At 54.4% G+C, this 70,105-nt stretch overlaps 2 protein-coding genes across 5 annotated transcripts in view; both read right to left on the reverse strand.

Annotated features, from left to right (window-relative positions):
* Positions 1 to 5,636: 5,636 nt before the first annotated feature.
* On the reverse strand, positions 5,637 to 18,854 carry CLPTM1L (CLPTM1 like). Of its 3 annotated transcripts, none has more exons than XM_033110943.1 (17): positions 18,599 to 18,854; positions 18,087 to 18,187; positions 17,019 to 17,208; positions 15,617 to 15,762; positions 14,490 to 14,568; positions 12,333 to 12,450; positions 11,945 to 12,039; positions 11,215 to 11,299; positions 10,112 to 10,215; positions 9,223 to 9,288; positions 8,540 to 8,590; positions 7,745 to 7,827; positions 7,064 to 7,098; positions 6,632 to 6,687; positions 6,508 to 6,552; positions 6,119 to 6,234; positions 5,637 to 5,727 (listed from the first exon to the last, which is right to left on the reverse strand). In XM_033110943.1, the coding sequence occupies exons 1-17, from the start codon at positions 18,758 to 18,760 to the stop codon at positions 5,661 to 5,663; spliced, it is 1,599 nt and encodes a 532-aa protein (XP_032966834.1). In that variant the 5' UTR covers positions 18,761 to 18,854; the 3' UTR covers positions 5,637 to 5,660. The 3 variants fall into 3 exon arrangements, with proteins under 3 accessions (XP_032966834.1, XP_032966832.1, XP_032966833.1); XM_033110941.1 differs by having other exon boundaries at positions 5,637 to 5,745; positions 18,599 to 18,852; XM_033110942.1 differs by having other exon boundaries at positions 5,637 to 5,745; positions 15,617 to 15,759; positions 18,599 to 18,800.
* Positions 18,855 to 49,161: 30,307 nt separating this feature from the next.
* SLC6A3 (solute carrier family 6 member 3) overlaps positions 49,162 to 70,105 on the reverse strand; it is a 37,093-nt gene continuing 16,149 nt past the window's right edge. For both annotated transcript variants that reach the window (XM_033110729.1, XM_033110730.1), the window contains exons 5-15: positions 65,475 to 65,613; positions 64,680 to 64,814; positions 62,699 to 62,802; positions 61,803 to 61,927; positions 59,555 to 59,667; positions 58,014 to 58,142; positions 57,244 to 57,343; positions 55,555 to 55,655; positions 54,241 to 54,408; positions 53,584 to 53,655; positions 49,162 to 50,349 (exon numbers count right to left, since the gene is read on the reverse strand). In XM_033110729.1, coding sequence (XP_032966620.1) covers positions 50,326 to 50,349; positions 53,584 to 53,655; positions 54,241 to 54,408; positions 55,555 to 55,655; positions 57,244 to 57,343; positions 58,014 to 58,142; positions 59,555 to 59,667; positions 61,803 to 61,927; positions 62,699 to 62,802; positions 64,680 to 64,814; positions 65,475 to 65,613 — 1,210 coding nt within the window. In that variant the 3' untranslated portion in view covers positions 49,162 to 50,325. The remainder of the gene's footprint in view (positions 50,350 to 53,583; positions 53,656 to 54,240; positions 54,409 to 55,554; positions 55,656 to 57,243; positions 57,344 to 58,013; positions 58,143 to 59,554; positions 59,668 to 61,802; positions 61,928 to 62,698; positions 62,803 to 64,679; positions 64,815 to 65,474; positions 65,614 to 70,105) is intronic.

Below are 70,105 nucleotides of genomic sequence, written 5' to 3' on the forward strand. Positions count from 1 at the left end.
TTTTCACATTTTTCTGCCTTCTTTTGCACTGAGTATTGTACATAATTCGATTTCATCTCTTAGTGGCTTACTAGCTGTAACTTTTCTTTCAGTGATTGCTATCGGGTTTACAGCATGCGTTGTTAACTGATCTCAGTCTGTCTTTGGGGTACATCGCATCTTCACGTTTATTAGTACGGGGACCTTCCAGCAAGTACTGCCATGGCACCTGCCTGCATCAGTGCTATTGTCACAGCGCATTTCAGTTCTGCGCATGTCATGCACCCCAAGAAACACTGTTGCTATTTTAACTTTAAGGGGCCCATTATCTCTTAAAGTAATAAGACAATCTCTGCACTTAACCACCTATGTTCCCTATTCCGGAGGGCCTCGTCCCCCACGTGGTCCGTCATGGCTGCTAGAAGGACTCAGCTCCTATCAGGCAGATCTGCTGTGGTCAATTCTTCCAGTTTTTACATGTCTGTGAAAGTCCTGAATTTTGAAATATATTTTGAGATATATTTCACTGGATAAAGAATTCTAAGTCAGCAGATTTTTTTCTCTGAGTGTTTGAGAGCTGTCTTCTAGCTTGCATTGCTTCCCCCGCAAAATCTCCTGCGTCATTTCCTTTGTTCTTTGCATGTCATGCATGCTTTGTCTTGGGCTGCTTTAAGGAGTTTCTCTGTTACTGGTTTTCAGCCATTTGTTTATGATGTACCTTTTTTTCCTTACTGTTTCCTGTAGTTGATTTTGGGTAAACTTCTTGACTCTGTTGTTTTGTGGGTTTTTTTTTTTTCTTTTTTAATGAAATTTGACACGTTTTCAGACATTATGTCTCCCCTCCCTGTCTGTTCTCTCCCTCGGGTGTTCCATTCACACGTCAGCCACAGCCACCGGAAGTTCTCCCTCAGCTCACTGATGCTCTGTTCTCTTTTTATGTTTCTCAGTAGTTTTTGTTTCTTTTCACATAGTAGGTATTGCTATGTCTTAAAATTCATTCATCTTTTCTTCTGTAATGTCTCATCTTTCATTGATCACACCTGATGTATTTTTCATCTCAGACATTATAATTTCTATCTGCAAAAGTCTGAGATGGATCTTTTTATGTCTTCCATGTTTTCTATTTAACACCTTTAACCTTTCCTCTAGCTTCTTGAACATGGAGAATGAGTTTAATAACGGTTTTCATACCCTCGTCTACTAGTTCCACCACATTTGTCATTTCTGGTTCAGTCAGTTCTGGTGGCTGACTTTTCTCCTCATCACGGGCTGTATCTTCTTGCTTCTTTGCATATCGGCTCACTTGGACGCCGGGTTGTGAACGTCACCTTGTTGGGTGCAGGACATTTTTGTTTTCCTATAAATACTTTTTAGCTTTTTCCCGGGAAATTCTTAACGTCCTCGGCAACAGCTTGATCCTTCTGGACCTTGCATTTAAGCTTTGCTGGTTAGTCTGTTAAGGTTTCTTCCCCCCCAACTACTGAGGCCAAGTTCCCATGATTCCTGTAATTGGTGCTTCCTGAGTTAGGAGGTTTCCACTCTGGCTGCTCGGCTGTGAGTCCCACAGACCATTCCTTCCAATCCTTCCGGTGCTTCCTCCTTGGACCTGTAGCTTCCTGACACACATCGCCATCAGTAACCAGCTGGACACCAGGGGACCCTTGCTGGTCTCCAAACTTCTCCGTGTGCAGCTCCCTCCTGCCAGCACCACCTCCTCACCTCAGGGAGACCACCACGTTCAAAAAAGAAAGGCAGAAACTAACGAGCCCATGAAACCATCTCCAAAAGTAGGATAGAGAGGCCCAATACATGTAAAAAGAAAAAAATTCAATTTCTCAGAAGTTGATGAGAGAAAACAAAATATAAAGAATCAACAAACCTAACCCTTTACTCTTTGAAGAGACCAATGCTAGTAGAATTGACAACATCAGATTGGTCAGGAAAAAAGAAGACACAAATCGCTATGTGGAATTGTTGTGGTTGAATGGCATCTCCCAAGTCATATGCTGAAGCCGTGACCTCTAGAAGCCGTGAAGGTGACCTGATTTGGAACTGGGATCTTTGCATGTGCTCCCATAAAGGTAGGGACACTAGGATGGGCCCTAATCCAGTACGACTGTGTCCCTACAAGAATGGGAAATTGGAGACAGACCCATAGACAGGGAGAGCGCCGGTGAAGATGAAGACAGCCATCCACAAGCCAAGGAGGGGACACAGGACAGGCACTCCCTCGGGCCTGCCGGAGGGACCACCCTGCCCACACCTTGACTTTTGACCTCCTGCCTCCAGGACTGGGGGACAATAACGGTCTGTTGTTTGAGCCAGGTTTTCTAGAAGGATCCTGACCAGGTCACAGGTCCACCCACCAGTGCCACGCTCTCACCCACACTTGGTACTGCCACCTTTTTTATTAACTTCGTGTTACCTGGTCTGTGGTCTCTTGTTGTATGGCACAGGAAACTGCAGGAGTAAGAGCAGACACAGCTACAGACATAAGGAACAAGAAGACAGTATGAACAAGTTCATGCCAGTAAATGTGAAAATTCAGACCAAATGGACAAATTCTGCTTGAGCAAAGGCATGACACTGGACGAGGAAACACCACCGGAGGAGCACGGTCACCACCATTCCAAAGCTTGGTCGGGAGTCAAGACCCCGCAAAGGAGCCTGAGGTCTGGAGGGTCCCACCCGCTTCCTCACAGCCTTGCCGGGAGCGACCTCCAAGGACAGAAGAGGAGGTGCTCCCCGCCTCACACCACGTGGCTAAGGCAGCCGTGGTGACAAAGCCAAGAACGGCGTTAGAGACGATGGTTATGGGGAAATAGGAAAAAGTAGGCACTTCACTGTAAGAGGGGTGCCGAGTGCTGAGGACACGAAAGGTGTTTGGCACGTTCGTCAGCGGGAACACAAGCCAGGACCTGCAGCAGATGCCAGCACGCCACGCGCACACGCAGGGAGGTGCCAGACGGTAGTGCCCAGGCTGGTGAGGGCATGACGCAGCTGGGACTCAGGCTGCACTGGCAGGCATGAGCTCTGCTAAACCTGTCACCCTGTGTGTCCCCAAAAGAAATGACTGTGGTGTCCTCCACAAGACACCCACACAGACGTTCAGTGACTCCTCCAAAAAGCCACAGTGGACGAAACCCTGATGGCGTCTGACTGATAAACTGTGGTTCCTTCGTGCAGGGGGCTACTGCACGGGAACTAGGCATCCAGTGCCCGTGTGCCACTGGACGAAGGCCAGGCAAGCATTTGGCCAAGGAAGCTGTCCGCAAGCGTCCAGTGCCTCCAGGGTTCCGTGCGGGAGCAGGTCAGGCTGACCAACGTGTGCAGTCTGGTGACCATCTCCTCTGTGACACAGACATGCGAGCTAGGGCCCAGTTGCCGGGTCAGGAGCTACCATGTGGCTCTGGTCCTGGGCGCTTTCAGGTTTCCCCCTTTACCCAATCATCTCTCATAGTCAGCAACTGAACAGCTTCCAAGGGTTCTGGGACATTTTCCGAATGACACACACCTGGAAGTCCTACCTAATAATTGTGACGTAAGGTATGGCCTGGCTGCTATGAGGACCAAGGAAGCACGAGAGAAAACTGGTCTCCACAGCGCTGCACTCCTCAGAACGACACTTCGAGGTTTCAGAGGGAAACCGAGTCAAGATGCGGACTGTGTCAGGCAGTGCCCGAGGGAGGGCGCTCAAAGAAGTCGATTCCCCCTTAAAACCCTGTCATCCACAGGGACATTAGCCCAAGGGGAAGAGTCGTGTGTGGTCAGTCCTGAAGCTGGAAGGGTCTTGGAGGTCTCCTATTATACTCCTTTTATTTAATCTTCTGTTTATCTTGAAAAAAACGGAGGCAGGCACTCAAGTAACCTTATGTAAATAATTTATTAACACATAAGACTATGGCTTTTTATAAGAAACACCCTGTGACTTACTACTGATTAAACATTCCTTTTAAAAGAACGTGACTTCCACATTCACGAGACAAGACTGGTCCACGTGCAATGGCATTTGCAACCTGAAAAAGAATGTCACTGGAGGGCCACTGGAAGCCAGGCTGGGACTGCAGAAACAGAGAATCCGGCAGACTAGGGTGTTCCACCCCCGGCTGCCCGTCCTTAGGATTTCCAAAGGGCCTTTTGGAAAACCCTGTTCCCACACTGCTGCCCGCTTATCAGGTCCACCTGCATGCAGCCTGTCAGCCACGAGCAGGTGTCACGGAAAAACATGTGTCCTCCTGACATGTTTTATAAGGACAGTGCAAGTGAGAGCAGCAAAGATCTGCAGAGAACTTTCTAAGTCTGCCAAGTCTTAGCCTTCGAATGCAAGGAAGTAAGGTCTGTGTGATGTCAACCCGTGACCCGCCGATGGAACTGGCACCAGGCCACCAGAGCCCCTGGGCCGAGCCAGGTGGTCTGTTCATGAAGCATGTTGTCGGAGCCGTGTCCACATAGCTGACGCGTCCTCATGCAGAAGCCGGTGCCTCCCCAAAAAGCAAAACACGTATGTGAAGCTAGTGGGCACAGAAGGCCAGCCTATGGGGTCGTCCTGAGCGTCATGGTTTCGGGGCAGGTGACAAGCCTCAGAGACTGCCCACAGGGCCCTGGACTCCTCAGCATTCTGATGATAAAGGGTGATTTTGAAACCAGGGTCTTCTTTCAGGTCATCGAGTGAGGCTCACGCACCGTAACTGCAAGTTGCTCCTTCCTGACGGGCTCCTGGACAGCGAGCGTGGATGAGTGGGGGACACGTGCTCCCAAGACGCCAGGTGACGCTGCCCGCGTGGCTGTACTTTCTACCCAGGAGGGGCCCATTCGTGGACTTCTGGGTTGGCCAAAGCACCAAGACGACCCTTGATGGTGAGATGACTGATCTCCAAGCCCACGGCTGTCGGGCCAAGATACTGCTGTCGGTGTCACCAACACAGCCAGCCACCCACTGTGTGCACGCACAAACGTGCTGAGAGCCGGTCCTCGGGAGTGATTTCACCGATACGACTACACCTTGCCCCCAAACCTGGTCTCTCTGCCCACCTGGGCTGCCTGCATTAGCCTACGGTGTTCATCCAATAGCAGCACAGTCAGCCCGGCAGCCACGGCCGCACGATAAGTGCCTCTAACACCAGACACAATGTGCAAGAACGCCCGACTCCAAGGCTGGGAGGGGGCTTCACATCCATCCTTTCTGCAAACACGTGAACGAGCCCACATCAGGTGCTCGTTTCTGGGCAGGGTAAGCAGAAGTATCTGAAACGCTTCCCGTACTGGACCAGGCCAAGAAAACGTTACAGCCAGAGAAATTTATTTTAAAATACAAACGTACATACATTAAGCTTTAAAACAGTCAAGTGTTAAACAAAGAGAAAAGCAATTGATCCCAAAGCCCATAGCACGGATTAGAGGCATTTGATACTTGGAGCCCCTCCCTGCCTCCAAGTCTGCGGGTGACAGTGCAGCCCACCGACCCTGGGCCGTCCTGGGCCGAGTAGGAAGTCTGCACATGGGGGCATCGTGACTGCTGCCAGCTCCTCAAACACCATCAGGGACTCAGGAGACGGAGAAACGCCCAGAGGTTTTGGCAATGCAGAAGTAATGCCCAGGCAAGTCACCGGAAGCGTCCCACACGTGCAGTCAGCTGACCGCCTGAGCTGCGCTGTGTGGCTGGGAGTGGCCCCGGCCAGGGCTCAGTCTGCATGGGGTTTCCGCTGGGGCCGCTCCTCATAGGACTCCCCGAATTCGTTCACTCTGCTCCTGTCCACGGGGTAGAGCCTGTAACAACACGATGCGTGTCCTCCAGGCCCAACAATTAAGAATCGAACCGTCAAGCTTACGGCAGGAGAGTGCTGTGGGGTTTGCCTCCTGTTGGTGGCTCAAGGCCGATCAGAGCAGAGGGGCCACACGCCGCCCCCAGGGAAGGCCTGCCCGGGGCCCTGAGCCCGGCTCCTGGGGGAGCACAGCACAGGCCGGGCTGGGTGACCCCTTTGTGCCTGTGGAGAGAAGGGCTTGCAGAGGCTGGCGCAGCCACTCAGCACTCTCCGAATAACGTCTTCCGTGGCCTCCCACCGGCAACGGGAACACACGAGCGCCAGCGCGAGTCCTGTCCTCCCCCCAAGACAACAGCTGTGGTGTCGGCGGGACTCACCATCGCTGATACAGGTAGACGAGGAACACCACGTCATCCCTGAAGCACGCCAGGCGGTGAGAGGTGGGCATGGTGATGATGAAGGCAAAGACGTCATCGATGAAGGTGTTAAAGGCCTGCGGGCCAGCGAGTATGGTCAGGCAGCGGCCGTCAGGGTCCGGCACAGGCCCAGATGACTGCCCAACCGTGTCCGCTCCAGAGCCCGTCAGCCAATCACTTCACAGCAGACTCGCCGAAGTGCAAGTGACTCTCGGAGCGACAGTAAGAGCGGAAAAGGAGGTGGAGGACTCTGGACTGGCGACATGCCAGGACCCAAGGGACAAGGGGAGACGGGACCCACCCCTACGGCCCTGCACTCCCAGAGCGCCCCCTGCAGGCGAAACACTGACCTTGTAGGTGAAGGCCTTCCAGGGCAGGTGTGCCACTGACTTCATCTGGGAACAAGGATAAATGGTGTGGGTCAGGGGTCAAGCGTCAGGAGCCACCATACAAGCACACAGGGACACCTCTTACCTTGTAGTTGACGAAGAGCTGAGGCAGCATGAAGAGGAAGCCGAAGGCATACACCCCTGGGGAGACAGACACGGCTGTAGAGCACACGTTCCCTCCAACACCCAGGGCCCCAGGGCTGAGCCAGGTTTGGGAACCACCCCGAGCGAGCGAGGCAGTCTGAAAGCCCCTCCCGCCTACCCGCAGACCCCCAGTGCCTGTGAAGGCACGGCCACGCCGAGCCCCGTGCTCTCAGGGGTCAGCTGTGGGGAGGTGCTGGTCACGGCGGGCATTGCACGGGGGCATGGAGGACACTGCTCAGGGCTCACGGCAAACCGGGCAGCCTGGGGCCGAGCCGAGTGTGCAGAGCAGGGCCTGACAAGGTGACCTCACATCACGGGCAGAAAGGGACCTGCCGTAAATGCTGTTACCAGAACAGGAAACCACAGGACTCACCATTGACGAAGCTGTTGATTAACCAAGAATACCAACTGGAAAGAAGAGAGAGCTGTCACTGTGAGAGGCCTGACGTCGCCCACGAGCCACTGTCTGTTACGTGACAACCATGACTCTTTCCCTTGCAAGGTATGGAGTCTGCAAACTGGGGGTCTGCTCTGACAGCCATCCTTCAGAGCTGCCAGTCAGACAACCAAGCCCTGGCTGTAGTCCTGCCCTGCACAGCCCCTGGGGCCGTGCCCCCGCGCTCCCCCAGGCCCCTGCAGCCCCCAGAGCATGCCCCCACGCTCACCCAGGCCCCTGCAGCCCCCAGAGCACGCCCCAGCGCTCCCACAGGCCCCTGCAGCCCCCAGGGCACGTCCCAGCGCACCCCCAGGCCCCTGCAGCCCCCAGGGCACACCCCCACGCTCCCCCAGCCCACACGCAACAGCCACATGTTCCCTGGTCAAACTCATTGGCTGTCACCTGGACGCTGTGCTGTCCCTCCCTACACGGCCACTGCTCAGGACAAAGGGGCGGGGCAGGCCGTGCCCCCCCCCCGCCCCCCGTAGCGGTGCCTCTAATTCCGGGGCTGCTTTTACATTGCTCCCAAACCCACGGGACCAACGACGAAGACCCCAGCTCTCTCTGCCGAGCACATGGTGGCTGAGCGGGCTGTCCGGGTGAGTGCGGCCCCCGTACCTCTTATATTTAACGTTCAGCAGCGAGTAGACGGCGCCCCCAATGCACAGGGGGTACAGTACATACGACAGGTACTTCATGGCCTGCAGACAACAGCATTCCCCATTAGAGTCCCCCCTGAAACCTCGACTCACAGGCAGGGCAAGAGACCCACGCACATAGCAGCTGTGGGACTGGTGGACACTCCAGGCTGCGTCTGTCACACCCACAGTGAGAGCGCACAGCACCCAGGGCGCAGCTGAGGGGACCATGACATCAACAACAGCATACCAATGCCGGCTTACCCCAAACCAACCAGCCTATGACAAACCCATGAAGAAACAGGATGGAAAGAAATCTGGAAAAACTCCTGGGACGCCCAAGTCACTGCAGTCGTACCTGTATTTACTGGGATTTGAACTTCACTGCAACCCCAATAAAAATCAGACTGCAAGTGGGTACCCATTAAGCCAATAAATAAAGCCTCCCCGCCCGGGGAAGACTGCATGATCAAACAAAAGCCGCAGCTCCCATAGTAGCTGGCACACGACAGGGTTGGCCTGCAGGTACCACGAGCCTGAGGACAAGTCCACTTATGAAGATAAACATTCCCCAGCTGTGCGGGGTCACCTGCAGGGACCAGGAAACAGGGAGAAGTCTCGTGCCCCTCCTTTCCCAGTCGGAATCTATTCGGGACTGTGGCCACCCCTTCAGGGAAACAGCTCCTACGGTGAAGGTCCCAGCACGACCATGTCTTCTGGGCACTCAGCTGTCTGTGTGCCAGGCACACACGCTCCGCAGGCCCCTGCTGCTCACCTGAGTGTCGTACTCCTCTGTTCTCCTCTCAGATTCACTGTAGGTGCCAAACTGTTGTAAAACGCAATACAGTCATGTCAAGTGAGTGACGGGAGGCGGGCCAGTGAGCACGAGCCCGCCTCCACCCGCGTGCCCGGGCCGAGTGCGAGGCTGCTCTGCACGGAAACACGCTGCTCTCTGATCGGTGAAGGTGGGTGCCTGGGCGCCTCTAGGGACTACAGGCTGTTTCCCACCTGCCAAGCATCCTGTCCCCGACCTGTCTAGGACCTGCACAACGGGACTTCCCCTCAGCTGAAGTCCCCACAGAGGGCAGAGCGAGCTTCAAGCCCGTAACCCACCAACCCACTGGCTGGCTGGGCAGCCGGCTGGAACCACCTGCGGGAGCCCTCAGACCAGCGTCCTCGGAGCTTACAGGCACTATTCGGTCTGCAATTGGGGGTCCCCATGCAAGCCCAGAATGAGCCGTGATCACAGAACCGACGCTGGGTCCACCGAGGGAACTGTTCCGGCTATCGGATGGCAGCAATGCCACTGGGTGACAGTCACCTGCTCCACCCCTTGTCAGTGCAGCCAGGAAGTGCCCTGGTACACGAGCTGTGGCACGTGCAAGGATGGGAAGCAGATGGTGTCGGACAAGAGGGAACAGGATGACGACGTCCAAAGCACAGAGCAGCCTTGCTCACCTGGAACTCGGGCCTCAGGCCTCTCCACATAACGCTCATCTTCAGAGCCTTTTTCACTTTCCACAGCTGGGAAGAAACGGAAACTGACCCTGAGGATCCCGACAGCTCGAGGCCAGAAGTCAGCACTCAGACCCTTACGTACCGGCCCCAGCTGTCCACGGGTCCCCTGCTGCTCCTCACGGACCCCCGGCCACCCAGCAGGGTCCCCCACATGGCGCCACCCCTCCTCTCAGCGCCAGCCAACCGGCCCTCAGCCTGGCCGTCCTCCTCTGGGCTGAGTCCTCTTCCCAGCTCGTTGCTCGGCTGGCCCACCCAACCCAGCCTGCCTCCAGTCTCTCCAGGGTCTCTCCAGGGCCCAGGCCCAGCTGCTGCCCCACGGAGTAGGCCGGGCACAGCCACCTTTAAAAGTGGTGTCCACACTGTGGTTATGGGACAGTCCCCAGCCACTGCCCTCCTGCATGGGCGTGAAAAGCACAGCCCGACCTGAGAGCCATGCAAGTTGGGTGGCAGAGTGGGGACATGGAGGCCACCGCCTCCCTCCACCTTCCCAACCCCACCTTTGTCGTCGAGGCTCGGCCCAAGCCTGCCTACCCCCCAGGGATCCCCTTCTGAGCCCCACACAGCCAGGGCCATCACAGGGCCACACCGCACACTGGCGAGCTGCTGGGGACTGCAGACAACGTGTCAGAACGCGCCGTGAGGGTGTGATGAGCTGGCATGCTCCAACGGGAACCGCAGGGTCACCTGATGTCACCTTCCAGGCTCCTGCTCTGGCCAAGGAACCACAGCAGCTGCCTGTGTAGGTGGCCGCACATCCTGACACAGTCACATGGGTTCTGACTGCGCTGAGCGCCTGGGCCCAAGGCCGGCCACACGCACCACAGCTCACCTCGATGGCCGCTCCGATGCCCGCGGGGACCAGCACCAGAAGGCTCGTCTGCTCGTCCAGCAGGAACAGGAAGATGACCACCGTGCTGAAGCAGCGCCAGAGCACTGGGGACAGAGGGCGTGCTGAGAGGGTGCCCACCACACGTGCACATGTGCACTCACATGCACTCACATGCACACTCACGCACGCGGACCTGCAGTATTCCTCCCACTTTGTATACTAACTGCACAGTGGGCCACATGCGGCCGGAGAACACAGTTTGAAATGGTTCTGAAAGGCTCCAGAACCAAACACAAAGTAACCCCAGCAATGTGACTGTGTGTAAGTCACCCTTTAACACACACACACACACACACACACACACAGAAATTAAGCTGAGAAAACAGGTTCTTGAGCAGAATTACGACTTGCTTTCCCGTTCTCCTAGGTCACACCCTCCTGCTTTGTACCAGTTCCCTGATAAAAGCATTGAGCTTCCTCTCTTGAAGTCCTACTTATTAAGTGCTGCCGCCCACTGGGAACGTCCTGCCAGAGGAAGTGCGTCTGGGCAGAAGCGGCAGAGCCAGCTCCACGTGGTCACGGGGGCAAAGATGCCCGGCTACCTTCCGTGGGCAGACTCAAGGACCCACAAACCCTGCTCATGGCCGCAGCCATCTATTGCCCCCTCCTTCCCCCTGTGAAAATGCGGGGGGGGGGGCAGGAGGACTCAGCAGGGGATGGAGGTATTCTGAGGAAACCAGACACGGGTGACATGAGGAGAGGGACCCAGGCACCCCAGACCACCCACTTGGGTGTGTCACTGCCATGGGAGGAAAGACCCGCCTCTCGTCTCAGGCGCTCGCCTGGCCGACACACCGGGCGCTGGGGACCGGCCTCCCCGTCCTCACCGACACGGGCCCCAGCTATTGCATCCCGTGGCCTGTCCTCCTCGGTGACAGCTCCCTCCCAGTTATCACCACGCGTGACCTAGAGGCCTGTCCTGAATGGGACCGGGGGAGGGTTTGTCACAGGGTCATAACTTCAGGTCTCAAAGGGGCCTGCAGACCCGTCTCTGTGACGGCAGCACGTGCTCCGGGAAGGGCTCCGACATTGACGGCGCCTACCTGCTTTAGTGGACATTCCAGTCATGCTCTTCCTTTTCTTCCAGAAGCTGATGTCATTTTTAAATGCCAGGAAATCGAAGAGAAGCTGAAAAGAGGAGGGGACGGCAACGCCATCTGTTAACGTGAGCCTGCAGGTGTGCACAGGGCACAGTGAGGTGGCCCCACGTGTCTCACGCACCACGCTGTGGTCACCGTGGGCCAGGCCGATGCCTACAACCAGCCTGCAAGGCGGGCTGCCCGCAGGGGCACCTGACGTTCCCCTCTGGTCACAGCAAGGGCTCATTCTGAGATACGACCTTTTGATAAATGTGCTGTTTCCCAGAGGCTTTGGCAAGTTTTAGCTGAACCGGCGGCTGAGGCCCAGGCACTCAGAGCCCCCCAGCCTATGCCGTCGCACCCTCCCACCCTGACCGAGTCTGGCACGGCCACCCTGTGGTGACAGCGAAATACTCATGTTACTGTCATCCCTTCATCTCGGTGATTTTGGATTTCTTTCCCAAACAGCCAAGTCCCAAGTCTTAAGGTGGCCAGTTCTCGAGGTTCAGACACCCTCTTCTGAGCTGGCAGAAAGGTCCTGGCATGACGGCCTGCGGATCCTCAGGTCTGCTGGCCACCAAGGGGCTGCCGCACAGGACACAGCTACACCACTCCCCCAGCAAAGGACAGCTGGTGCCCTGGGAGCCACCCACGCCTGCCAGTGTCATCACCAAGGACTCAGTGACCCACTCACGTGAAATGCTGCGACAAAGAAGGTCAACGCTAAGAAATATAAGTTGGTGTCAACAAAGATTCCTTTCACTTCATCAGCATCTTTCTCTGAAAACCCTGAAAAGAAATACAACGCAAAATAGACTGTGTCAACCTCACTTCACGTCACAGACACTCCTGAGGGTTGTGTGGGGGGAGAGGTCCCCTGCCCCAAACTGTGGCGTTCTGGACATGATGTCCCGAGAAGAGCAGGCTCTCAGGGAACAGCGAGGGCTCTGCAGAGATGGGGAAACTGGACATTGGATGACCCCTGGGGTTACATGAGGGAACCCCCAGCCCGGGATTACAGTGCCTCCGAGGGCGGGGACGACAAGGACCCAGGCCCAGGATGGCCGGCACGGCGGCCTCACCGAGCTGCTGCAGGGAGAGCACGGCGTCCTGCATGTGGATCCAGAAACGCAGCTTCCCCAGCGAGATGCGGTCGTAGCACACGGTCAGCGGCAGCTCGGTGCTGGAGTGGTTTATGACCTGACGGAAGGGCGCCAGTCAGAGCCTGCCCTGCCGGGAGCACCGCCACCGGCCAGCGTCCTTCCACCTTGGTGGGACCACTGTGCACCTATCCCCAAGCTCCAGACCCGACACTCCTACGTACGTGTTATGGCCACACCCTAGCTAAATGCCCCTCTCCCTCAAGGAACCCTGAGGGTCCGTGGTCCTTCCTGGCTACCCCATGTGCCAGGACTAGCGACGTGCATGACGCTGAGCTAAGCACAGGCCCGGCCGGGAAGGGCAGGAGACGGAGTGGGAGACCCGCGCGGCCACCGGCACCCACGGGCCTAATGCCCCAGACTGCAGGGCAGGGGCAGTCACTCCACCGAGGGCCAGCAGAAAGCTCCAGGAGGCGGCAGCACTCAGGCTGGGCTCATGAGGACGCACAGAATTGGGGTAGAGGCTGCCTCAGCAAGGAAAACGCGGTCGGTCCCGCGGTCTGGCAGCAGACATATCGGCAGGGGCCAGGCCCCAGGAGGGAGGCCTCTGCCAGCACACGGGGCAGTGACACCCGCACCCCGAGGGTCCTGGGCACACCCACAGGGTCATATTCCACATTCGCCACGACCCCTCAGTGAGCACAGCTAGTATCACAGGCCCAGCCACCAGATGTGCCAGGATCAACGGGACACTATGCCCAGGCGTCTGGGCCACCCCACACAGCACAGCGGCCTCAGGACGTGCGGCAACAAGCCAAGCCCGCCCCAGGAGGTGCCACTGCCTCGGCTCTGGGGGTGGGCAGCACCCGTCACCCCAGCGGGCTTGGCTGTTCTCCAAAGATGGCACTCCTGCAAAGCAGCCCCAAGGGAGACACAGTGTTAGTGGCAGGAGGTGAGCTGGGCAAAGCTGGCTGCCCATCATGTGCCCGTTCTGAGACTCTCAGCGCTCTCACGTGTCAGGCCTTTTCCTAAGCCGCGTGGCAACCAGGAGAATGTGGGCACTGCAGATGCTGCCCACAGCCGCCAGCGACCCAGCCAGACTTGTCTCCTCTCCGCTTCCCAAGTCCCTTTCCAGGGGCGACCATGGCAGCTGCCAGGGCCACCCAGCACCGTTGTGTGCAGCTCAGATGAGCCTGGTGTGGCCGAGGGCTGCGCACACAGCACAGCACACTCCAGAAAAGGCTGAGGAGGAACAACTGCCCACCCCAACCTGCAGGCCAGGTGCTGTGGCGCCCAGCAAAGTGCAGGATGCTGCGTGTTAGGGACCCCACGCCCCGGGGAGCAGCAGAGCGGGGACGGTCATTTCTGAGTGCCTCCGCCAGGAGGTGGCGGCAGAACTGGGCAGGGGCCCAAAAGGTCCAGCCCGGTTAGGGGCTGGGTTCCCTGCTGCCACAGCGCACCGAGGGCTCCCTACGCTCTCCTGGCCTCAGCTTCCTCAGCTGAGAGGGAGCGAGTGTCCATTTAGAGCTGCTGGGCGCGTGGCCGGGCTCCTCAGGCAGTCACCAGTGAGCAGTGGCGCTCTGGAACGGTCAGTTATCCGGCTCCACGCAGACGTGACCTCAGCGGGGACAGCTGTGTGACCCGGGGTAGGCCTGGATAAGCATGGAGCACAGGGACATGCCTCCCAACACCTGGGGGGCACTCAGCACGGCGCCTGGCATGCTTAGTTAATCCCAACCACTGTTGTCGTTGTTCCTGACCAAAGGCCGGCCTCGCTTCTTTCCCCTCCTTTCCAGCCTGGGGGAGCAGGCGTGTGGCTGCCCCTCCATAACATGGGCCCGCAGCTGCTGTCCAGCTGTCCACGTGCACACCTGCACCCCGGCCCTCGGGACAGGCGCTAACAGGCAGGGCCAGCTGCTCAGAACACTTCCTGAATTGCCTGCTTGTTCGCAGCAGGAACCTCGTTCACTGACCATTTCAGCTGACAAGCGCCTGCCCAGAAGCCCATGCACCCCTGGTCCGTACACGTACTGAAGCGCCTCGCAAGCCCTCCCCCGGCCTTGCCAGGGGACCCGCGCCACACTGGAGGGAGCACCCCAGGCACAAGCTGTCACCGCAAGACTGAGGGCCAGCACTCACCATGAGGTCCTTCACCCGATTGCTGAGCTGGTCGATGAACAGGATGGGGAGGTAATGCACCGTGCTCCCCAGCTGGACCCTGGGGAGAAGCAGTCCAGTCAGGGCGAGCCCTCTCACCTTGGAACTGACCGCAGCCGCGATGCCACGTGCCCGAGAATCCCAGCCCACACCTCAGCTGCTCCTGGTCACAGCCGTCCCAGCCGCAGTGACAGCACCCAGCGGACACCAGGGGGACGGGGGACATAAACGGTAACCCGGCCGCGCAGCGCATCATCATCGGGGTGTAAAACAAGAGCGAGGGTGGCCCAGCAAGACGGTGACAGCAGAAGTACAAACCCATCTGCTACTCATGCCTGGGGGGTGGGGGGACCAGAGGACAGGAGTGGGGGCCTAGCACCGAATGCCGCTGTCACTGAGCTATGTGAACGTATCATGATGCAAAACCACGACTTAAACTCACAAAAGGAAAGGCCCTCCTAACCCCACCACAGGGGCCACTGACGAGGGAAGAACAAGTGTGGTCGTGGCCACTCCTCGGGGCCCGTGAGGACCTGCTGACAGGTCCTAAGCTCACAGCAGGCTCCCTGAGGCCTGCAGATGTGTGAAGTCTAAGCCGGGCAATCAATGTTAACAGTCATGCTGAACCAGTGACGGCAAGCGGCAGGGACACACGGCGGAAAGGCTAATTCTAAGTCCACACACGAGTCACGATAAGACCGGCCATGGCACCCTAGTGGACGCAGTCAGAATGCAGCCAGGACAAAAGTCGAGTGACACGCTCTCCTCAATGCTCCCGTGTTCTCTCCAAGGGAAGGCTCGGCCCAGGGCAAAGGGCAGGGGGCTCCCTTCCGGTTTCATTCGTGCCACCACTTGGTCAGCAAGAACTCCCAGAGAGCAGGCACAGGCCTGGTGGTGCCCCCGGGCCTCTGATCTCAGGGATGGCTCAGAGAGGCAGGGGTTTGGTGGGTCACGATCCCGGGGGGGGCTTCCTCTACCCCCACACCACTGGGGTCGCCACCTGCTGTCAGCGCAGCAGGCAAAGGCGCCGTGCTCAAAGCAGGCGAGCAGGCGTGCCCTGCTCACTCCCATCCTGCGGTCCTCAGTCACCACCCGCCCAGGACACGCACATCTTCATGTAGCGATGGACGTCGGCGGGCAGGGAGGACCCATCGAAGACGAAGTTGTCCACCATCACGTTCAGTGTCAGTCTTGGTCTCCAGTGAGAGACGGGCTCCTCCAGGGCGCTCGTCGACTTCTCGGCTTCGATCTGCTGCTAAACGGAAGGAATGACCATCAGGAAAAGGGGCCAATGCTGGGTGGGGAACGGCACCGGCATGGACGGTGTGAGGCAGCGGCTTGGGGCCGCCCAACGCTGCCAGTCCCCAACTCCTTCTCTCCCCAGAAGCCACGCTGGTCCTGGTCTCTCACTGGCTGTGGTTTGGGCTGCAGCCTAACTCAGCCGCTTCTCAAGGACCCTGAGGACAGTGGGGGACGCAGGTGGGTAGAAGCTGAGTACCCTGCATGTGCAGTGGGCCTGACAAGGAGATCGCTTCTAAGCTGCGGATGTCAGACAGGCTGGAAGGAGCCGTGCCGATGAGTAGACATCCATCCTCACTAAATTCAGAAAGCAGCTCTTATTGGCGAGAAAACCTTTGTTAGGTCTAACTGGTAAGTTCTAGGAAACACTGTCGTTTCCTTTATCTCCTACCTAAAGACAGTTTGTAACAATTTGTATTAAAAATGGGCTCCAAAATACAAGCAACAGCTAACACCTGGGATTCGTGTGTTCCAAAGACCCTCCACACGCGCACGGCCTCGACTCTCCAGGAAGGCTCTGCGGCAGGGCCGTCCCATCCCCCTGGAGGGAGCTGAGGGCTCCCCACAAGCATACGGCAGGGATGCAAACCGGAGGTTGGAGCAGGCTGGCGGGCTTTCCGGCCCCAAACCACGACGGCCCTGGCCCCGCGCACGCAGAAGCCCCACAGATGCTTCCTGAAAGCGGCCACCCTCCTCGTTCGTGACTGCCTCACATGCAACATGCGTGTGAGCACCAGGACTCCACCTGGGCTTTGTGCACGGTCACTTATGTGATTCCCAGCGTTTCCTGGTACGTAGTTTTCTATGGACGTATGAAATATAACACGTACGTGGCCTCTTAATCACTTTGAATTACATTCTTAGAATAAACATCCAAGAGGTGTCGTCCTGCACGCAGCAGTAAGTCTCTCAACTCTAAGTGATGACTGCAGCGGAGCGCCAAGAAGGGGCGCACTCCCTGCTCCCCACACTCCCAGGGGGCCGAGCGGTCCCACGGCCTGTGAAGGAGCTCGGGTGAAGAACGTCAGTGGATTACTGCAAATGCACGTCACTAATTGGATGTATAGTTTATCCGTAACCCGTGGGAAATGTTTCAGCTGAACAGTGTGCCAGTAACATCACAGTGCCTTACTTTCCCGTCCTGCACACATGTGTGACTTCCAGGGACAGAGTGCCTCTTCGTTTGCCTGGTACCACAATGGAGATGCTCACCTGAGTAGCAGACTCCCCAGTGAGCAGGTTGACCTCTTCTGGTTTGGGGACCATGTAGGTAGTCAGAGGGCTGACCAGGTGCACCTGCTTCCCGTCATGCCACGGCAGGATGCCAGCATGATGGAGAAAGATATAGGCGTACAGTGTCCCGTTGTTTCTTGTTTTCTTTGGTACAGAAACGTTAACTGTTCTAAAACAAGACAAATTACAATTTTAAACACGTACATTTACATTCCACGTACATACACACAGCAGACACCATGCAACTGTCTTTACAAATTACACTCTTTCAAGCCAACTAATTTTAGCTTAGAGTACTAAAAATGAAACCCACTTGACGGTGACTGTCCTGAGAGGTGTAGGGGTAGAGGTTTACAGAATGTGTTCTAGAAGCATGGGTGGCAATGCCTGAAAGCTGAAAAGACTACGTGTTCTGCCTCCATTTCCCAGCACTCAGAAGCCAGCCACTAGTTGAGGTCACAAGCAGACAGTGGCCAAGGCCAAGTGTGTGCATGCCCGCCCACCACACTGCCTCAGCAGCTGTCCCTGGGGCAGGCCAGCCACAGGACGCTCCTGTCACACAGCGTCACATGTCCCATCACTCCATCTGATCCCTCCCAGACGACGTGGAGGGAAAAGGTAGACTCTTACAAGCACGCCAATGTTTAAGTGCGCTTGTTGACACTCGACACTACAGCCACAGTTAAACATGACACTCCTTCCTCTAGGAAGAGAAGAGTCATTTGCTGTCTCTGTTCTCCAGGTCCTCCCCACTGTGACACCGTCTCCTTCGGAAACTCCCCACGGCTGCTGCGACACCACAGCCACTCGATGCTGGTCTCAGCTGCTTCCTAAATGACAGACTCATCTGCTACTTTCAAGTAAAACAAGAGTTTGACTGCTTACATATGACACACAGGTCTCCCATTAAAACGTCCACCATTCACAAGACAGCTGGCACTATAGCTTCTGTGAGGTAACCTTGCTCTGCACAGAATGCCAGCTTTTAAATAAGATGGCATTTGATGACATGAACCGAATCTTTGGTACTTTGTCCCATAACCATACCTTTCAAATTTGGACTCCACGTCAAAGTCTTCCACGTTCAAGACAAGATCCACATTGTTCTCAGCACCGAGGTTGGACCGGGTGGTGGTGTACACACTCAGCTGGGAAGGAAGGCAAGAAGATTAGCTTGGCGAGGCCCCCCAGAAAGCACACACATCCAACAGCTGACCAAGGAGGGCGGTCTGATGCTACAGGGCGGGGAAAGGTTTCCTATTAACTCCCCGCGGGGCTCTGACCTGGGGAAGAACGATCGTTTCTGATGTGACTGCTGCAGAAGTGCAACAGAACAACTTGCTACGGAGCGTGCGGCTGACTGGACCCACGGCGCGAGGGACTCCGACTCGGGCGCCCGGGAAAGCGCCTGGAGCCGCCTGGGGCCACCATGCAGGCAGGGCCCTTGGGGGATGGGATGGGAGGTCAGAGATCCGGCTAGGAGAGCCCCCAGCCCCGGGTTCCCATTCGGAAGACCCTGCCCGGCTCAGGTGAGAAGAGCCCCCACCCCGGGCACTCACCTGCAGCTTGGGCCTCCGCGCCAAGTAGGGCTGGATGCAGTTACCGTCGCCGGTGCACGGGCGAGTGTAGACGATGCCGTACATGACCCAGCAGGTGTGCACCACGTACACCACAAACACGCCCACCACCAGGCTGGTGAAGGAGCTGCGGCCGCTCCACATGGCGCCCGCTCGCCCCGCTTCGCCGCGCGCCGCGGGCCCCGCCGCCCGCTCGGCGCCCTTGCCAGACACACCGGCCGCCGCCGCTCACACGAGAGCGGCCGCACGCCGCCGCCGCCGCCGCCGGGTAACTAACGCGTCGCCCGCCGCCAGCCGCCGGGCGCCCGGCATGCTCTTGCCGTCTACCTGTCGCCGCGGGATTCGCCGGCCCGCCTGCCGCTTCCGGGTCCTCCGCGGCTCGCCGGAAGTGGACCGCCGCGCGGCCACCTGGGAAGCGTAGTCTCGCCGCAGCGCGCGCACGTACGCATGCACGTTTGCGTCAAGGGCGCGGCGGCAGTGACGTCATCGGTCGGCGCCGTCCTCCCGGCGTGCCTCGCGGGTCCCGACGCTCTGGCTTCCTGCGGTCAGGGTAGGGCTGGGACGCTGAGGTGGTCGGGCGCCGCGTTGGAGCGGGCCAGTCCCCCGAGAGGCCCTGCCGGAGAACGCGGGGGACCCCAGTTCTGGCAGAACCCGCCAATGGGGTGAAATGTTAACGTTTGAGGACCCTGGATGGAGGCGATACAGAGAATCTGTATTCTTTTCTGCCCTAAGTCTGGAGTGATGTCAGAATAAAAATTACAGAAACATTCCATAGTCACAAAAATCAAATACCCGATTCGTGTCGGTTTTGTTAGATAGGACCAGGGTCGCAAGGTCTGGGTGGTTTAACGGTCCATGCAAGAAACGTCCGAATTGTAGGGAACCTTCATGATTTTATTGAGACAAACTGACCGCGATTGCGGAGAAGCTGGACGGCAACAGACTGGAGAGGATGGCAGTTTTGCAGCTTTGTTTTATACAATAGAATAAAAGGAGGAGACAGAAGAAGGGGGGTGTTCCATGGATCCCATTGGTAGACGAAGGGGTCTGGAGAAAGCAAGGGGGGGTATCTCTGGGATTGGGTAGAAAGGGAACAGAGACACATACTTTTACATAGGTGGGTGCAGCGCAGTTAATAACGTTTAAGCACATAGAGATGGTCACGGGGGGACAAGGTAACGGAGGGGTTCTGTGCTCTCGTGCTCTGGTGCAGGGGCTTGTGCCCTGAGGGGTCTGGAAAAAGGGACGGCGGACTTTCCAAGGGTATGTTATCTTAGACGCAGAAAGACAACAGGCTCACTTGAGCTGCAGGTCTAGGACGCGTCTGCTCACGGTGCCCGCTCTCAGTGAGGCATTTGTATGTTCAGACCATCCTATGCAGTGACTTTTGGTCTCTTGAGTTGGCATGGCCTGCCACACCCCCTCCCCTCAGCTTACCAGGTTCAGTAGGGACCCACTTGTCCACATGACTAGATGCTATTCTTTGTAAATGCTGAAATGTAGCACAGTATTTTTGCAGATGGAGGAGCTTGACAAGAACCCAATCAGGTAAGTGTAGCCAACTGCAAAGAAGAAATCAACGTGTAATTAAGCAAATGGAGTATACAAGCAATGGCTGTGCCTCCCTGGGGGAAGACAGAGCTTTCCCTGTGAATCCCCATCTCCTTTACTTGCTGAAAGGAAATAAAACTATGTCAAAACAACCACCTCTGGTTCTTCAATAGAGCACCTAAAAGGGGGGAACCCCTTGAGTTGGGTAACAGTTTCTGTTGTTTTTCCAGTATGAACTCCATGGCGGGGGGTGGGGGTGAGGGAAGCACTTTCGAAGAAAATACAAAATCACTGGAATAAAACAACTACGGCCGCTCTCAGCACCTTGAAAGGAGCTGGTGCAGGTGAGGGGCCTCCAAACTTTTGCACCTTCACTGTCTTCCGGTTAAGCCCCTCTCCCCAGCCCACAACAGTGGGAGAGGTTGGCAGGGGCCCAGGAAGGATGGAAATTTGTTCCCATTTTCCAGTGCTTGGTGGTACTAGACAGACGAAAGCCCAGGGACGGGCACGAGCTCTCCTTTTCCATCAAAGAGCCCAAGGGCCACCCTGTGGGACGACATTCTCTTGTCTCTCTGTCTCTGCCTGCCTTGTGCTCTGAACCTGGCTGAGTAGGCGGGACCTCCACGCTGGGCATGACCCTCACCAAAGGGCAACCTGTACTTGGTTTTCAGATTCTCCTACATCTGCTATTTTTTAAAATTAATCAGATAAAAATAATCCTTATGCCAAAGAGACACATTTTCGGGTGGCATATTCTGCTGCCCTTCCCTTGGGGAGCTACACAGAAATCAATGGCATTGGACACTATATATATTTTTTATTTATTAGTCTCGGGTGTACAAAACAATGTAATAGTTAAACATTTATCATTCATATCCCTCACACAGTGATCACCCGCCTCACACCATCTGCCACCCCTCTGACATCACGTGCAGCCGTTACATTGACGCTGGACACCACCTTACACCACCCAGAAACTGAAGCTTCGCTATGCATCCATCTACTGAAGGGCATCCTCGTTTCTTCACCTTTTAGCCATTATGAATACAACTGCTGTGCAATTCGCATGCTTGTTTTTATTGGGATATAGTTTTTCGAAGCAGTTCTGTAAGTGATATGGGAGAACTCCCTCACTACAAAAGTTTTAAGCCTCCCTCACTAAAGAAATTTTGTCTCCTCCCTAGTTTCTTAGCTCCTTAGCCCCTGGCTTTGATTACTCCTCTAATCATTTTCTGAACCCTGGACTACAGATTGCTCCTAGTCTGAATCACAGAATGTCTCTCAGATAAGGACTTAAAAGCCTGTGACTTCCTAACAGCCCCCAAGCCCTTCTAATCCCCCGAGTCAGTGTACTTGTTGATGGTAATCATTGAAGCCTATTGTTCCTTCCAGCCCATTCTGGGCCCAGCTCCTGGACAAATGACTGGTTGAATGGGCACAGATTCTGTAAAGCTAATGGATTTATTAATTAAAATCTATTTTTCCTCATCCAGGGGCCTTGGGGATACAGAGGATACCCCAGCAAGGTTGCCAGTCCAACACGGTCTTCCAGGTGGATCTCAAGACCCCTTCCTCTCATCTGAGATCAGATAGGGTAAGAGTTCCGTGAATCCAATAGGTAGGGACAGCTCTACGCCTCTGCCCAGCCGGAAGCAGATACAGAACAGACCTCCTGTCCCTCAACTTCCCATAGAAATTTTATGGGGATCACGTCTCTCAAGGGAAAAACAATGCTGGCAGTTAGAGATGGGCATCCGGTCTCTGTGTTCCTGCATAACACACAGCATTCAACCGCCCAAAAGACCTCCCCTTGAGACAGGGTAGTTATCATGTCCCTAGGTAGACAGGGAGGTCCCTGGTGGAATAAACAAAGACAGTCATATCCTAAAACTCCAGGTTTTGAAATCACTCCTTTGCTCCAGGACAAAATGTAACAACGCCTTGAGATTAATCATAAAATTCCTTTTGGCCTGACAAATGGAGCAGATCTGACAGATAAGAATGAGTTACTTTGCTAATTGCTTCAGGATGGGCAAGCAGAACAAACCTGGTAGACGAATTTCATTAGAAGGCGCCAGTTCCCTTCAAACAGCTCCCCTTCCCCAAACAGGCAAGGGAAGATACAAAAGTAAGAGCTTTTACTCAGTCACGGGGCACCCCCATTCGGGACCCCCTCCCGCTCCGGAGCTCTGACCCTTTGCTTCCAATAAACTCTCCTCTTTTTAAAACTCTTTGCCTCTCCTGGGTCCGTGTTTCCATTCTTCAGTCTCATGAAACACGATCCCGGCGCTCACTCACTCCAAAGTCCCCTACATCATTTGGGGACTCACAGAGACATAGTCTTCCTTCACCCACTCCACCCAAAACTTCCCCTTTTCATTGTAATTATCTACCCCTATGAGAAACAAATGGGTACAAGATACCCAACTACATCAAACCAGCCACTCACACCTGCATAGTTTAACAAAGATGACGTAGTAGCCTCTTGTCAATCACAGGTGTCAATCAGGTGGTCCCACGCCCAGAAAGGAGCAGCCCATTGTAGAGGAAAAAGGATAAAAACTCCAAGTCCTCACCCGTCAGCCCTTTTTTGAGCCTTGGTCCTAGGCCCTTTTGGCCTTTTTGCCTTTTGAGCTTCTTCCTTGAGCCCCTGGACCTTTTTGCCTTTGAGCTCCTTCTTTTGCTCCTAACAATGCCACTTTGGGCCCTTGAGCCATTCTCTACTGCTTGGGCCCACTTCTATTTCTTTGAAGTGTATCTTTTCTTCTAATAAACTGCTTTGTCACTACTTTACCTCCGGTATCTCGTTCAATTCTTTGCTCGAGATGCCAAGAACCTGGACACCTAGCTGAGCAGGGCCCACTCTCAGGTAACATAAACACTAGAGGTACGGTTGTTGGATCCTAAGGTGGGAGTTGTTTAGCTTTGGGAAAAACTGTCAGGCTGTCTTCCAAAGTGGCTGTATATTCTACCAACAGTGAATGAGAGGTCCTGTAGTTTCTCACCCTCCAGCAATTGGTGGTGTCATTTTTTTGGAGTTTAGCAGTTCTAACAGGTGTTCAGGGCTGTCTCATTGTTTCAGTTTGTAATTCCCTGATGATATATGATGTGGAGCTCATTTCTGTATGCTTATTTACTATCTGTTGTCGACATAAGAAAGTCCAAACCTGTAGAGAATTTTTTATAAAAGTTTATTGGAGCCAAACTGACGACGTGTGCTCTTGAGTGAGATCTCAAATGCTCCAGAGAATATCAGTTTTGCAGTTTCTTTCATGCATTTGAAATTAAGGAGGGAAAGTCAGGAATATGACATGAGAATGAGAGAAAGCCAGGCCAGGATTGGATTACAGGATGGTTATGATTCTGTGCTCACACAATTTAGGAGGAGGGTCGAAAAGGGGGCATTTTAAAGGTGTGGTCTCCTAGATGCACAGAAACATGGGCAGGGCTGCTTACAGCCAAGACAGGCCTTTTATCAAAGTTACAGGCCTGGGTGTGACGGCCCACCCACCTGCCCAGTGAGGGGTTTATGACCTGATCACCAAGTAAGAGGAGAGTCGCAGGGCAGAGTCTGCTGGAAACTACTGCCTGGAGTTTTTCGTCTTAAGTTTTGTTTTCCTGTAGTTGCGGGTGGGGGAAGGTGCGGCAAAGCTGATTATCACAACGTTTGCATCTGTAGTGTATGTAGATTTAAGTTGGAGCCAGGAGAGTGGATCCCATACAGATGTAAAACCTCTCCCAAGTCTTTGGGCTAGTGCTGGGCCCAAGTAAATAGAAACATCGAAACTGCACAGTAAATGCCCAGGAAGCAGAATCGTTAGGAGCTGAAGAAAAGAGCTTCCAAAAAGTCCCAAGCTAAATGACACTTTGAATGATACCAGAGATCCACATCTCAGAAATAGAGGTTTAGTGCCACCATCACAATCCCTCTGTCCCACAACCACGAGGCTACTTTCTATAGAACCCCTTTGTTTTTGTCCACATTGTCCACGGCGATCTTCTTTGGCTAGATGTCTAGTCAGATCTTTATCCATTTTTAGTTCTTTGTTTTAGAGTCTTTGGTATATTTTCAGTAGAAATCCTTTATTAGAAATGCATTTTGCAAATATTTTCTCCCAGTTCGTGGCTTGTTTTTTTGTTCTCTGAACAAGGTCTTTCACAGAGGAGGAGTTTTTCATTTGATAAAGTGCACGTTGTAAATTTTTTCTTCATTAAACTTCATGTCCACAACTGTACCAGGTTAGTGCCTGTTTTCATTTGAAGGGACCAGTAAAACCTAAACTAATGAGTGAGGGGTGGGCTGGGCAGGAGGTGTGGGACAGGGGCACCCCGGAAGGGTGGGGTGGGATGTGAGTGGTTGCGGCCAGGCCGGGCTGGGCAGGTGCTGAGGTGCAGTGTGGGGAGAGTCCCTGATTTTCATGAGCACTTCTGGGTTCAATTTGCAGGGAGTACGTCTTCTAGCCCGGCTCCTGTGAGCGTTCCCCCTGGACCAGGTTCCTGAGACAGACACGACCAGTTGCCCCTTCTGGAAGTGTGCCCATGTCACTTCTGAGAGAACTTGGTCAACCTCAGTATCTGCCCAGGTGCTGTGGCTTTGGGGACAACGTGGGACGGGGTCTGTGCTCAGTTCACCTCAGTACCTGCCCAGGAGGTGCTGCTAAGAGAGGAAAAGGTAGGGAGACGCTTCCTGTGCTGGAACTCTGCTGAGGGGTGGGGAGGGGAGGGGCATTGGCCACTAGAGGACCCAGCAGAGGAAGGACATAGTGGGGAAAATTGTTGGTTGTTCTTTGTGGCGTAAAATAGTGTTCAGTGCTGCTGTTTTTCGTACAGCTGTCCAGTGTTTCCAGTGTCGTTTCTGCTGCTTCGAATTAGGGCTGGATTCTGCTCCACTGATCTGTGTGTTTGGTTTTATGCCAATACCACCTTGTTTTGGTTACTATGGTTTTTTGAGGTTGGGTGATCTGGAAAACTGCAATTGGAAACCTTGCTGTGAGTCCCACATCCCAGGTCGTCCAAGCCACAGTGGCTAACAGTCTCCCCACAGCGCATCCTAATAACATGCAGATGCTCCAATGGCGATTAGCTTCAGCTCTTCAGGAGAATGGGTCTGCGTAGGGCTTGGCCTCTGTGACAAACTTGGGTGTCCTCTACTTTTCAGGTCTGATATTGACATGGTTGTTTCAAATAGTTTACTTGCCAGTAATTTCAAAAGTCCAGAAAACTTTCAATAGCAGTACAGATAGTCTTTCTCTGAACTCCGATTCTGCAGCTGTCACAGCTCTCCCACATTTGCCGTTTCACATGCAGTTCTCCAGTGTGTTTCAGACAATACCAGTGAGCTTTCCCAGGATTCACCACACAGCCCACAAGTGAGGACGTCATTATGGTTTCCACGTTACCGTCCAATCCATGGTCCCACTTCAAATTTTTTTTTTTTTAAGTATTTTTCCCCCCATTCTTCTGCCCCCCGCCGCCACTCCGGTTCAGCTGTTGTTTCTCGGTCTAGTTGTGTAGGACACAGCTCCCTGGCCCAGGCTGGTATTATGAGCCTCGCACAACCCTTGGCTGAGGCAGTCGGTTGGCGGTTGACGGCCACTCCTGGCAGCACACGGTAGCCGGTGGCAGCACTCAGCAGCCCGCGGCAGCTCATGCCAGCCTCTGGCTGCTCATGGCAGCCCAGCTCCAAGGAGAGTTGTTGTTCACAATCTTAGCTGTAGGGGGGGAACTCACTGGCCCATGTGGGAATCGAACGGGCGATCTTGGCATTAGGAGCACGACGCTCCAACCACCTGAGCCACCTGGCCAGTCCCCACTTCAACTTTCACCACTTGTCCCACCTGTGTGAAAATGTCTCCATTCTAACCCAACTTTATTTTTCTGAAACTGTTACTGAGACTTTCCCTCACTTTCACAATTTATTAATAGTATTTAAAGCGCAGAGATGACTCCTATCTTGGATGCCTTTCCTGCCTAGCTTCTTTCACTTAGGATGGTTTCAGTGTTCATCTGAGTTGAGACGTGTATCAGCCCTTCATTTATTTTTTTAGTGTGATTAACTATACGCAGCACAACATTTACCATTTAAACTATTTGAAGTATACAGTTCTATGGCATTAACCGCATTTATGTTGTACAAAAATCATCAACAACATCCATCTTCAGAGTTTTATTTTTTTCAAATGAAACTGTATCCACAAAACACTAACTCTCCATCCTCCTTTACTCCTACCTGCTACCTTCTGTCTCTGAATTGGATGTTTGCAGATACCTCATGCACAGGTCACAGTCCTGTGACTGCCGTATGTCCCTTAGCATAATGACTTCAAGGGTCATCCGTGTGGTGCCTGTGTCAGAATTTCCTTAGTTCTTAAGGCTGAATACTATTCCGCTGTGTATAGACTATGTTTTTTTCCCCCCATTCCTCCATCCATGGACACTTGGGTGGCTTCCAACTTTTGGCTCTTGTGAACCATGCTGCTACGAATACAGACGTACAAATATCTGTTCTAGTCCCTGCTGTCAAATCTTTTGGGAATATAACCTGAAGTGGGATTGCTGGATCGTACATTCATACTATATTTAAGGTTTTGAGGAACCGCCATATCGTTTTCCACGGCCACTGCACTTAGTTTATTCCTTTATACGGCCGAATAATATTGCAGTTTATGGATTGACCACATTTTTTCTCCATTCATTCACTGAGGTGCATTTGAGTTGTTTCTACCTTTTGGCTCTAGTGAAAGTGCTACTATGCATATTGGTGGACGAACTTCTGTCTGAACACCTGTTTTCAGTTCTGTGGGATCTAAATCTAGGAGCAGAGTTATTGGAACATGTGGAAATTGTTTTCTTTCTTCTTGAAGAAATGCCTAACTATTATATAGGTAGGATGCATCATTTTACATTTTCATAAAAATATTTAAGGGTTCTAATTTTTCCACATCATTGCCAACTTTGTTATTTTTAGTTCTCTCAATTACAGCCATTCTAGTATGTGTGAAGGGGTATCCCACGGTGGTTTTAATTTGCATTTCCATCATGACTAAGGATGTTTATCATCTTTTCATGTGCTGTGGACCGTGTGTATGTCTTCTCCAGAGAAGTGTCTCATCAAGTCTTTTATCCCTATTTGAATTGGGCTGCCGCACGGCTGTCGTTTCATGACCTGACTCTGGGTCTTTTCTGAGAAAGCTTGCTTTACAGTAGTGGCAGGAAAGATCATGTGCCTGTCCCCTGGAAATATATAGCCCACGGGGTAATCACGTGGAATTACAACGCAGTCCCGTGGGAATGACATGGGGATCATGAGATGGCCACGGGGGAATCATGCCAGTCACGCGATTATCGCTGGGGATTCACGTGCCAATCAAGGGCACATCTTTCCGCTAATTCACAGGCATACTGAGGGAGCCATCGCTGGTGTGGCAGTGGCTGCAGCCACCCTGCTGCCACATAAGAGGGAGGCTGTGCCTCATCTGAGGGGATTCAGTTTATGGCAGCAGCAGGGAGTGGCACAGTGCTGCTGCCTCTGGCCTAGGCCACGTCCCGTATGAGGGAGCTAGCTTTACAGCAGTGGTCAGGCCGCCACCGTATCGGAGCATAGGGGTAGCAGTCCAAATACGTTCTGGAGGAACTCACGTTACATCGGTGGCCCGGTGGCTGCGATGCTGCTGGCACTTCAGGGTGTAGGCCACTTAGGCATTTATAGAAAGGGTCGATGCTATTAAAGGCTCAGTGAACCGCTGAGGATTTTCAGAGGAGGGCAGTTCCTTCAGGACGGGGGCCCAGGTGAATTCACAGAGCACCGGCGAGTGAATGCGGACAGATGGCAGCCCCCAGGAGCACGGCACCGAGGCCCAGTACAGGGGCTGCTGTGGGCCGCCCAGCCCTGGGGTCTGCACCAGAAATGTTGGGATGTTCCCCTGCCCCTTACCTCCTTATCTACTGAGTTACTCTCCCCTGGAGAGTCTCTCATGGCCCTGTGGGGGTCAGCCATTGGAACGGTGCATAGCGACCCCTGTCTCCACCCTTCCCCCTGCAGTTGGCTCTCACTGCTTAGCAAACCTGTCCTGTCTGAAAACTCTGCTGCCTCCTGTGGCCCTGCATATAAACGCCAACCCCCTTAGCTGACTTCCCAGCCCTTTGCAAGGTGGCCTTGCTAATGCTGCCCCCAGCTGTCATGCCCTGTGCTCCTGCCACACTTGGAGAGCCCCCTCAGAGCCAGGCCGCACCACATCCTGAAGCTTCGCTCCCACTGGTCTAGTTTGTCAGCGGAGGAAGGGGTGCTGCAAGGAACAAAGACCAAATCCCTCTGATTCAGCAGAAGGGGGATTGGCAGGAAACCCAGGGTGGGGGCCTCATGGCATCCAAAGGCCAGGATGCAGCCTCAGGAAGGGGCGGCAAAGCCCCAGGAGCTCAGGGGTGCAGTTTTGTATCCCTCTCCCCCTGTCCCTCAGACTGAATTTGGATCCATGTTGAATTCTGCCCCAGGTACAGATGTTTATAGGTGAGCAGTGACAAGAGCCGTCATGCAAAGCTGGGTGTCCTGTTATTTGTGCCTCTGGAACTATATAGAAAGGCCTTGCATCACTTTCTGGATGGTCAGATACAAATCTCTGTGACATTCAGGGACTTGGGACCAACCCTGCTTCTAGAATCCAGGCTGCTGTGAAGAGTGCGGCCCCTGGCCCTGCCGGTATTTGCACCCCCCACCCCTAACAAGGACATGTCTCCCACAGGGCTTTCTTTGCCTTCCAAGAAAATGATTTCACTGTTGGAAAGTTAGTTATAACAGCTGTCATGTTTATGATCAGCCCTCCTGGTTCTGGTTTGTAAGGTGACATTTGGGGAACTTACTTGTTGAATGTGGACATCTGGTTAGCGTCAGATGCTGGCCATCCTCCAAAGTGAGGCTGTGAGTCAATCTCAGGGCCTCTTGAATGGTAGTCTGTGGGTGCTGGGTGACAGCAGAACTTGTGTGCGCATATCCACTGCACAGACTGTGTCACAGAGCCTGGTCAATACCATTTCCTAATGGGGTGGGCGCACCTGGAGAAAGAGGGGAGACTGCTGCCATCCAGGGCCACAGGGAGCCCTGTGACTCTCCTACCTGCCCGCTCCCCTGGGCCTTTTCCTTACTTCACTAGTAGTAAGCCCCAAGCCGAAGGACACTTGGTATGACCCTGAGTTTTTTACCTTATTTTTGGGCTCCAAGAACTACCCACCCCCATCTCTGAGAATGAATGACTACTGGCTGCTCTGAATGAATGCTGTGGGTCTGGGTCTCCAGGGTTTGAATCGGAGGGGAAGAGTGAGCCTCGGTTCCCCCTGAGCATGAGGCTTGCAAAGGGCCGGGGGACTGACGATTGAGTCTCCCCATTGCTATTTTATACTCATCTCAAAGGATACCCTGCTTGCCAGCCCTCACCTTTCATTCTTTGTAAGTCAAATTTACTGATGTGTAATTTACATTAAAAAACTCATTCTAAGGATGCATTTCTGTAAGTTCTGACAAATGTCTTCACCACGTAACCCCTGTTACAAGACTGAGACCATTTCCATCACTTCAAAACCCCCTTCTTACCCCTGTACATTCAATGCCCATCCCCCAGGCAACATGGTCTGTTTTCTGTCCCTGTGGGTTAGTGGAGTCTGTTCCTACATAACTGGAACCATCCAGTCTTTTACATCTCACTTCTGTTACCTGTACAGTGTTTGTGGAATCCATCACTGATCTTGCATTGCTGAGTAGAATTCCGTGGTGCAGGCACACCTCAGAGATAGTGTGGGTTCCATTCCAGACCACCACAATAAAGCACGGCATAATCTATCTGATGGTGGAAGTCTGGCCTTCAGTTTGTAAAAAAACCGCAAAATCTGTGAAATACAGTAAAGCAAAGTGCCGTGAGACAAGGTGGGACTGCATGGGCGTACCACAGTTTGGTTAACCACCCAACTGCTCATGGACATCAGGGATGTTCCCATTTTTGGTTACTATGAAAAAGTCTGCTGTGAGATTGGACTACAGGTCTTTTGTGGCCATATCTTATTAGTTCTCTTGCTTAAATACTTAGCAAAAGAATTTCTGGGTCCTATGGGCAGTGTGTGTTTAAGATCTTAAGAAGCTACCAAACAAATCTCCAGTGTAGTTGCATCATTTTACTTTGCTGCCCACAGATTTTGAGAGTTTCAGTTGCTTTAAAACCAATTGTAACTCTTCGTAGTTTTCGTTTGTTTCTCTGATTAGGAAAAGTACGTGGCCTTGTGGAGCAGGGCTGTGGTTCTTCTTTGCACCTCCTTGCACTGCACTGAGAAATAACCACCATAGGTTATAACCACCATAGGTGCCTCCGTCCTACGCAAGCTTAGCTGGGTCCGCGCAGCGAAATGAACTCCTGTTAAGTGCTTTCGCAGGTTTGGGAAACTGTGAAAAATGCAGTTCAGACGCCACCTAGTGACAAATATTAGAAAAACAAGAACAGTTTCCAGAGACATCTGGGGTGAGCACCCCACCTGAGCACCTTCTTCTCTGGTCCCAAGTGGGCTTTGTGTTTCTGCATGTTGTCACAGAACAGCAAAGGAGGCCGTGACGGTTGGTCACGGACACCAAAGTCCATTTTCAGATGGATGCGTGACCTCTCCTGGTGTCATCTTCTTCCTGAAATCAGGATAACTCACCTATTCATCGAGTGGTCAGGAAACATAATGAGTAGCGACCACAGAGGAACAGCCACGTCATGTGAGGTGTCACATCACCACCTGTTAGGATGGCGGTGTGTCCGAGGAGGTGTGTGTGTGGGGGGGGCCTCAGGGTGAGCAGTAAGGAAGGGCTGGCACTTGGCACTTGGCACTTGGCCCTGCATCAGTTTCCCTTGGTGGCTGTAAGGCTATCCCACAGACTGGGGGCTGAAACAGCAGTGACATGCTGTCTGTCCCCTGGAGCTGGAGTCCACATCATGGTGTGGGCAGGGCTGGTTCCTCCTGAGGGCCGTCCACTCCCCAGGTCCCCGCGTGGTCATCTTCTGTCCACGTCTGTGTCCTGGTCTTTTCTTAGAAGGACACCAGTCGGATGAGATTAGGGCCCTCCCTGGTGGCCTCATGCCGCTTCATTAGCTCTTCAAGACCGTATGTCTGAGGTCCTGGGGGTGGGACTTCACATACATGTTTGGAGGGACACAGTTATCCCATCACAGCACCTTCATTCCATTGCAAATCCTCCCCAAAGTGACACTGTAATCACTGTTGTTTTGAGGATCAGACGGAGGGGAGCAGGGGTGTGAGCTCGTGGTGAGGGAGGTGAGGACCAGCCCCTTGCTCCTCTGCCTCTCCCACAGCTGGCTCCGGGCTGCGCCCAGGAGGCGTTCCCAGGGCGCGGGGGTCAGCTTGCAACATCCTTGTCTGAACCGGGGGCTGACGTGGGGTGGTGGGCTCTAGGAGAGGCTGTGTCATGAGGAGGCTCAGGAAGTGGGTGCTCAGGGGCCTCACAGAAGTGGCTTCTCCAGGTGCCAGAGCAGCCGAGCTGATGGTCCACCAGGCCCCAGCCTCATGGACCTCTGAGTTCCCGGAGGAGAATCAATGAGAATCCAAGTTCCAGCCTTAGAACACACGCCCTGCTATTACCTTACAAAAAGCCAGCCTGGGAAGATTGGGGTTTGAAGTTTCCTCAGCAAATCTGTTTTTGAACAAATAATAGATTCTATTCTCTAGGACACATGGGGAACCAAACTAGGTTTGAAAGCCAACAAGCTTATGGGAACAGCTCTTTTTGTGGTAGGTAGATGTCACTCCGAGGTGTCTGTGTCTGTGCTGATACTTCCCTCTGAGTTTCAGCTCTGAGCGCTCTAATTGTTGATATAATTATACCCTTGACTGAATGCAATCACGACAGCTCTGGGTCGACCACCTGGAAACCCACGTGCAAGGTCACAGAGCTCCCCCAGGAGTGTGGACACGGCCACTGGGGGACCCATGGGATCCTCAGACGTGCTGAGGTGTGGACAACACCCACCACAGGCGCACACAGGCAGCAGGAGACTGAGTCAGAGATGCTGCCCCAGGTCGAGGTGCAGCCCAGGGCCACCCTGCCAGGTTGTATCAGGTGACTTAAAAGAAGAAACACCTATAATGGCTGTCCTCAGATCTCCCACCCTCTTTTCGTTTCCATCTCAGTGTCACAAGTCAAAGTTGGATCTGCAAGTAGGAATTCTATGGAAAGTGATGACGAACTTTGGCTCAGATAATGGAATGAGGCGTGAAAAGAAGCAGCCTGGGAATTGCACAGAGAGCTCCCTGAGACAGCCAGTTAAATCCACCGTGCCTGTCATTTCTTCCCTCCTGCTGTCACCTACAGCCTAAGGTGGGACCAGGTGGAAGGGCTGCTTTGGACATTGGTGGGCCTTTGACAGGTCATCCTGTTGATGTACAGGGCTGTTGGGGTGTGTGGATGCTGGACACCCTGAAATCAAACAAAGGACTGCCCCTCACCTGAGCACCATGGGGCAGTCCTCTCTCTTTCTCACACACACACACAACACACACACACACACACGGTGAAAACCTTGAGCCTAGACTCCAACTTGTTTGAATGTAAACCCACGTAATTTTTGCATGATTTTAACATACTCTGATTTTTCTAGGCATTTGCAATAAGGTGATTGGGGGTGGGTTGTACTTGCTTTTGCTGAGAACCTCCGGTAGTGGGTCATCGTTCTGGATGGCAGTTATGCACGTGTCACTGTGCTCACCCATGCTGCAGCCTCCCCATTCCATGTCTCCCACAAAGGTGTGCTGTGCATTCAGACACAGGGTCTGAGGTATGTAACAGCACACCTAACACCCATTACTTCTCCTTTTATGACAGGTCATCACATTGACTGTTATGAAATGCTATGTAGACAATACTGTCCCTGCATTTCATTCTAGCAGAGCGAGAGGGCATTCTAAAATGTTTGTCATACAGAGAAAGACAAATACCATAGGATTGCACTTGTATGTGGAATCTAGAAAATCAAAACAAATGAATAAACAAAGGAAAACAGGAGTAGACCCATAGATACAGAGAGCAAGCTGATGGTTGCCAGATGGATAAAAAGAAAAAAAGTTTGTTATAAAAGGTGGGACATTGAGTTTGATGAGGCCGAGAGTCCCTGACACCCAGTAAATAGTCTCTGATGACCAGACCCGCTGGAAGGAAGCGTGGAATTACCCTGCTGGGGACAGGCATGTGCCACCTGAGAAGTGGCGGCAGGCCCGGGTGGCCCCAAAGGCAACTCTGGTTCCTTCTCACCAAATGTTTTAACTCAAGGAAACTGGAAAGAGACGTCTGTCAGAAGCCAGGCAATGAATTGAAAGAAAGGCAATGACATTGAATCCTTGTCTCCTGCATGGAGCAGGTATTGCATCTCCCCTGGAATTGAGGGGTGTGTGTGCTAGTCCTAAGCTTCTGCTAGAGGGCCAGTAAGTCCTGGTAGCATGGGGTTGTCGGTTACATGGACCATCTACTTGGAGAAGATAAGTGTTGGCCCTTGTCACACTTTGCCTACATCACAAATCTGAAATAATGACTTAGAAGAAAGACTGGGTCCTGGTTAACGTCAATTCCTTGTAAAACATGCACCCCTCGATTCATTGATGAGATTTGCAGCGTGGGCTTAGGAAGGACTGGGCTTCCTATTTTCTAAATGGTTGCATGATGAGGGACATATCCATCTCAGTGGGAGGATGCGACTGTGCCTATTTCTGCATTTGTTGTTCCCTGGAGGAAAATGGTGACCTGGTGACCCGGTGACACAGTCGGCATCACAGGGCATTTCACTCCCAACTGAGTGAAATGAGAAGAAGACAGAAAATTTTCTCCATTAGTTCTTTTGAAAGTTCATCTATTGGTCTAAATGTTCAAAATTTCAGTGCTGAAACAGTCAGGCCAATGGACACAGAACAGAAAATCCAGAAATAGAACTGAGTACATGTAGAGATTTAACAAGAGATGGACTTCTGACAATCATATTCTTGGGACAATTGGCTGGCCATCTAGAAAAGGATGAAACTGAATCCTTAGCTCACACTTGATGCCAGAATAACGCCCAAAGTGCAGTCGGTGGTCACGTAGGGAGGTCACATGACCGGAGTCTGCAGCTGGGAAAACAGCCTTGCCCCAGAGCCCCAGCCAACAAGCACCAAGGAGTGGACAGAACCGGAATGGCAGGAGAGACGCGGCTGGGAGAGTCCCTAAAGTCGCGCATTCGCATGAGTTAGAAAAGGGGTCCTCGATACCTTTTCCTCATTGTGATAGTAAAAACATTCCCCGAGGTGGAGAATTAAGGTGCTGATGAGATGTATAGAGCAGCACTGTAGGCACAGGGAGGACCCATCTCCATGTACTTTGGGGGGAGAAGCGAAAGGGGAAAGGGTGCTCCCAACCCCGAGAGCCCAGAAAACTGCAGTGTCTGAAGCCTTGAGGAGCCACATCCATTCTCCACCAGGGTGCGTCCCTTGGTGCATCAAGCTCCTGCTTTAATAAACCTTTCCCTCTGCAAACTGTCTCCCATTCTCTTGATTTCTATCCTGAGAGGGGCAAGGACCCCTGCGCCAGGAACAAAAGGACCCGAGAGCTAAATGTACCAATGAAATGTGAGCTTGCGAGGAGAGCACGGTGAAGGCCTGGGAGGCCCAGGAGAGAAAAAGCCTTTATTTTTTTTCCCCCTTCTTCCGCCTCCCTCCACCCCCCACTCTGGTTCAAGCCGTTGTTTCTCAGTCTAGTTGTGGAGGACACAGCTCCCTGGCCCCTGCTGGTATTAGGAGCCTTGCGCTCCCCCCAGCTGAGGCAGTTGGTCGGCTGCTCACAGCAGCTCTCGCCGGCTGCCAGCCACTCACGCTGGCTGCCGGCCACTCATAGCGCACACAGTAGCCTGTGGCAGCTCTTGCCAACCTCCAGCTGTTCACAGCAGCCCAGCTCCAGGGAGAGCTGTTGTTCACAATCTTAGCTGTAAAGGGCGCGTCTCACTGGCTAATGTGGGAATCGAACCGGCCACCTTGGCATTAGGAGCACAGCGCTCCAACCACCTGAGCCACCAGCCCGGCCCGGAAAAAGCCTTTCTAAATGCAATTTATAATTCAGAACAACAAGTAGAAGATCAATACATTCAACCATTTGAAAACCCCAGTGGGTTATTTTGTGGATACGGACAAACTGATTCTAAGTTCCTGTGGGGAAAGAGACCCCAACAGCCAACACAACACTAAAGGAGAAAAACACAGTTGGAGGCGACACCACCTGACTTCTGACGAGTAAAATGTCACGTCTGGGCTGGCCTGCAGCTGTCTCCCTGATGTGTCTGTACGTGAAACCAGAAAAGTTTATCTAACCATTGATCGGTTCTGGGGCAGCAAAGATGACCCAGGAGGAAGTAGGGTGTTACTACGTCTGCAGGGCGAGGGCAAGGGGGCAGCCCTGCCAGTGAATCCTGCTGTGTCTTCTCACTCTGGTGCAGGATGCTGTGATCTCAGCAGGAAGGAAGAGGCAGGGGCCACTCAGGCAGAGCCTGTTCCCTGGGGCTGCACAGAAAATGCACAAACTGGTTTAAACACAGAAATCAGTTCCCTTTCTGGAGGTAGAGGTCAACGATTTCGATCAATCCACAGAAATCAGTGATTTCAGTTCAGGTGTTGGCAGGGCTGTGCCTTCCAGGCTCAGAGAGAGGATCCCGCCCACGCCTGTGCCGCTCGGTGGTTCTGGTGGTTCTGGAGGTTCCAGTGGTTCTGGTGGTTCTTGGTGGCCCTGGGCTTGTGACCGCATCACTCCACTCTCTGCGTCATCTTCATGTGGCTGCTCCTCTGTGTCCGTGTCTCCTCTTCTTACGAGGATACTAGTCATTCGATTTACCTTCCCCAGTATGTCCTCGTCTTAGCTAATTACATCTACAAAGATTTATTTCCAAGTAAGGCCACATTCTGAGGTTCTAAGTGAATGTGAGTTTGGGGGGAGGCTCTGTTCACCCCAGCACAACTGTCTGTCAAAGTGGCAGTGACACCACACAGACGCAAGAATAACTCCGAATGACTTGAGCACCGCATGCAGGCTGTGTGTCCTTAGTGGGCTATACTCAAAGGACGGAAGAAAACCTTTTCTTTCTAATTTTTGTTGGGGAATATTGGGGAACAGTGTGTTTTTCCAGGACCCATCAGTCGTTGTCATCAATCTAGTTGTGGAGGGCGCAGCTCACTGGTCCATGTGGGAATCAAACCGGCAAATCTGCTGTTCAGAGCTCACGCTCTAACCAACTGAACCATCCAGCCGTCCCCCAAAAGAAAACCTTTTGTGTTCATATTTTTATGTTCTAACTTTTCATTTCGAAATGATTTCAGACTTATAAAAAAGTTACCAAAACCGTACAGAGAATTCCAGCCCGTCCTGCAGCAGCTTTCCCCAAAGTCCTGCTCATGTGACCATGGCATGCTGTGCACACTAGGGACAGACTCCAGCAATATGATGGACCCACTTCTGGGCCAGGGCCCACATTACGTGTGGTTGTCACGTATCCTGCGCCTCCTCCACGGGGAAGCCCCTCAGTCTTGACACATTTGGGGGGAACTGGCCATTGCTAAGTACAGTCTCCCAGAATGGGCTCGTCTGCTGTTTCGTCATGGCCACAATGAGACGTGCCCTTGGGCAGGAGGCCGCAGACGATGCTGGGCTTCTCGGGGTCCCCCCTCGGTGTGTCCACTCTGGCAGTGGCACCCAGGAGTGCTCGGTGACAGGTGTCGGCCAACCTTCTCCACTGCAAAGTCACCACTGTCCCTTTAATTGTCTTGTGGGGGACCAAGTAAACACCCTACTTGTCTTCCTGGTTCTGTCTTCTGATGTTAACAGCCCTTGACGACTCTTGCCGAATTGGCCGTTCTGTCTCTGTTATTCCTTCTGCATTTTTGTGTGTTCCTACCAGCGATATATGAGTTCCAGTTTCCTGCAATATTGTCAGCTCTTTATATTATCAAGGCCTCAAATTTCATTATTTAGTTTAAATTTGAGTGGCTTTATTTTCTTCCTTTCAGTTTTCTCGGCATAACTGACATACAGTTTAAGGGGTGCAGCCTAATGACGTGACTGGCCTCAACTGCGGAATGATGACCACAGCAAGTTTAGTTACGTCCATCACCTCATGCAGACACACGGAATGTGGTTTTCCTTCCGATGAGAGCTCTTAGGACCTACTGTTAGCGACTTTCCTATATGCCCCACAGCAGGGTTCCCTGAGGTCACTTGCCATACGTGACACCCCAGGACTCATCTACCCTGTAACTAGAAATTTGTGCCTTTTGACCTCCTGCCTCCAATTCCCTCTGCTCCACCCCCACCTCTGGTACCCAGCTATCTCTCTTGTTCTGTGAGTGGAGGTTGTTTTAGATTAGGTGGCACGTGCGATCATACAGCATTTGTCTCTGCGTCTGACCAGGAGCCTCCCGGGGACGAGCTTTGCCATCTCCAGCAGTGATGCCCATCACCCACAGGGCCTCAGGCTCAGTGTGGCTGCACACCCTGCCGTCGCCACCCTGAGACACCTAATGAGTTCCTAATGAGGGCCCTGCTTTCTCATTTTGTACAGGGCCCGGAATTATGTAAAATTACGTACCCAGTTCTGATTACCCACGATATGTGTGCTCGCTCGCTTGGTCCTACAAAGCACACAGAGTAATTCCAGGATTGCTAACACACAGCTTTGTGCAAAACAAACTTCCTAACTGGGGCACAGCACCTGCACAGAGTTCTATTTGTCTTACCGCATACGGTCAAAATACTGTTGTCAGGATAATGGGGTGGGTAGATAGATGGAAGCGAACAGCAGGAGGAGAGACCTGGCCCCGGTTAGAAAGCCCCTCGCTGTAGCTCCCACCTGGGTCAAGACCCCTGGCAGCTGCCCAGCAGAATTCCAGGCTCACACATACCTCTGAGTCAAAGACATGCGTTGTGAAGAGCCAGAGAAAGGAGGAAGGCACCCTGCTTGTCAGGACCACCAATACCTTACTGGCCAGGACTCCAGGTTTACACAGGCCCCTAAGAGATGTGTTTACATAGCCCCCGAAATCAGAGAAATGCATTGCTAAATGCCAGAGTGGGGAGGACCAGGCACCTCAGGGGGAGAAAGAGAGATAAGAGAAGGGAGGGGGGAGGCAATTCTACCCATAGAAGTAAAAACCTTCATATAATGTGAGGCGAGGCTGCTTCCCTCCCTTGAGTCAGCCCGTCAAAGTCTCAGAGTGCACTTGCTTTCACTACCAAACTTCTCTGGCTGTCCTATTCTGCACACACTGTCCTTTGACTGAATTCTTTCCTTCAAGAAGACAAAGAGCTGAGGTACAACGTTATTCCCAGGAACACAGAGACCGGGGCCGGACTGGGTTCCGGTGTCCCTCCGTCTCACGCCTGGCCCAGTGGACGCCGCCGGCCAGCCTGGTGGGAAAGGGATGCGGTAGGAATGGAGAATGCAGGGCTGGGGGCTCGGGCAAGGGGTTAGGAGCCCAGGTGCCAAGGAGATGGCAGTGCTGGTCCCTGCGGGTATCCGCCGGGATGGGCGCAGGGGCTCAGCTCTGGGCAGGGGGCTGGGCCTGGCGTGTGCATTGTTCTTCATCAGCACCTGGCCACCCGGGTCATCTGGCCTTAACTCAATAAACCTCACAGAGGTCAGTGGACTGACATCGCTGCCAAGAAGCCAGATGGAAGATGGTGAGAAAGGCATGGGTACAGGCTCCCCAGTACTAGCGACAGAGAGCACGTGCACACTTTACGCACGTGCACACACACACCTACAGCACTCACTTGGCCGTGTGACAGGGTCTCCCCACCACAACACTAGTGACCGCAGTTGATGCTTGTCTTTGTAGTGGACATCCTGTGGGCTCCAGGATGCAAACTCAGGAGGTAGAGGCCAGTCTGAGAGTCCCGTGGGGACGTGGTACGGACGCCAGCAGAGGGCATGCACAGAGTAGGCCTTCCATCCGTGTGAGCGTCTGGAAGCTGGCCCTCCCCGCCCGGGTGGTCACAGGAGGCGACAGCTCAGGGAGCGACTGAGGGCACTGGCTCTGAACCCTGGATGGACACGGCAGCTGGGCAGAAGCCCTGGGGCCGTCGGGGGCACAGGCGTAGCCGTCATCCTAGGAAGGGGGCGTTGGCCATGCAGATCAGTGACCTCCGTCTGGTTCCTGCGGACACCTGCCTCCCTTCCTCTGCCCGGAGCCTCAGACAGGAAGCCCAGTGTACTTCTCAGCCCAGCACACCTTTACCTTGCACGGAATGCGTTAACAGAACTTAAAGGTCTCCTGAAGCATGTCTTACCCTGCTACATGCAACCCACGGTAGTGCTTTCTGATTTATTTAAAGAGTCGGTTGCTGCTCACCATTGATCCCCCTCCTTCTTTTGCCTCCCCCCCACTCCAGTTCAAGCCGTTGTTTTCTCAGTCTAGTTGTGTAGGACACAACTTCCTGACCCATGCTGGTATTAGGAGCATTGTGTTCCCCGCCGGCGGAGGCAGTCGGTTGCCAGTCGTCGGTTGGCCGCTCACAGCAGCTCATGGCAGCTCTTGCCAGCTGCCGGCCACTCACAGCAGCCTACGGCAGCCCACGGCAGCTCATGCCGACCTCCGGCTGCTCACGGCAGCCCAGCTCCAGGGAGAGCAGTTGTTCACAATCTTAGCTGTAGAGGGCGCCGCTCACTGGCCCATGTGGGAATTGAACTGGCAACCTCGGTGTTAGGAGCACGGTGCTCCAACCACCTGAGCCACCAGGCCAACTGATTTTTTTTTCTTTTAATTTTATTGGGGAATATTGGGGAACAGTGTATTTCTCCAGGGCCCATCAGCTCCAAGTCATTGTCCTTCAATCTAGTTGTGCAGGGCACAGCTCAGTTCCAAGTCCAGTCGCCGTTTTCAATCTTACTTGCGGGGGGCACAGCCCACTATCCCATGTGGGAATTGAACCGGCAACCTTGTTGTTGAGAGCTTGAGCTCTAACCAACTGAGCCATTCGGGTGCCCCTCCGGCAGCTCAGCGGCAGCTCGTTGTCTTCAATCTAGTTGTGGAGGGCGCAGCTCACTGGCCCATGTAGGAATCGAACCAGCAACTCTGTTGTTCAGAGTTCGCGCTCTAACCAACTGAGCCATCTGGATACCCCTCACCATTGATTCTTGATGCATGGCTGGCATGGCCTGCCCTTGGGGGAACAGTGCCTTCGCTGCCGCTGGTTGCAGGAAGGCTGTGGTCAGCACATTCAGGCAGGGTCCCTGTGCACACTGCTACTCCTGCACACCGGCCACACTGCCAAGTCCAGTGGTGGGGTGCCGGGCCTTGGCACGTGCTGGCCCTTTCGCCCTTCTTGCCCACGTCTCCCGTGAGCTGCTCACCGTTATAACCTCAGCTGAAGCATCTCTCCTACACCCCACCTGCTGTGCTCAGATGGGGCCCTGGGATCTTCACACAGAGGCACCTGTGTGTTTGCTGGGGCAGTACTCGAGTTGGAGTCTCCTCCAATAAGCTGGAAGCCCCCTAGGGCATGGCCAGGTGTGTCTGGGGCCTGTTGTCTCCACACAGGTGCCTGGAAGCTCGTCGGATGTCGTGTGTGTTCACTGAATGGAAAATGATGGGGAGAGCTGTATGCGTGTCCGGGGGCCTCCGTATCCACAGGCTGGAGCACAAGTCTGAGACCAGGGTGCCTGCCGGGCTCGCTCCTTCTGAGGCCGCGAGGGAATCCCAGCTTCTGGTGTTGCAGCCGTCGGCCGTCAGTGCTGTTCTGTGGCTGATAGCGTCCTTCCCATCTCTGCCGTGGTGTTCACACGGAGTGTCCTTGTGAGTCTCCATCTAAACTTCCCGTTTTCCTGAGGACACCCGTCTTATTGGCCCACGTCCCGGCATGACCTCATGTTCACTAGGTACATTTACGAAGACTCCGTCTCCAAATCAGATCACACTCACAAGCACTGGGGTCAGGACTGCGACATATAAATTTGGGGCAAATGCGTCCCTAACGGGAGTGAAGAAGGGGGTGGGGCATGGAAACCGCGAGGTGCTGCCCAGGGTGCCTGTGCCTCCTCCTGCTCGGGCCTCGTGGCTGAGCTCTGTCTTGCCTCAAGCCCAACCCAACGCGTCCACACTGATACCCGCCGATGAAGGGCTCAGTGCACGTGGGACCAGCCAGCTCCCGAGCCTGGACACAGGAAGGGCAGCATCACCCCAGGGCCCTTTGAACACTCGGACCTCCTGCCAGAGGGCTGCTCCTCTGGGGGACGTGGAACACTCTGGCCTATGGGGCGTATGCGCCACTCCCACCCTCTTGCTCCAGCCTGCTCAGCTGTGGTCCCCCAGTTTGTGCATAACCATTGTGATGGTCACTGGTACCCACAGTGCTGCAACCCGCTAGGAAGTCTGGGGGGACGAGGGAGGGAGAGGCCTGGCCTGGAGTCCGAGGAGTGGCTGGTCAATTGGCCCCCCCAGCTAGGGAGGGCTGGGGAGCATTTTGACTCCAGTCTGAACAGCCAAAAGGAAACCAGTCTGCACTGGGATCAGGCATTGGGTGTGGGGCTCAGGGCAAATCACCTTCTGCTGGGGGTGTCAGCACTAATGTGTGCCCCTGGGCTCAGCCGGTCACCCTGCTGAGATGCCCACAGCTGTGGCAGGTCCAGCTTCCAATCTCCCTTCCCCCCCCTCCCCCACGGGGCAATCCCCTTTAACAGGCGTCTGATGGATGCTGACCGGTGGAAGGTACTCTTGGTTCGCATTGAAGGAGTCCTGGTCACTGCTGTGGACAATTATATGACAGGACAGAACTGTCCCCGGCAAAGCCCCGGCCCAAAGGTCCATTTCTCAGTGGCCACGATGCCTGTGGGGACACGGCACTCGGCCAGGACAGAAGGAAGTGAGTCGGAAGCACTGTCGTCCTGGGACACTGACCACAAAGCAACGACGGTGCTGTGGTCAGAAACACAAACACGGGCCAACTTACCCTTTCAGATAACTCTGCATTTCTAGTTAGAAACCAGAGAGAAGCTGTAAAGAAATGATCAGCTGGGTTAAAAAGGCCCTCCATCCACTAGCAGCTACCAGTAAGCGCGGTGGAGAAAGCAGACCCACGAGTCAACAAACACAGCATCGTGCCAACTGTCCCATAATCCTCGGCACCGGACACACTTGAATTTGTTTCAAAACCTGGAGCTGAGCCCGGTGGGCCCATGTTCACAGACGAGACACAGGCAATCGGGACCCTGGGGTGGGGGTAGAGCCATAGGGCAGCTTCCCCCCACCCCCGGGAGGACAGAGCACAGGGTAGAACGTGGGGTCCCAACCCGCACACTGAGACAAAACCCAGAGGACCGACTGGCACAGGGGCATATTCCCATTGCCAACATTCTGTCTGCCATCGTGGGGCATGGACCTATAGGTGACTTTTCCTCTTTTCCTCCTAAGCTTGGAAAGTGATGATTTTGTGGCAAAGGAGAACATTTTAGAGTTTTAGATTTAGTTTCTCTGTGTGAAAAAGGCTTAAAGGATATTAGAACATTTAATAGCCGATGGGTGGTAATACCATCTTCGAATATGTTTAAGGCAAAGCTACTCAAATATGAACCTTTGATCCAGACGTCCCGTGAGGACCACGGGGCTTGGCCCTGGGACACAGGGCTGCGGCTGGGCGCACCGTTTCAAAGTGGATATGTTTACCATTCAAATTTTAACCCAATAAATATTCCGTCTGACACAACCCTTCATCTACACAACAAATAACTTTAAGGCAAGACAATCTTGGCTCCCGGAATAAGTAAAATTATTTAAATTCTAGATAAATATGATCAGTGCGCTAGCGGCTTGACTTTTAAAGTTCAGTTATATAAACGGAAGCTTTTTACATTCAATTTTGGAGAGCAACTTTTCCAAGCAAATAGGGTCTGCAGTACATTCTCCGTGCCACCTGTTTGCTCCGTATGCTCGAGGACACCCCAGCCCCCCGGCTGCTATCCCCAAAGGGGCAGTCTCCCCAGCGGACGCATGCCACCCCTGCTGAGGGGGGTGTGGGGGGCTGCTGCTTGGGGCAGAATTTCCCAGTGTCTGCACTGCTGCCGGGGACCTGGGACCCTGGCCTCCCTGGAGCCCTGGGTCCCCACCACAGACAGTGGTACAGTTAGCATACTAGGGGTTGTGAGGCGTCCTGCACAGGGAAGTGGGCACCACTCAGCACCCCCCGTTCACTGGACACCATCGCCCAGTGTCACATGTCAGCTGCCACCTTCTGTAGCTGCCCTAGGACACACTGGGACAAGCGAGGTCCGCCTCTGCCACCTTGTCCCTTGGGACACAGTGGCTCCTTTTCAGACTCACCTGTCCTGGGCCTCACTCCTCCCGATCTCAGGGCTCCACCCACAGGCCTGCGCAGAGGGCCGAGTGGGGGCCCGTGGGGCTGTGGGCTGGGGTGACCGCCCATCCCAGGCAGGGCTGGGAAGGATGGTGCGGAGCTCAGCACACCCAGGGCGGGGCGGCCCAGTCTGACCTGGCCTGCAAGGGCCTCTCTCTCTCTCTCTCCCTCTCCCTCCCTCCCTCTCTCTTTCCCTCTCTCTCTCTTTCTCCCCCCTCACACACACAGCTGAAACACGTTTCACAAAGCAGAACTTGCCCTTCTCAGGTGAACTGACTCTGGTATTTTCTATTTTGTAAAATTTTTAAAATTGTCGAGCCAGACTCACTCAATTGAAGTACTCTGACATTTTCCATTCCATGTGCTGACACCAAAAGCTGCGGGCCCTGCTTGGCTCATGGATCACCTGGGGAGCTGTTGCCATTCCCTGAGGGGACGGTGGGTGGGAGGTGCAGGCAGGTGTGGCTGCCTGCTCTTGTTTTGTTCTCCCAGCCCCAGCCCCGCACTGGGTGGGTTTGTGGACCCTGATCTGGGATCTGTGAGGAGGGTGCGATGCCTCAGCCTCCTCCATTGGGAACCTGTGGGTCCTGGCATGGAGGTGGCGTCGGTGATCTCAGGGTTCTTGGGGGGAGGGGAGCAGTGAAACCCTCGCCCCAGATTGGGGTGTGGCATCTTCTTCCATAGACCACGGAGCACAGGACTGGCTAATTGTCTTAAAAAGGTGACCTTTTCTGCGTTGCCAGTAATCAAGATTCAGGTAAAGAAACCATGAACATTGGGCTGGTCAGACGCCTCTACAGAGATTAAAGGAGGATAGTGGAGTAAACAGCAAAAAAGCCAAACACGCAGGAATCTGTTTACCCTTTAAATCACCAATTTCACTGTTGCTGAACCGTTATGAAAATGCTTTTCTCAAAGGAAACACCACATGGCTTTCCTGGGCTTTAACTCGCGGACTTTGTCTAAAGGTCACTCGGTACACAGTGTGAATGTGATGATGAAGCGCAGTAGACCGTGGGCTGAGACCTCCCACTCGACAGACTGGGGCACAGGCGGGCTTGCTCGCCCAGGAGCGTGGTCTCTGCACGGGTTCACCTGAGAAGAAAACACCTGGTCAGGAGTTCTGAGACTGTATTAAAGAGCCTGACCGCTCCTTGGAGAAGAAACAGCAGATACGGCTTTCGTACATCTAGCCCCACCGGGGCTCTGACATTGGACCCAAATGACTGACTTTTAGAGGCAATACAGGACCTTCCACCCATCCACCATCTATGCTTCCATCCATCCGCCTACCTGTGCATCCATCCACCTACCCCTCTATGTACCCATCCACCACCTGTCCCTCCATTATCCATCCATCCATCCAACCCTCCATAATCTAGCCAATAATTACCCACCCACCCACCCGTTCTTTTACTCCTCCTACCCTGCTTCCCTTTTCTCCTTCCTTATATCCACTCACTTGTTCTTTTATCTATCCATCTACCTGCCCACCAGACATCCACCTCTCCATTCACCTACTCTCCTATCTAAAAACCCTCCCATTAACTCATCCACCTGTAAATATATGTGACACTGTCTACCAGGTGCCGGGACTATTATTTAAGTCACTGGCAGAAGTGAACGGGACCAATGCAGGCCCTGCTCCCAGCCAACTATGAAGAGAGACAAGAAGCACCTGCTGGGAGACCTGGGAAGAGGGGTGCTCAAGGATCACTGACCAGGGGCCAGATCCCAAAAGCGGAGGTTGGAGCGGGCTTCCAGAGGTGATGTCCAAGAGAAGGTGAAATGGCGTTAGGAGTCAGTGATTGGAAAGTGGGAGATGAGAGTTGAAAGGAGATTGTTCCAAACGGAACAAGTGGGAGGTACAGGAATTTGGAGACGTGTCCGATACCGCTCTCGTGTACCCTCTCACACTACACCCCAACACTCTCATGTACCCTCTAATACTATACTCCAACACTCTTGTATACCCTCCAATACTACGCTCCAATGCTCTCGTGTATCCTGTAATACTTTGCTAACATAACAGTAACAATGTATTTCCAATGAGGTACTGGGGCTTAGGGTTCACCATCTTTTTCTGGGGAACACAAGCTTTAGTGCCCCTCTGTAAGTCAATGCCGTCTGCTGAAAGGTCCTTCCTTATTGGCTGAGATATACTCACCTGGGTTCACCAGCGATCCTGGTGTTTCCTGTGTTTCATTCATGAACTTGAGTATATGTTGTGACACACACACGTATGTGTTCTGCTGGGCACATAGTTGGAGGTAGAATTGTGTTTGGGGACATACTTCTCCTTAGGCTGGTACTCCTAAGCAGAGTCTGAAACAGGGGTTCCCTTGATTCAGTAGTGGGGGGCTCTCAGGAGAAAATGGGAAGGAGATGGAGTAACGGGGAGGGCTAAGAGCAGGCATGGTTCCAGGTGCAGTGGAACCACCTACCCCCAGGAGCTCTGGAACACAGACCTATGTCAGACCAAGGTGGCCTTTTGCACACTCAGGCAGTGGTGGGCCATCGGTGTCCGAGGGCCTAAGCCCCAGGCATCTGGGGGAGGGGCCCAGTCGCCCAAGGCAGTCCCCAGGCTGCTTCAGGTGTGAGCTGTTTGCACCTATAGCAGGTGGGGAATGGCCACACCTGATGGCAAAAGGAATCCATACGCCGGGCAGGGAGACTGAAGCCTCTTCAACCTCAGCACCTTCTAAACCTGCTCCCCAGAATCCTGGGACATCTTTCCCACTCCAAGGCCTCTCTACGCTGGCACGGGACACCTGGAAGTCTGTGTGGGGGCTGTGGCCACAATTAGGACTTTTCCCAGGGGCCTGCAGGTGCTCATGCTGCACCTAGAAGAGAACAAGCCAGGCTCCTGCCCACGCTGGGGAGGCCACGAACGGTGGACCACGCCTACTCCCGAGGAAGAAGAGGGGATACGAAGGCACTGAGGTCAGCTTGCTTTGTCCCCTTGGAGCAGGTTTTATGTCCAGCCCTGAGTCTGTTGTAACGGCTGACAGAGGTGGAGACACCTGGAGGGGGAGGGAGTAGGCCACAGCCACAGGGCAGCCAGGACCCCAGGGAAGGAGTAGCCAGAAGTGCTGGATGTTTGAGGCGTGGCTTACCGGCATGTTGGAGATGGCAGGAGGACTCTGTGTCCCATGGTCCCTGGGAAAGTGAGACCCAAAGAAGTGAGGGTGTTCTCTGGGGGACCTGGGACAAGAATAATCCCCTGGGGGTGGGGTATGAAGGCCCCAATGTGGGTGTGCTTGTGGGTCCCCTGGCTGAGCAGGGCTGAGGGGTCTGGTGAGAGTGACCAGTGTCCTATCATGTGACCACAGTCTGGTGGGAGTGACTAGTGTCCTATCATGTGGGCCACAGCTGGTGGGAGTGACCAGTGTCCCATCACGTGGTCAGAGACTGGTGGGAGTGACCAGTGTCCTGTCGCGTGGCCAGAGACTGGTGGGAGTGACAAGTGTCCTATCGCGTGGCCAGAGACTGGTGGGAGTGACCAGTGTCTTATCGCGTGGCCAGAGACTGGTGGGAGTGACGAGTGTCCTATCACGTGGCCAGAGATGGGTGGGAGTGACCAGTGTCTTATCGCGTGGCCAGAGACTGGTGGGAGTGACGAGTGTCCTATCACGTGGCCAGAGATGGGTGGGAGTGACCAGTATCCTATCACGTGGCCAGAGACTGGTGGGAGTGACCAGTATCTTATCGCGTGGCCAGAGACTGGTGGGAGTGACGAGTGTCTTATCACGTGGCCAGAGACTGGTGGGAGTGACCAGTGTCCTATCGCGTGGCCAGAGACTGGTGGGAGTGACGAGTGTCCTATCACGTGGCTAGAGACTGGTAGGAGTGACCAGTGTCCTATCACGTGGCCAGAGACTGGTGGAAGTGACCAGTGTCCTGTCGCATGGCCAGAGACTGGTGGGAGTGACCAGTGTCCTATCGCGTGGCCAGAGACTGGTGGGAGTGACCAGTGTCCTGTCGCGTGGCCAGAGACTGGTGGGAGTGACCAGTGTCCTGTCGCGTGGCCAGAGACTGGTGGGAGTGACCAGTGTCCTGTCGCGTGGCCAGAGACTGGTGGGAGTGACCAGTGTCCTGTCGCGTGGCCAGAGACTGGTGGGAGTGACGAGTGTCCTGTCACGTGGCCAGAGACTGGTGGGAGTGACCAGTGTCTTATCGCGTGGCCAGAGACTGGTGGGAGTGACGAGTGTCCTATCACGTGGCCAGAGATGGGTGGGAGTGACCAGTGTCCTATCACGTGGCCAGAGACTGGTGGGAGTGACCAGTGTCCTGTCGCGTGGCCAGAGACTGGTGGGAGTGACCAGTGTCCTATCGTGTGGCCAGAGACTGGTGGGAGTGACCAGTGTCCTGTCGCGTGGCCAGAGACTGGTGGGAGTGACCAGTGTCCTGTTGCGTGGCCAGAGACTGGTGGGAGTGACCAGTGTCTTATTGCGTGGCCAGAGACTGGTGGGAGTGACCAGTGTCCTGTCGCGTGGCCAGAGATTGGTGGAAGTGACCAGTGTCCTGTCGCGTGGCCAGAGATTGGTGGAAGTGACCAGTGTCCTGTCGCATGGCCAGAGACTGGTGGGAGTGACCAGTGTCCTATCGCGTGGCCAGAGATGGGTGGGAGTGACCAGTGTCCTATCACGTGGCCAGAGACTGGTGGGAGTGACCAGTGTCCTGTCGCGTGGTCAGAGACTGGTGGGAGTGACGAGTGTCCTATCACGTGGCCAGAGACTGGTGGGAGTGACCAGTGTCCTATCACGTGGCCAGAGATTGGTGGAAGTGACCAGTGTCCTGTCGCATGGCCAGAGACTGGTGGGAGTGACCAGTGTCCTATCGTGTGGCCAGAGACTGGTGGGAGTGACCAGTGTCCTGTCGCGTGGCCAGAGACTGGTGGGAGTGACCAGTGTCCTGTCGCGTGGCCAGAGACTGGTGGGAGTGACCAGTGTCTTATCGCGTGGCCAGAGATTGGTGGAAGTGACCAGTGTCCTATCACGTGGCCAGACATGGGTGGGAGTGACCAGTGTCCTATCACATGGGTCACAGCTGACAGGAGTGACCAGTGTCCTATCATGTGACCACCGGCTGGTGGGAGTGACCAATGTCCCATCACATGGCAACAGGCTGGTGGGCGTGACCAGCTGCCTGACCACATGGAACACTGCTGTTCACTCCAAGTATTGTGATAAAGCACAGAGGTCTCCTCTGGGCTGTGGCCTGAGCTGACCAGTGTCTAGAAAGACCCCTTTAGCCACAGAGTGGACGAAAGACCCTGGGACCAAGGGCAGGGAGCCACTCAGGACTCTGGTGGCACGTTCCCAGGAGAGGTGCTTGGCCAGGGCAATGGTGGTGGTCAGACTGCAGGGCTGCAGTCTGGCTACACAGGGAGTTCGCAGGGGAGCCCCCAGGGCACATGAGGGCTCGAGAGAGGTAGGCAGGACGGTGCTAGGTTGTCTTGGGCTAGCGGCCACCAAGGGGGCCTGGCTGGGGCCCAGGTTAAGCCCAGCAGGCCTGGGGGCCCCGCGGTGCTCCCTCTAGGCTGGGGAAGGGGTATTCCAGAGGGTGTGGAGCGCGAGTGGAGCCAGTGGCCAGAACAACGACAGGGTCGAGCAAAATGTGGGCGGGTCCTTTCCCACATAGATTTTTATTGGTGATGCTGAGCATGGACAGACAGACACTGAGAACATGTGTTCTATGAGGAGCAGTGACGCTCCTCGGGGCCACACTGCAGACCGCCTCCAGCCTCCCCTGGGGCCACGGTCCACAGCGCGCCGGCCCACAGCCCTGTGCATTCCAGCGGCGACCGAGGCCAGCTGCAGGACGGTCACGCTTTGACTTAGTTTTTCGTAACAGCAATGGGGACAGCAGCAGACATGTTTTCAGAACCAGCCCTACATTCTGACAATTAGTTCTGATTCACAGGTAAATACGGTTTAAAAAAGCCATTCCCTAACATAGAAAGTGTGGTTATGGGTGTGATGTGTGCCTGAGAGAAAGAAAATTCTGGCTGGTCTTGCTCCCAGGGTCACAGCCAGGCTGAGCCTGGAAGGGTCTCCAGGATGCCTGCCTGCCTTGGGGTGCTGCCTGGTCAGGGCCCAGGGTGGGGATGCACTCCTGCTCACCAGAAACACTTTCTCCCATGGCCGTGGGTCCACACCCAGGTGACAACGAGCTGACTGGGACCCACATCGGGCAGGAGTGGTGGCAGTCACACGGGTCCCATGGAGTCTGTTTCTCTCAGCTACAAGGAAATCGACATCACACTCACCAGACCCCCACCCTGGGGGCTCTGAACAGTCTGCTTGGGGGACGTGGCGACACAAGGCCCCCCACTCTTTCGCCTTTTGCACGGTTTCTTCCATTTTGCCTTCTGCACAATTAGGCAAAATGTGACAATAGCTTTTGTAATGAGAGCAAACGACCCAGGAAGTGACTGAGCATGAGGCTCACAGCCACCTACAATCACGGTGCTTCTCTCGGCACACGGAGGGAGCGAGACCCGAGCCCTGGGCGGGGGCTCGGGCTGGGGGCTTTACACAAACAGAACACGACGTTTTCTACTACGTTACACAGGACACAGGACAACGGCAGGTGCTGTCCCCACGGTGCATCACTGGTGTAAACATGGGAAGGCAGAGCTCCCGTGTGTCCAGGCAGTACAGGTACCGGGAGCAGCCTCCTCTCTCAGGCTCAGGGTTTTTCATCGTGGTTGGCGTCTCTCCCTTGGCGAGCACGACGGCCGCCCAGGGCCTTCCTTCTCTGCTCCCCTCTACACCATGAGCCAGTGGCGCAGCTGCAAAAAAAACGGGTTTTCAGTGGTCAGAAGCCACCCCAGCTGGTAGCTGAGAGGGGCCTCAGCTGAGAGGACAGTGAGGTCGTGGCCAGGACGCTTAGGGGGATGGCCAGTGCCACGCCAGGCACCACAGACCTGGTGCCTGTGTAACCTCAGCTAAATGAGTCACCGCTTGACCAAGAGAAGTCAGGGACATGCGTGCCGTGAGGGGCCAGCACACAGACCAGTGGCCTCTGGGCCACGGTGGCATGACATCCGCTGCTGGCCGGACATACCCGGGGCTGGTCTCAGATCGCACTCCTGCCAGCACGCATGTCACCTGAGGCCCCCACCCCAGGCCCCCAAGGCCACTTTCCTGGGGCCTCTGATTCGTCCCAGTCACACACTGTGCCCTATAGTTTCCTCTCGCTTACGAGACCCAGTGTGTGGGGAGCAGCCCTCATTCACCACTCAGGATTAACGAGATCGACAGGACACCATTCAGTCTTTGGCAAATGTCACCACCTGTTATTATGCAGCTGGAAGCTCAGCCTATTTTTTATCACAAACCCTTTGTGACACTGAATGGCAAGAACTGTATTCTTTAAACATTTTCAGAACTAGAGCGGCCGGGCTGCCTTCTGGGCCAGCCACAGTGGGCTGGGGGTGCTCAGTGTACGGCTGCCTGGCAGGGCTCAGACTCCCACCGACTAAAACCGGCTCAGCAGCAAGGAGCCCAGGAACACGGCACAACCTGCCCCAGTGATGCTGCGACCGGCAGGGTATGAGCCGCTACGGCAGAAGTGTTAAAAGTGACAGACACAATGTACAATGATGCACATTTCACAGGAAACAGGCAGAGCAAATGCAACTTCCAGGGACAGAGCAAACGTGTAGCTGTCAGCCGAGTGGGGTGCAGTCAGGGAGCCACGAGATGGAGGTGGATGACGGCCTGTGGCGGGTTTACAGTCAGTGTCCTGCAGCCGTCAGAGCCCATGAGCCTCACAGACTTCTGGTCAAGATGGAGGGATAAGGACCAAATCTGTTGTGCCATCAGAAATAGCCCCAATGAACACACCTACTCGTACATAACAATGGGCTTTAAGACCCAGAACATCGGACGACAAAGGAGAGTGGCCCAGAGAGAGACAGACACAGGAGCCACCGCTGGCGGCCTCCAGGGAATCTCTAGGCTTCAGCGTTGGGGAGGGGAGCCCACTGGGGCCATGAACCCCAGGGCTGAGGGGACAAGTGAGTGCTGGGGAGACCAGGCACTGGAGTTTGCAAAGAGTCTGAGAGGACAGAACTGCATAGGGAGCCCAGGGTCCCCCGAGGTTCAGCTGAGGACCCAGTGTGCACAAGACTACCAGGTGGGAGACAGAACCACCTGACAGGATTGGCGGGGACAGCCCCTGAAACGCACATGGTGGGCACCAAGCCTGCTCCCGAAGGCCCGACTAGACTCCCTGGTTCGTGGGTGCAGGACTCACGAAGGTGTCGCTTCAGTAGCGGGAAACAGTTAGCCCGACACTAAATGCTGCTCTGCTGCAACCTAATGAATCTTAAAAAGCAAGTCCCCCAAAGGTCACACTGTCCCCAAGGAACTTAACAACGTCCCAGAACAGAGCTCTAGAGTATTTTAAGGGGTGCAAAGATACCAGCATCTAACAAGGCAAAACTCAGAATGTGTGGAACCCAGTTAAACATCACCAGACATGCAAAGGAGCAGCAAAGTTCAGCCCTAAAGAGAAGAGTCATCCAACGGAAACTGACCCAGAACTGACAGCAATGAGCCAATAAGGACGTTAAAACCATGATTATAACTGCATGTATACACTCATGAAGTGGAGACAGGACACCTGTAAAAAGACCCAAATTGAACTTCCAGAAATGAAAACTGCAATGTGTGAGACGATCAATATGCTGGATTATCAGAACACACAATGTGGAGGAAAAAAATTAGTGAACTAAAATACAAAGCAACAGAAAGCACACGAAACAGAACAAACACACAGAGGAAAGAATTAAAGTGGCCTAATAATATATGTGTCCTTGGAGGAGGTGGAGCAGAAAAATACTGAAGAAATGATAGCCCAGGGTGGCCGGATGGCTCAGTTGGTTGTAGCACGAGCTCTGAACAACACGGTTGCCAGTTCGATTCCCGCATGGGATGGTGGGCTGCGCCCCCTGGACAATGACTTGGAGCTGATGGGCCCTGGAGAAGCACTGTTCCCTAGTATTCCCCAATTAAGAAAAAAAAAAAAAAAAAAAAATATATATATATATATATATATATATATATATCATTAGATTTGAGGAATGTGAGGAACGGTTGCATGAATTCTTCTGAGGTTACGACTGTAGTTAAAAAAAAAAAGAGAAATGATAGACCAAATTTGCTGAAAACGATAAACTCGGAGTTCCAAGAGGCTTGATGAATGGTGGGTGTGAGAAGCAGGAAGAGGGGGAGACGCACCAATCACACACGTGGAAAAGCACACCCCAAGGATCTAGTAGCCAGTTATTGTGCTGACAGTGCCCTTTACAGAGCTAAACACAACTGAAACCAAATGAGATGCAACAGAAATGACGCTAAACAGGACAGGGACAGCTCCGACTGCTCACGACAGCGCTTACTTCAGGGGGCAGACAGGTGGGTGCATGTGAGTTACTGTCAAGGTATGGTTTTCCCCTGGGAGTTCGCAAGGCTTCATTTTGTTAGGTAGATAAACTACTAAGAAGTCGCTGTACCAAGGATGACGGTGTCGTCGTACAGCCGTGCACCCTTGTCTCCTGTCCTGTCCTTCCCTGACCGGCCTGAACTGCTCCAGGTCCCCCGCCCACACTCATCCTCCAGGGAGGCGGGCTGGTACTTTGCTAATTCTAGAATGTGCCAGCCCACCCATCAGGGCCTTTCCAGGTGCTGTGGCCCCGCCCACAGGTCCCGCCCTCACACGGGGCCCCGCCCACAGGTCCTGTCCTCACACGGGCTGCTCACATGCCCCCCCTCCCCCCCGGAGGGCCCACCCCAGCAGGTCCTGCCCTACCGCCTTGTCCTCTCTGGCTGGCTGCAGTTGACACATGTCTGCTGCCCGCCCTGCTCAGGACAGGGGTTCCCAGAAGGTGGTCCCAGAGAGTGTTTACTGAATGAATAAAGGAGCCCCCCAGCTTTCCAAGGGCTGTGGTGCTCGCTCACTCTTCAGATCCCGCTGCATCCGCGCAGAGGGGGCGGTGGGGACAGTGGCACATACTCACCGTAAACTGGCGCACCTCCCCACTGTCCACCAGCTCGCGCTCCTTCTCGGGTGTGATGGCGTAGGCCACTTTCTAGGAAAGAAGGAGAGTGTGGGCACCAGTGACCAGCTCCAAATCGGCACGTGGTCCGCTGGGGGAGCTAACAGCCGGGTCCTCTGAGACCCTGGAGCAGAGTCCACGCAGGTTGAAAAGGCAGATGCTGGAGGGTCGTCTCCACATCAGCTTGCCGTGGACTCTGAGTGAAGGTGGGCAGCACGCACAACTCCACCAGCCCCAGCCGGGCCCCAGGGCCCCTGGAGCTCACACACCACGTGGGAAAGGAGGCCCTGGCTTTGTCACATTGAGTTTTGCAAGCCAGCCTTCCATCCACCACCTGCCTGAATGGCCCACGCCCGGAGCCTGGACGAAGGGTGGCGCTCCCCTTGCTTGTCCCCCAGGCCCATCTCTCAGCAGCTGTTTCTCTGACTCTGAAGCCAGGTTTCCTTTCCAGTGTCACAGCCGAGGGGACCATCCCACAGCCCCACCTGTCTCAGCTACTGAGAGTTTATGTGGTTTCTGTACAGAATTTGGGTGGCGGAGGTGAAAGGCCACTGGACCTGGCTGGTGGCCTGATGATTGGGCGGTGGGGCAGGCTGAGGGGCCCGTCTACACACGTACCTCCCGCAGGGACCCGGGCAAGCTGCAGAACTTGTAGGCTGCGTAGATGGGCACCATGGACATGGAGGACATGGCGATGGCCCAGCCCAGCGCGTTGGCCCACTCGGGGAAGACGTAGTCTCCGTAGTGCGGGGGCCTGAAGGTCACGATGCTGACCACGACCACAAACTGAAACCGAGGGCACAGGTCAGGCGCGTGTAGAGAGGACGGAGCACACATGTTAGGGCGGAGGGTCTGGCACTACAGCTCCAGGGGCCCGGGGCCCACAAACGAGGGAACCGGGCAGCTGTCAGGGCGGCACTGGACAGGCGCACGTCCTCTCGGTTCTCAGTTAGACTAGTGGGAACTCCCTCAGCTGTCCTCGTCCCCTGGGACACCTCACCTGTCTAGAGGTCACACACCCACAGCCGCAACATCTAGATGTGGTGAGATGGACACGTTGGGGACGGGCCTCAGGCTGCCAGCCGGGGTGACACAAGTAGCCTCTGAGTGTTTGGGGGGCTCTGTGTGAAGCACTGTTTACACAGGTGCCCACTCCTGCCCCTGTCTCACTAGCCACTGGGCTGGCCCAGGGCGTGGTCTGTTTGGCTGCCTGCCTGTCCCAGGCTGGCCCCACATGACCGCTGGGCCGGCTGGGCAGGAAGAGGGCCGGGCATCGGGGGCTGGTCCCTGCACAGCTCATGGACTCTGCTTGGACCTGGACTCAGCCTCGATCAGCCACCTGGGCCACCTGTGCACAGCCAGGGGTGTCGGTTACAGCCACCCAGCCCTCCTGCTGCAGTGTGGGGGTGCAATGCGCAGCCGCAAATAAGCTGTGGGTCTGCGTTCTGACAAAGCTGGAGCTGGGGGCTTGGCCCGGATGGTAAAAGCCAGGCAGCTACTGGACATGCCTGGGGAAGAACCCCAAGGGCAGAGAGGTGACAGAAGCCGTGTCACTCTGCCCTCGAGACTGAGTACTTGTCGTCCCTGAAGGTCCTCACAGCAGAAAGTCCACAATCTCGCTCCCTTGCCTACCCCTCCCCCCAGGATGCACAGGGGCCTCAGGCTGAGGAGGGCACCTAGGATCCCAGGTGAGGTTTCCCAGTGGGGTTGGGGATGTCCCCAGGAGACTAGAGAGGACAGCAGGGGCCAGCTTGCCCTCCCGGAGTCCTGCGGCCTGCCGACTCCACCTTGGAGACCCCGGTGCTGGGCAGCATGGAGCCCCCGCCCCCACCTCAAGCACCTTCACTCGCTCACGTGGAAACCTGGCCACTGCTGGACCAGAGTGGGCGTGAGCGCTGGGGCACAGCAGGGACATGCGGCCAGCAGCCTTACCAGGAGGAAGCAGGGGCTGACAAACTTCCAGCACAGCCGCCAGTAGAGGCTGGGCCGCTGCCCGGTCATCTGCTTGATGTCGTCACTGAACTGCCGCACACCTGGGTGGGGGCAGCCGGGCAGGATGGTCAGGACAGCGCATTCCCGTACCAAGCAGCAGCGAGGTCCTCCTGACCCCCATGCCCACCTAGGGGACCTCACGCTCGGCTGCCTCCTGCAGGGGCCAGCCCCACTCTAGACCACCCAGTGGTCTTATGACCAGGGGGTCCCCACACGTCCCCTGTGGTGACACTGGGTGACGTTTGCTCCTACCCTGTTGATCACTCGGGGAGACGTGTGGGGTCCCAGAGACTCCGCCTGACCGCCCTCCTCCCCGTGTCCCACAGCTGCCCCTGCTTCCCCTCTGCAATCATTTTTTTACCAGTTAAAAAACTGTGATAAAATGTATATAACATAAAATTTACCATCTTAACTATTGCAAGTGTCCAGTTCAGCAGCATTAGGTGCATTCACACTGTTGTACAACCATCACCTCCATCATCTCCAGAACTTTCTCATTTTCCCGCTGTCCCCATTAGACACTAAGTCCCTACTCCGCCCCCAGTCCCTGGCACCCATCCTTCTATTTCCTGTCGTTATGAATTTGACAGCTCTAGGGACCTCACATAAGTGAACTCATACAGGATTTAGCCTTTTGTGACTGGCTTATCTCACTGAGCATATGTACTCAAGGTTCATCCATGTTGTAGAGGTGTCAGAATTTCTTCTTTTAAATACTCCATTATGCATACAATCATGATACTTGAAGGATGTGCAGAGCGACGTCCAGAGCTTCCACGGCCAGCCCTGAAGGACACCTTGCCCAGCGAGCTGAGTCAGCACCGTGACCCATTTCACGGAAGAGAAAACTGAGGAAGCAAGGTGGGTGGCTCACCCTGCCAGCACGTGGGAAGGGATAAGGCTTCCTCCAGCTTTTTCTGTTGCTGACAAACGGCACTCAGTCACTAGCCCAGGATGAGCAGGGGCTGTGGCTGCAGTTCAGTGCCAAGCCCCGTCTGGGGGCTGCCTGCCGACCAGCAGGTCCCCAGCCTCATGGGGATCACAGCACTAACTTATGAACAAGCGGCTGGACGTGGGTGGGTCTGGGGCGGATCAGCAGTGACGTCCTTGAGGGCTCAGTTCTGTACCGTTAGGAGCCCGACACGTGAGCAGGGTCACGTTGAAACATGATGGTTTGAGACAGCATTTGCTGGTCACGCTCCCCAAGGAGGGACAGGTTCAGCTCATTTCTCTGGTGTCTCGGTGCTGGTCACCTGTTAGCTGGACCTCATGTCCACCAGCATTAGTGTCCCCGCATCCCATGAAACCATTCTTTCTCAAGAACCAATTAGGATATCTGCACAGCATAACTGTGGCCACACTGGACGCCTCCAACCACAGTAAGGATTTGGGGTGCCATCCAGGCCAACTGTCTTCATTGGTCCAATGGAGTGATGGTTGCCAACCCCCCGTCCTCTGTGATGCTGTGGTCATCACAATTTAAGCTTCCTGGAGCTCACGTGTCCTTTTTCAAGCCAGTGTTACCCAAATGAAAGCCGCACAGCCATAAAGCGACAGGCTGCCAGCCGCGCCGGTTGCAGCCTCCCGTTTGCCGAAGCACACCAGCCCCCAGGGAGGTTTTGTCCTTACCGTAGAACCAGGCCACCCCAATGGCCTCGATGAGCACTCCAAAGAGGATGGACGTGCCGGCCGCGAAATGGTCCAGCAGTGTGAAGACGTAGATGCCACCCTGGAATAGGAGGGGGCCTGCTGAACTCGGGGTGCCGCAGTGTGGCATGCCTGGCCCACGAAACCTGGCCCATGAAAGTGCTTCTCCCAAAACATAAACCTGGCCTGAGGATTCACTTTACCGACAGATACTGTTTCACTCCCTATAAAGTTCAATTTGAGTCACTAAAATTCAGTCCACACACAGCTTCTAGGGACATGTCTAGTAAATGAAACTGACCTCTCTTCTCCTTTCCCAGGGCTCCTGGTGTTATTAGAAATGAAAGCCACCAAATGCCAAACTTGGCAGAGCCCTGTGGGGAGGTGAGGTGACCCGGGCCCCCTGCACAGACTGGCCTCGCTCCAGCCCCACAAATCCAGCAGGCAGGTGGCTGAGCCCAGGACACGTCCCAGGGAGCTGTCCAGGTGCTGAAGTAACTGGAGGCAAAGTTCCACATGTGCCACAGCCATTACATGTGACCACAGCTTCCCTGAGTGTGACCACGGCTAATCTGTGTGACAGTGGCTACCCCGAGTGTGACTACAGTTTTGCTCGTATGGTCATAAGTCGAGGTTTGTTTGGGGGGCACAGCTCTTAGAAAGGCTGTGGCTGTGCAGCCTGACAGCACCGGCCACGCTGCCCAGCGCCGAGGACTCAGGACAGCCTCTGGCAAAGCTGAGCCTGTACGTACGTTGGTGACGCAGAAGAGGGAGAGAAGGAAGGTGGCCAGGACGATGAAGAGGGTGAAGAGCTCCCGGTGTCTGTGCAGCAGCTGGAACTCGTCGATGAGCCCGGTGATCACAGACTCCATGCCACCCATCTGCAGCCAACACAGAGCAGGGGACACACTGGAGGGAGCTCGGCACACGCCTGACTGCCACCTACACATGAGTCCATGGATGCACACCCGGAAAATGGGTACGGAGTGAGGACCACATGGTGTCGAGGGTGAGAATGACCTAAAGACAGGGCAGCCCTCGTGAGGGCTCCTCTCGTGACATGTCCATTGCTGAGAGACGACTGGGGGTGGACGCTCTGTCCACTGGTGGTGATGTGCTCAGTCACTTTGAAATCTGTGGTGGGCAGAAGTGCTACCTGGCCAACACAATGCTGTGTGCTGCATTGCTACAAGGGGCAGGTCTGCTGGACTTTCCTAAGCAAATGTCTCTCCCACAAGCACAGCTTAAGTCTATTCCAGGGCGGACAGGCCTGGCCACTGGCTATGTCCTCACTGTCGAAGGCTACCTGACTGAGTCTCGTCGTGATGGGGTGTACCCACACAACCCTGATTGCTTGGGGACCCTCTTAGTCCTGCTCTGTTGAGACCATCTCCCCCAGGAAGTGTTGTCATGGCTCCATCTTGCCCAGACTGCCATCCGAGGATGTGACCTGGCTGGTGGGAGATGGAGGTGGACAGTTATGGAGCGTGGCCAGAGTTACGGGGAGGGACTCGTGGTTCTCTGCACTTCCCAGGAAACTCAGGTAAACAAGATGCCCATAGACAGTCATGGAACCCTGAGGTCTCAGCTGATGGTCACCAGCAGGCAAAGGGGAAGGAGGCTGAGGAAGTCCAGCAGGCCCAGGGCCTACCCTCCACCCTCACAGCACAGCACACACGTACACACCCACATATACGCATGCACATACCCAAGCATAAGCTCACCTACCCACCCATGCACACGCATCCATTCACATGCGTGCACACACACACCCACATATACACATGCACACACCCATCCACATGCATGCACGCACATACAGGCACACATGCGTATGCATGTACACACACACACACTCGCGCATGCACACCCATGCACACGTATGCAGGGCTGCACAAGACATTCTGTGGGCGAGGCCCGGGCTGTGCTGGAGCTTTCTGTCACCTCACCCTGCATACGCATCCATTCCTCCCAGGGGCTAAGGGTCAGGGACAGTGACGAGTCATGAAGGGCCTACCTTGATTCTGCGTGGTCATATCACCTGGTTTTCCTGTGCTGCCCTCTTGCTGTGTGTGTGTTTAGGGTCCATGGTGGCTCGGGCAGAGGGTGCAGCTGGTGCCCCCAAGTAAAAGAAGGGGTGAGTTGGTCGAAACACCCCATCCAGGAAGGGTCTCATGTAATCGTGGAACCCCTCCCTGCCACCCACGTGGGGCTCTGTGCGAGTACAGAGACTTTGGGGGATGAACCCGCTGTCCAGCGGGGACCCGGCACATGACGTGCTGTGGTCACTCACGGCGCTGTCGATCCCCAGGGCAAGCAGCATGGTGAAGAAAACCACGGCCCAGACCGAGGACAGTGGGAGTGTGGCGAGCGCCTCGGGGTAGATGATGAAAATCAGCCCGGGCCCTGAAAGCAGACCCCCGGTTGGCACCGAGCAGTTACTTCTTGCTCCCCCACCGCACCCCCCGAGGCCAACTCAGCCCCTCAGTGCCTCCAGACAGCGACAAAGCCTTCCCATGGCCAACTCATCTGTCCCTCTCCTGTGAATTCAAGGGACACCTGGCCCGGGACTCTAGAGAATGGGAACCCAGCATCAATGGGACACTGGTTCGCCCGTACAATCCCCAGTGGTGCCACAGCTGTGCTCTTCCAATCGCTCCTGTCCCTGGCTGTGGGGATGCTGGGATAGGAGTGGGGAGGGGCTCTGGGGTCCTGCCTGGTCCCCCGAACAAGCCTCCGGGTTTGTTCTTCCTGAGCAGGTTGCAGACACGGTTCACGAGCAATACGTTGTAAATGTTTCTCTGCGCTGTGAATTCTTCTAAGTACAACCTTTAAAAGCACATTTGCGAATGTTCTCTGGTGTGCGGCTAGAAAGAGCGTTACCTGCTCACAGGTGAGCACTCTGCTGATCAGCCCCTTGCCACACCCCCAAGATGGGACTGCTGGGTCAGCACAGGCACACGTGGGCATCTGCACCTGCTCCTTATCCCCACCAGGTGGGATCTAGGGGCACGCAAAGGCTGGGGCTGTACCACGGAGTATGGGAGCAGCAGGCCCAACCAAGAGGAGATGCAGTTTGGCCTCGAATAATCCCAAAGTAAAAATATCCCCACAGGAAATTGGGAACTGACCGTTTTCACGGTCAGCTTTAGTAGACAGGCTCATGTCGCTGACTGGAGAGCCTCTGCTTCCGGACAGAGAGGTGACTTACAGCTCTTCTGCTTGTCTGGGTGCCGATGAGAACAGGCACATACAATATTTCTAGAGGATCAAAGGCCAGAGCCTGGCCACCTCCCAGAGGCCACCTTCTGGAGGCTCGCTGCCCTGAGACAGGCTGGGCTCTCTGACTCCTGCCCTAAGGGAAGGGGCGCCATTTCCGGGGTGGGGAGAGGGGCGGATCTTTGAGACACTCTGAAGTCTAAATGCTGTAAGCCAAGCCATTAACCTGGGAAGAGGTTCATCAGATGGATGGACCCTTACCTTCCGTTTCTGTACCTGAGTTAATATCTCACCCTGTTTTCTTGAGAGTTAGAGTCATGAGTGACATTTACTTGGCTTGTCAGGCACATGCACAGCAGACGCAGTGTTACTCTCAGGGGTTAACAACCTACTGGCATTTATCATAAGAAGGACAGAAGGACAGATGCACAAATGCAAGGGGCCAAATCTCACTGCTCTGTGTGCATGTGCCTTGCGCCCCCATGCTTCACCTTCATTAGTTTTTCTCCTGGAGGAAAGCATATGGACTTGGAAACACACGGAGGTTTTGCCCCAGCCCCTGCTGTGTCATTTCAGAGGATCCTTTTGGGCCTGCGGGCCTCTGGTTCCTACTTTCAAAGTGGGGGTCTGATGGGATGATGAGGGCTGCCCCTAGCTGAGAGCTCAGGGCCCAGAAGGGGTTGGTCCTCTGCTCCCTCCTGACCCTCCCTGAATAACCTCTCTGACTCAAGAGTAAAAACACCGAGGAAAACTGGTGAGTAGCCCCACGGGGCTTTCTTGAGTCTCAGTGGCCTCCAGAAAAGCGGGGCACTTTTCTTCTTCTCCAGCCACAGAAGAGGAGGGAGGTCTGTGAACTCCAGACCTCCGGGGGAACCCTCACTGCTCAGGGGAGGGGTGCAGCCATCTTGGGAGACCCTGTAGCCTGGACTGACCCCATTCAGGGTTGCCTGGGCTCCAGTTTCCACCATGAACTAGAACCGAACAGACCCCCAAATGCCCAGGGGCCTCAGCGATCAGAGTCCCCCAAAGCCCCCGCATCTGTGCCCAGCCACTGACTTCCCCTGCCTGGCACACTTCCTGCTGGGGACGAGCCTGCTACTGTCACCTGTGCCTACCCCTCAGCCCGCCAGCTCCCAGTGGGGGCGGTGCTGATGCAGACGTCACCTGGGCTGCAGTGGGCTCCCACGAGGACGCCTGCAGCCACTCAGGCCACCACTCACAGCAGCACAGAGGCCTGCATCCCCCCATTTTACAGGAAACATGTGTTGAGAACTGGCCCAGGGTAGGCAGAGGTGTGGGCCACATGCCCGCTGCAGACTCACCGTCCTTGGCCACGTCCCCGATGGGCACGCTGTGCTTCTGGGCCATGTACCCCAGGAAGGAGAAGACCACGAAGCCGGAGGAGAAGCTCGTCAGGGAGTTGACCGAGGTGGTGATGATGGCGTCTCTGTGACAACGAGACACCCGTCCCCAAGTCATTATCCTCAACTAGTGCATCGGGGGGTGCCTTCCTGAGGATGGGGGTGCCAGCCCCCTCCGCAGCCACAGAGCCTGTCCTCCAGCTGCCCTGCCGGTGGGGATGGGACTTCCACCTGGGACTTCACGGCTGCATGGTCCAGGCTCTGGGCATGTCCCCACAGTGACCAACTGTCCAGCTGTCCAGGACCAAGAGGCTCGAGAGACGCACACTCAGTGCTGAAGGTGAGACAGACCCACTAGCCATGCAGGGGTTCTGGGGGGACAGAACAGATAGCCATGGGGTCCCTACATATGCTGGGGGTGGCTGTCAGGCAGGCGGACCTTGTTCTGACAGGGTGGGTCTAGTGGGCCCCAGACGACACATTTCACAGCTACTCCCAGGGGTCTGGTGCTGCTGGTCTGGAGTGGAGGAGGGGGCAGGGGATGAGGGACGGGGTAGGGGAGGGAGGAGGGTGGTAGGGGTGGAGGAGGGCATGGGCGGGGCCTCAAAGGAGTCTGCTGCCCTGCAATCTAGAAGGCGTCCTTGCAGGGAGGTGATACACATCTTCGTGAGTTTCAATACCTTCCTTAAAGCAACACTCAACATTTGCCTGTAGCTTCCCCATTTTATTTTCCACTTAAAAGGCCATTTGGCTCAGAGGTCTGGCACACACAGCTGATTTCTCCTCCCTTCATCCAGGACACATTATGATGCCCTTGATCCTGCAGACCCTCATCTGGACAGGGGCTCAGGACTTACCTGTAGCAGTTGTTGGTGAATTGATTGTAACTGGAGAAGGCTATCAGCACCCCAAACCCAACGCCCAGGGAGAAGCATATCTGGGTAGCAGCGTCTATCCAAACCTGCAGCCAGAGGGGACAGACAGGGCTGTGAGAGATAACTGCGGGAAGCCACAGCCCAGCTGTCACGAGGCAATTGTGCGAAGACTGTGACCTCAGCTCCCTGTGCTCCCTGATGGTGTCTCCAGCTGAAATGCCACCTGCTCCGTGGAACGGAGTCGAGTCTAAACTCAGCATCATCACCAACGAGCACCTGGCACCCGAACGTGATCAGAGGAAATGCCGTCTGGGTAAAAACCTCCCCATGTCGCTTGCCCGAAGGAGCATGATGAGAAGGGGGCCACATCTTTGCGTGTTCTTCATTCTTCGATTCTCCGTGGACCATCAGTACATTACTCCACACGACCAGAGTTAACTGGTTATTAGTTAAGGCTGGCATCTGCTCTGCTTCCTCTTTGTGCAGCCCGGAGTTGAGGACTGGGACCTCAGCTGCACTTCCTGTCTGTTTACACGTGGCTCCCTCCTTCGTGCTCCTGGAACACATGTCTGCTCTCATGGCCTCACCGCTGGTCTTCCCGCGGGCTCCTAGTCGGTGTCCCACCGACTAGGATTTACTGCTGCCTGGCCTTGTGGGCTTGAAGGTGTCCTGTGGGAGGCACCTTCCTCCCAGGGCTTCCCCCCTCCTGGGGTTTCCTGGGAGCCTGGAGCCATGCCTGCCCTACCTGCTCCCCCATTACTTCCTTTTCTGCCTCAGGGCTGCTCCTTCCCGAGTCTCTAACGAGCCCCTGCTTTTCATTGTGACCTAGCAGCATGGGTGGCCACCTTCTAACAGCCCTCTTACTCCAGCTGGCCCCCCACCCGGGTGAGGCCTGCCCTTCCCCCTCTTGCCATTGGACTCCCCTTGGGTAGCTGTTGAGGCACCACCACCTGCCCCAATCTAGTCCTTCTGAATTTCTAACCATTTCCTTTCAAAAGCTGCTATTCCTTCACCCCCACCCCACCCACAAACCACCCAGAGGCCACTGCATTTCTGGATGGTTTCCCTCAATGCTGCCCGTCTTTAGAGACCCCTCTCCCATGGCCTGGCCATGCCTCCTCTCTCCAGGAGTGGGTGGTGGCCATGTTGGGTTATGGAGTGGACGGGGGCTCCAGTGGGTTGGGGAGAGGACAAGTGACTGTGGTGGGTTGGAGAGCTGATTGGGGACTGCGGTTGGATTTTTAACCCGGAACAATCTCTTCCTTTGCTGAAGAAATCTATAGCTGGCTCTGGACTTCATTTTTGATATGATTTAGATCACTCTCTTATACAGTGGGGCACCAAGAGTGTCCCACCATCGAGGTACAGCTTCCTGAAGAGGGAGTTCTGGTTCCTGCAATGTGGACCTTTCTCAGCCTTGCTGGGCCAATGCACAGGGGGCTGGAGCTCAGGGCCGTGTCCTGGGTGAGACACAAAGCTCTCTGGCACAGACTGGGCAGCCCACAGTGCTCTTCCAGGAAGCCCAGATCGTTCCTCCAGGAAGCGATGGACCAGGGGGAGAGGTGATTCCTCCAGGAAGTGATGGACCAGAAGGAGAGGTCGTTCCTCCAGGAAGTGGATGCAACAGGGAAAGAGGCTGTTCCTCCAGGAAGCAGATGGGCCAGGGGAAGAGGTCGATGGGCAGCAATGGTCCATTCTATTCCTAGAGTCCCAGCAGGTCCCCTAACTCCCTCATTCTGGTCATCAGCTCCCTACTATGCCCACACATCTCTGTCACTTGAACCGTGAGCTGCAGCAGGTGAGGGCGCTGTTTTGCAGAGCCCGGCCTGCAGCAGGATTTACAGGGTGAGTGAGACATTCCAGCCAAACTGCTAAGTTTGGGATCGCCTGCCCCCAACACGGGGCCCTGCACAGCACCGCCCACCCACGTAGGCTGCAGGGCATGAGTGGTGGCCATACTCACGGACGCCTCGCAGAGCCGATGGAAGTCCACACTCAGGTACGCTTTGATGCCATCAAGGGCTCCAGGAAGGGTGATCCCTCGTAGGAGCAGGGCAAAGAGGACCACATAGGGCATGGTGGCTGTGATCCACACGACCTGGGGAGAGGACAGCATCACCAGGCTGCACAGGCCACCCACTGTGGGGAGAGGGCACAGAGAGAGGTGGCCCAACAGCCTCAGCATTCACAGGATGCCAGCTCAGCAGATGCTCACTGCCAATGCCTTCTGTCCTGTGCATCTTTCCCAAGGATTAAAATAGGACAAACAACTTGGCAAGGAAGGGACATTCCTGCTCGTATTTGGTCTATCACAGTAGGAGTGGGCAGGAGTGGCTGAATTTCTGATGAGTGAGATGTGAGCGGATTTCACCTGGCTTACATGTAAAGGATGGATTCTGGGCCGCGGGGGGTGGGGGTGGGAGAAGGCACCATCATTGAAAGGTTCCCATGTGTCAGCATTTCACTACATGTATTATCACAAGCGACAGGCACATTTTGATCAAAATTGCTTTGGGTGTCCGTAATAACCAAAATGTTTTCATCAGCAAAAAACTATTTATGCTGTGCTTGTCTTTATGCTGAAAACACTCTGCTGTGGGTGCTTTCCCCTGGAGGCCACTCCAACCACGGCCATGTGCCAACTTCCCAACCAGGCCTTGGACCCCTGTCCACACCCCAAGCCAACCACAGCCACTTGTCCACTCCCCAACGGAACCCTGGCCATGCGTCCACTCCCATTGGTGGAGCTGTAGCTCACCTTCCCCGAAGTCTTCACTCCCTTCCACAAGCTGAAGTAAAGCAGGACAATGACCAGCAGCAGGCAGGATGTGAGCTGCCACCGGGGAGGGCCCAGGTCGTCGATGCCATGGCTCTCATGGAGGTGCAGCACTCCACGCCTGCACGAGGTGGGGGAGAAGGGGTGCTAGTGGGGTATGCATCCCTCAGGACTGTGACCGCACAGCTGTGGGTGTGGTGGTGCTGGAGGGGCATGTGTCCCCCAGGACTGTAACTGCACAGCCGTGCTCGCCCAGGGACCCGCCTCCCAAGTCAGCCTGGCAGGACCAGAGACCACCGAAGGGCCAGGCCCACCAGCCCCAACCGAGATGCAGGTGTTCCTCGAGTAGGGCGGAGGGGTCAGCTGTGGCAGCTGGGAGCCCGTGGCAGCGGGGAGCCCGTGGCACCTGCGTTTGGAGCTGGGGACAGGAGGGGCGCCTGGGTCTGTGAAGGAAGGGACCACAGAGAGCAGAGGGAAGGCCGGGGCGCTGCAGGGGTCACTGCTGCCCACAGAAGGTCAGGGCCCCTTTGCAGGCGAGGCTGAGAGGACTCAGAACAACATGGTAGGACACACAGGCACCTGCGCTTCGGGTTTCCAGGCAGGAATTCCCGCCCATTCTCAGGAATTTTTTTCACTTTCCCATTCCCGAATCCCGAGATATAAACTGTTTTCTGTTCTCCATGATGAATCGTTTCCACAAAGTGATGGCCAATACTACCAACCACCTGGGTTCAAGGAGCCGAGTTTCACGATTTCTTGATCAACTTTTCTCAGGATTTGGGAATGGGAAAGTGAAAAAATTTCACGAGAATGGGTGGGAATTCCCGCCCGGAAACCCACTTGCGCTGTTCCCTGAGGGTGACCGCTGACCACAGCTGTCCAGCTGCTTCAAGGAGGAGTCTCAGGTTTGTTCAAGAATCCCTCATAAGGGCAGAGCATGAGGCCGTGGGAAGGGGACGGAAGGCATGGCCGGGAGCACTCCTTGTGGGCAGGTGGGGGTCAGGCACTTTCCAGTGTCCTTAGACCCTCGTTGGGACCTGTGGGACATGTGCCCAGTACACCTGCTGCCTCGCTGTCCCAGGTGGAATCTGGCCTGTGGCTGTGTGGCTGCTGGACAGTGGGGAGGCCACACTGTGAAAGGGGACAGTCCTGACCCCCTTGGGAGAATGCCGCATGGCCCAGCTTCCAGAGCTTTCCACCAGCTGCAGGCTCACGGTGCCATTTGGGAGTTCGGGCCTTCCAACTCCAGGATCACAGTCTAATGACAGGACAGGCCCTTAGGGCACGCAGAGCCCAGCGCAGCACTCCTGGCCCACCCAGCACCCAGGCACAGCCAGGTTGGCTTAGGAACAGACACTGCACTGTCCTAACTGTCATCACGATCTTTACGGAGCCCAAACCACACACTGAAGTGAAAGGATCCTCCCATGCTGTCCGCTGAACACACAGTGCAAGGTCTGGGAGACAGTTCCGGTGGGCGGGAGGAGGAGGCCATTGCTGGCGGTGCTCACCTGCTGTGCCCACCTGCCCTCACATAGCCGGCCTTACCTGGGGCAGTAGAGTTCCCAGCGTCTCCCTCTCCTCTTCTCCCCACCTTAGCCCTGGCTTTATGGCTGCTGTTCATGCCCCCAGCTAGGCCTTATCACTAGAGTCTCTTTTCACCAACCAGAGACATCTACTTGGGCCAATACCACTGCGGAGTGGTATTCAAAAGATGATTCGATTCGGTGAGGCCCTGCCCAACTCTCTGTGCAGTGCAGCCACACCTCGGCAGCCTTGCACACACGCACGGGTCATACATCCCAACCTGGTAGCAGGTGGCCGTTTACCCCCACCTGGAAAGGACCACAGTGACCCACAGGAGTCTGCAGCCTCTAGGGCCTCAGAGAAAGCGGCTCTGGAGGAAGCGCGTGACTCTACTCATAAAGCTGTTTCTAGGACACCCCACACTCTGTTTCACCTTAAACATGTCAAGTCACTTGTGGAACAGCACGTCGTCTGTACCAGTCAATTCCTTTCCCAAAGATTAAAATGTCCTCTTGTTTCAAATTCCACAGACAATTCAGAGGGCAGGGCACTGCCAGCTGGGGAGAAGAGACGGCATGCACCAGCGCTGTGTGGGACAGCCACACAGTCACAACAGGACACTGTGGGGCACGGGGAGGGCTGTGTTTCCTGAGAGCAGGCGCAGGCCCATAGAAATAGAAAGAGTATCTGGGGAAGGTGGCTGGAGGCTGAAATGCAGAAATTTCCGGAGCCCTCAGTGGTCTGGAAGACCAAACAGTGATGGCCTGGGATGTCACCAGCCTTGGCAAAGGTAACACTTTCACTTGACCTCTGCAGGTCCCAGAGCTCATGCAGGGCTGATGCCCGCTGAGCTCCTACCAGCAGGGCAGGGGACTTGATCACATGGGGAGTCCAGTGGATCCTGGAAGGGCCACTGCAGTCAGGCAACAAACCATACCTAAAGCAAAAGCTTCTCCAGAAGCATTTTAACAAAAAGCTGCAAAAGGATAGAACTGTACCAAAAGCAAATTAACTTCCTATCAGCGTAAATCCAATACCTGTTAAAGAAGGACCACAAAATCTAAATACCCACACGAATGTAAAACTCACCAAGTTTAGCATGTGAAAAAAATTACCAGACACAACAAGAAGCAAGAAAATGTGCCCTACCACCAGGAGAGAACTCATCAATAGTTCCCTCACACTAAATACAAAAATTCACTCAAATGGGTAAAACACTAAATGTAAGAACTGAAATTATGAAACTCTTGGAAGAAAACAGGAATAAATGTTCAAGATCTTGGGTTTGGCAATGGATTTTTTAATAAAAATATTCAATTTATTTAAACAAACAAAAAACCAGTTCACCCATTTCTCCCAACCCCCACCTCCCGCCTCTGGCAACCACCAGTAAGTTCTTTGTATCTATGAGCTTAGTGTTTTTCTTTCTTTTTCTTTTTGTTTTTTCTTTTTAGCAATGGATTTTTTGATATGACACCAAAAGCAAAAGCAATGAAAGAAAAAATAGATAAACTGACTTAATCAAAATTAAAAACTTTTGAGCATCACAGGACACTATCAACAGAGTAAAAAGGCAACCCACAGAATGGGAGACAATATTTTCAAATCACATATCTGATAAGGAATTAATATCCAGAATATATGAAGAACTCCTAAAAGTCAACAACAAAAAAGCCCCAAACAACTTGATTCAAAAATGGGCAAAGGACTTGAATAAATATTTCTCCAAAGAAAGAATACAGATGACCAATAAACTCATGAACTCATGCTCAACTGATCATTAGAGAAACGCCAATCAAACCACAGCGAGAGTCCACCTCATACCTGTTAGCGTGGCTGCTATAAAAAAACCCAGAAAACAAGTGTTGTCCAAGATATAGGCAAACAGGAAGCCTGTGCACTGCTGATGGGAACTTCAAACAATGCAGACGCTGGAAAACTGTGGCCGGTCCTCAAAAGTTCAACAGAATTCTCACGTGATCCTGCAATTCTGCCTCTGGGTATATAACCAAAATATTGAAAGCAGGGACCCAAACAGATATCTGTACACCACTTTTCACAGCAGCATTATTTCCAGTAGCCAAAAGGTGGAAGCCACCCAGGTGTCCATTGACAAACACAAGGGGTCCATCCGTCCAATGGAATGTGATTCTGACACTCTGACACCGGCCACAGCATGGATGGACCTTGAGGACACCGTTCTGAGAGAGATAAACCAGACACAAAGGACAAATACTGCGTGATTCCTCTTACATGAGTCCCTGGAGCAGTCAGACTCAGAGACAGGAAGTGGACGGTGGTGCTAGGAGCTGGGGGAAGGGATGGGGAATGAGTGTCTAATGGGGACAGAGATTCAGTCTGAGATGATGAGCAAGTTCTGGAGATGGTGGTGGGGGTGGTTACACAGCAGTGTGAATGTACCTAATGCTGTGGAACTAGATGCTTAAGATGGGTAAAGTGGTGTATTTTATGTTATGTATAGTTAGTTTACCACATAGAAAGAAGTCCCCCTCCCCACAAAAAGAAAAACAAAGTCCTCCCACAAGAAGGCAAAATTCTTTTGGGAAAAACTGATGCTGTGGTAACTCAATGCCAGTAGGTCTGCACAATAACAAATGCTCAGTGAAGTTCTTCAGGTGGCAGAAGAGCACCTGAAATGGTGAGTATGCAGGTAAATAGAAAAAGTATTTTCTGTTTTAAGCCTAAACATTTCATAATGAAAAGGGGGTCAATTCAAAGAGTTGATATTCACAAACATACGTGCACTTCATTACAGAGCTTCAAAATACACGCATGAAGCAAAACCTGACAGAACTGTGAAGAGAGATAGGCATATCCACAATCGTGGTTGAGATTTAACACCCTTCTCAGTAACTGACAGAACAAATAGACAGAATTATCAGTGAGGGTGTGGGAGACCTGCACAGGACCTTGAGCTGGCACACAACTGTCTACCCAACAACTGCAGGACACATGTTCTTTTTAGGTGTACACAGAACACTCATTGGAGTCAACCATATCCTAAGCCATAGAACAAATCTCAGTATATTTTGAAATAATGCAGCTTTATAAGTATGTTATCTCGC

The sequence above is a fragment of the Rhinolophus ferrumequinum genome, chromosome 7, assembly GCF_004115265.2.
Source record: "Rhinolophus ferrumequinum isolate MPI-CBG mRhiFer1 chromosome 7, mRhiFer1_v1.p, whole genome shotgun sequence".
In the NCBI taxonomy this organism is placed as follows: Eukaryota; Metazoa; Chordata; class Mammalia; order Chiroptera; family Rhinolophidae; genus Rhinolophus; species Rhinolophus ferrumequinum.

Bases quoted from the DNA above. Each gene is read 5' to 3' on its own strand.
- CLPTM1L (XM_033110941.1), bottom strand. From the start codon at position 18,760: ATGTGGAGCGGCCGCAGCTCCTTCACCAGCCTGGTGGTGGGCGTGTTT. The intron at 14,569-15,616 runs GTGCGTGTCCTG...GCTTCTCCCCAG, and splicing joins GTCCATCGCTACATGAAGAT to GGTCCAGCTGGGGAGCACGG. The intron at 12,451-14,489 runs GTGAGTGCTGGC...CCCTTCCGTCAG, and splicing joins ATCGGGTGAAGGACCTCATG to GTCATAAACCACTCCAGCAC.